The sequence below is a fragment of the Manihot esculenta genome, chromosome 11 (assembly GCF_001659605.2).
Source record: "Manihot esculenta cultivar AM560-2 chromosome 11, M.esculenta_v8, whole genome shotgun sequence".
Classification (NCBI taxonomy): domain Eukaryota; kingdom Viridiplantae; phylum Streptophyta; class Magnoliopsida; order Malpighiales; family Euphorbiaceae; genus Manihot; species Manihot esculenta.
Window position 1 is genome coordinate 19,105,833 of NC_035171.2, and position 72,089 is coordinate 19,177,921.

Genomic DNA, 72,089 nt, shown 5'->3' on the forward strand with positions numbered 1-72,089 from the left:
TAAACTGCAACAATAACGGCCACAACGTTGAAGACAGAGAAATATTTGAACTCTTGTTTTTCTTCTTCGGAGGTGGCAGCCGGAGGGATCTCACGGAGGAAGATGATGGCAGCGAGACAGACGGCAAAGGGTATAATTGCGAGCATGAGGAGGAAGCTTGAAGGGTTGTCCGAGTAAAGAGCAGAGCAGAGGTCGGTAAAGATGGCAGTGCTCAGTCCAACATAACCCTTCAAGATGCCAGAGACAGGACCTCTGTTTCGCCGGAAGTTGCGGATGCAAGTTACTAGAACCGCCGTGTTCATCCATGTAGTACTGTTGCCTCCCAAACAGAGGAATATGCACATCTATATTAAAAAAAAAAAATTGAATTCCAAATACCCATCATTAGAAGAAGAAAAAAAAATTACTTTGACATGGACCCTTTTGACAATAGGAAAGGGAAAAGAATTTAGATGAACAGTTCGATAAAATGCGACATTGAACAGTTCCTCTTCGGGAGTAGTGCAAATGTACCTGCCAGTAAGGAAGTGGTTGAATTCGCCCACTAACAACAAGCCATTGAGCACCGTAACCAATAAGACCTTCAATTGAGCCAATAAGAAGAATCACCGGAGTAGACAAGCGGTCAGAGGCAAGACCAGCAAGGAGGCCAAAGGCTTTACCAACATCTTTAGCAACGGATAAATTGTTAAGCTCGAGTTGAGTCAAGTTCATAAGAGTCTTGAGAGCATCAGAATAGTTAGAGAAAGTGTAATTGTTGCCTGAAATGGCTTGAACCCAAACGGCGGTGACAAAGCCAAGCCATTTAAAAGCAGTGAAAGAAGAGGACGAAGTTGAAAGAAAGCCCATAAAAAATCTTTTGCTCTAAGGAAAATGAATGAGAGGATGAAAGGGAAGCGATTGTGTTGAAATGGAGGCGCTTTGTGTGTTTTTATAAAAGAAAATAGATTTTTTTTTTCTTTTTTCTTTTTTTTTTTGGGTTGAGGACGTTATTGTAGCTTATTGCGACACGCCCGTTGTAGTTTTGCTTTTATGTTATATATATTTGCGACACGCCCGTTGTTTTTAATATTTGCTCTCAGCTTTCATATATTTTATTTCATTGAATTTCTTGTCATAAAAATACGTTTCCAAATGTGGTAATTAAATGTCATTTGAAAAACTTCTAATGTCATATTGCATTAATATTTATTGATATATTTATATTTTTTGTTGTAATAAATTTAATTGTGAAGTGTAATCATATAATGCAAATATGAAAAACATAGTTTAATAATTATAAATATTTATTTGTATAAAATTAATAAAAATATATATAACGAAATACTTAATATAATAATTATTAGATATTTATTTTTCTAAAATTAGTAAAAATATATATAAAGAAATACTTAAGAAAATAATTATTAAAATCATTTTAAATGAGCTCAAAGTTGTTGACAGCATTATTTTAGATAATTAGGTCAAATATATTTTTGGTGAAACTAAAATTGATTGAGTTAATGGTAAAAAAAACAATGTAAAATTTATGTTTTAATTATCTAAAAATAAAAAGTTGAAATATAAATATAAATTTATAAAAAAATTTAACTTATTTTATCTAATAGTGTAAATAAAATTTTTAAATTTCAGAAAATAATTTTTTAAGATATAGTGTGATTTTTTAAAAAATGAATTAATCTTTTTCATAATTAAAAAATATTTCATGACATTTTTTATAAATTTTTTAAATATTAAAAAATATGAAAAGTATTTTTTAGCAAATAAACAAAGGTTTAAGTTATTGCGTTTAAAATATTATGTCTATTATTAGTATGATTTTTAGGGTACAGTTTAGAATATCCAATCACAAAAAGTGATTTTTTTTTTAAATGTAAAATATGAAATATAATAAAAATCAAACTTTATTTTATATTATATAATCATTTTTTTATTTTTTTTTCTTTTAAATTATATGAGATTTATTGTGCGGAATAATTGCATACTAAATATGTACTCGCAAATTATTGAATAGTCATAGTACACTATGTTATAGGTTATATTATTTAAACTCTGTTCAATTGCCGAAAGATTTTTTTTATATTTTTTAATATTTAAAATAATTAATTAATTAAAAAAATGATTAAATTATCTTTACTCTTATTTAGTTTCATGATATTAAAATATAACTATTTATTCGTTATAATTTTAAAAATGATTATTTAATTTTTATATTCTTAAAATAATAGCTATTTAATCCTGCAATTCACAAGAAAAATTATAGGGGTGATCATTCGGTCGATTTAATTTTAAATCAAATTGAATTAAATGAACTGAAAATTAAAATTTTAATATTTATAAAAATTAAATTAAATCGATTTTAATTAAAAATTGAATCGAACTGAATCGATTTGATTCAGTTCGATTTGATCGATTTTAATTTTTAATAAATTTTTTATTTTTTACACGTTATTTTTAGTATTATAAAATTTAATTAAAATATTTTAATTTTAATATGATTTAATTTATTTATATTATTAAAAATAATATATTATTATCACTAATCGGTTCGATTCAATTTTTTTTATTTTTTTCTGATCAAAATTGAATCGAATTGAAATAATTAAAATTTATAAAATTAAAAATTAAATCAAACTAAAATAAATAAAAAATTAAACTAAATTTTTAAATTAATTTAATTTCATCGATTTTTTCGATTTGAACCAAATTCTCCTCGTCTAGAAAATTGAACCGTTAAAATATATTTTTTATAAAAAAAATATCATGACTAATTGTATTAGGCATATTACTGTATAATATGAATTGATGTGAGTGGACATCAGTTTAATCGACTCACAATTCTCATCAAATTTAGAAATTAACTAAAACAAAATTCATCAATTTAACGTATACGTAATTTGCTGATCAAAAGCTGAGTGTGACTGCTTAATGCTATTTGTTTAGATATACTTAAATTTTGTAATTAATAAATGCGTAAAAAAAATTATTTCATTTTACAGAAAAAAATAAATTACTCTAAAAAATTACTATTTAATTTTTATAATATGGAAAATTTATTATTTAATTTTAAATTTTTAAAAATATATTAAAATATTTTTATATTTTAAAAATTCAATTAATTAGTTTTTTTTACTTGAAACTATTAAAAATTAACAGAAAGATGAAAATGCCTTTAAAAATTTAACTAATAACTTAATGCACTCAAAAGAAAAAAGAAAAAAGAAAAAAAAATAAAAATAAAAATAAAAAAAAATAAAAATAAAAATAAAAAAAACACTAACTGCCCAAATTCCCATTGCCTTCTCTCACCCAACACCTCTCCGACATCTTTTGTCCCTCTCTTTTTTCCCTCTCTCTTCTTTCTTTATGGTCCATCGTACACGTACTCAGATGCGGTGATAGAGGCAGAAATTCAGTTGAGAGTCCAATTAAAATAAATATTTTTTATTTTATTATTTTATTTATTTTTATTATTATTTTAAAATTATTTTTTATTATAATAATATATAATTAATTATTATAATTTTATTTAATTTTATATTATTTTTTAATCAATTTATCATTAATTATTTTTTTATATAAGTATTTAAAATATTTTTTAATATTTAATAAAATTTAATATTTTTAAAATAGTATAATTAAAAAATTAATAAAATAAATTATTTTTTAAAAATATATAAAAAATCAAAATGGATAAAAACTATAGAATAAAAAAATATAAAATAAATATATACTCATACAATAAATTTTTTTAAAAAATAAACAAATTATTATAATTAAATTATATTCATCCTCATCTATTTTCATTCATTAAAATATATTTTTAATAATACCATTATCATTATTTATAAATATATTTTTTATATAAATTATTAATTAATTATTTATGATTTATCATTTTAAATCGACTTTTAATAATATTTATTATAAAAAAATTATTTAAATTTATAAAAAAATATTAAAATAATATAATATTTTAATATATAATTTATTATTGGAATTTATTTTTTTTAAAATATTTTAATCCATTAAAAAATATTTTCATATAATTTTAATTATATAAATAGATTAATAACTAAATGATATGAACAAAAAGAAACTATCATTTAATAATAAAAATAGCATATAAAAATAAATTAAATAATAAATGAATAATTTAAAAAATTAAATGGAGATTTAAATTTGAAATTTTAAAATGAAAAATAAATTTTTTAAATTGAAAAATAATATAAAAAATGAGAGATAAATAATAAAAATTTATTTAATAAATAAATTAAAGAATTTAAAATTATAAAATATAATAATAATTTAATTAAATAATTTTGAAATAAAAATAAAATGGTAAACTTTTTAAATATGTAACTATCTAATAATAATTTTTTATATTTTAAAAAAAATTACTTATATACTTTTAAAAAATTTAAATAATTTTAGGAAACCCCTCAGCCATGTGTGTGGCTCCGTCCCGGTCAGCATAAGTGAGAATGATCAACATTGCGTAAGCAAGAGTGGTACCTATCACTGAATTGAGAGTGGTTGACGTCATTTCATTTAAACATGTTTCAAGCAAAATTCTTAATATATAAGTAATTATTTAGTACTTATCATTTAATTTTTATATTTAAAAAATTAAAAATTTTTAGTCTCTGTATTATAAAAATAATAAAATTGACAATTCTTATATTATAAAAATATTAAACTATTTGGTCCCGCAATATAAAAAGCTGAGAGCAAATTATTTTTTCAACTCTATATAATACTAGTATATATATATATATACAAGCAATATAGTGAAATACATTATATGAAACAATTTGATTTCTAAAATTTAAATTTCACTTTCATTATAATTCATTGGTTTTCTAATTGTTTATGCCAACAATAATCAAAGTTAAAATGAAAGTCTACAATAACCTTCAAATGCCCAATAATACTTCAATTCTTTCTAATTTTTATATATCAATTTATGCTCCTCTTTTATTTTTAATATTTCTTTCCCAATGAGAGAAAGTAAGGAAATTTAAGGAAAAATTATAAAATTTTAGTTATTTTTTCGCTTTCACACTCCGTCAGAAAGATATTAATTTATATCGATTATCGTATGCTACCATATCAAATAATTAGAGAAAAGAAATGATGGTAGAAATTAAAGATTTCTTAAAATTAAAGGTTTTTAAACATTACACTTACAAATTTAGTTTGGTGGTAAATATATTTAAATAAATTTAAGAGATCTCATATTTTATTTTCTCAATTTTCACTCTCCATTTCAAAAAAAAAAAAAATTTAAACATTAGCAAAGGGCACTATTGGAAGAAAAATATTCTCTCACCTAATTTGATATTAAAACTAATGGCATTACGTAGAAAAAGTAAACATAGATATTAACTAATCAAAATTTTTAAACGTGCAAAATATTTTAATATATTTTTAAAATTTTAAAGATTAAATAATTAATTTTTTATATTATAAGCATTAATAGTAATTTTTTCTATACAAATATAATTTGTGAAAATTATAACATGGATTTGGCACTTCGACATTAAAAGATAATATATTATTTTATTTTTATAATATATGAGATATAAATAAATTGTTATTTTAATAAATTTGTCATGAATTTTAATTAACTACATAACTTGATTTTTTTTATTTATTAAAAGTGATCATTCAAATTTTAATTAGAAAAAGAAGATATTACTATGCAATTTAAATATTAAAAAAATTAATATAAATCATATTTTTATGGAAATTAGAGGAATGAGGATTTCAATATGAATTTATTAAATATTTAACTCAATGAAATTTATTTTGTACAAAAATATTTATCAGTTTTTGTTGTTAGACCATTTAAGAAAATTATTGGATTAAAAATGTTTTATAATTAAAAGAAAATTTTATTTAATATAAAAAATGACTTGCTAATTTAAAAAAAAAAAATCAGATTATGTATTCCAAATATTTTATTTATACTTTTAAATTGTTTATATATAAAACAACATAATTTATTTTATAATATTAAAATTTGATCTAAGAGAAAAATATTAGTCCAAAACCCATCAAACTCTTTTTAAGTAGACCGACTCAATATTTTAAGTTTTAATTTGGATGTATGGGACAGACTGGATTCACTATAAACGCAGGTCCAACGGAAAGTAATTCAACCCAGTAATGTGACATGAGGGAGAATAACTGATTCAGTCACTTTACAGTCCTGCTCGCGTGTGCGTCGAAAAAAATTAAATGATCGCTTAGCGTGAGAGTAGTTCTGACACATCTGTATGTACAAAAATAGGTAGGTGGCACTATAACAGTTATACGTCAGTAACGAATAAAATGAGAGTAACGTCTTCCTCGTTGGAATAGTTTAGACAACTACCATGAATCATAAATTTCAAAATATCTCAACAAATTAATAAACAATAAATTATTTTCATCAATAAAATTTTAAAAATATTTTATATAAATAAATTATTTTTCACACTTGAGCTATTCCGATAAAACCAAGAAATCATATGTTATAATGAAAATAACAGAAATAATGGATTACGCAACGGTATTGGTAGAAACGGAAGCCACAAGGCAAGTAACCCGTTTTCCACACGGGAGCATTTTTTCTAAATAAATTAATTTTATAAAATTATATAAAAAATAATATAATACTCTCTTTGTTTTTTTATAAAAGTAATTTCATTTTTAATTTACTTTTAAAGTCTCTATTTCAGTTATTACTAACTTCAAATAATTGTATTTCTCAAATTTTATTTAGTTAATAAAATTATATATAACTTCATTGAAAATTATATAGATAAATAAATTATTATATTTTATGGAAATATAAATAAATAAAATTGTATGGAAATTTATATTTTACTTATGTATATTGATATTTATTTTTATATTATTTTAACAAAAATTGGTTTTTTAAATACATGTTTTTACAAATTAATATAATAAAATTAGATTAAATTAATGAAGTTTTGTAAAATTATTGAATTTTAATAATAAAAAATTAGGAACATTATTATTATTTAAAATAATATTTTATATATTATTTACAAAAATATTTAATTTATAATCTTTATATTCTTAAGATTTTATCGTCTTTTATATTTATTAAAATATTGTATCCTGGGGTTAGATTTCTCTTAATCTTTTAAGATTTTGGCTTAGTTTATGGACAATTCAAAGCAGCTTGTAAGATATAATTTTAAACTGACTTGGTTGTTTTAAAATTTTTTATTATATAATCTCTTTTAATTTTAAAATCCCATCAAATATTTACTTTTATTTATTAATTTAAATATATTATTTATAATTTTAATATATAATAAAATATTTATGTATAAATTATTTATTTAATTATATTATAATATGATTGAAATACATTTTAATATAAATTATTTATTTAATTATATTATAATATGATTGAAATACATTTTAACAATAAGCTTAATTGTACTAAAAAATTTAATATTTTGTATCTTATATTAATTTTAGCCATTTTTTTTTAAAGTTACCAGTGATCAAATTAAGAATTGGAGCTGATGATTGTCAGTTGACATGACGTGGTGCAAAGTCTAATCATAAAAAATCAAAATCTTTTTTAAGTTTTGTTATTTACGGTAATAATTATAAATATTTTATTTTAAATATATTATTTAATAAAAAATAACGGTATATATAAAATATTTAAAAATAATATATTTATTATAATTTTTTATAATTAAGCCCATAGATTTATTAAATTCAATATTTACATTTTTTTATTTTAATAAATTCTTTTAATTTCTATTTAGTTAGCTTAATTTTTATATTTTAGTATAATTTTAATTAATTTTTAAATTTTTAAATTTAATAATTTATATACCAATTTGATAATTTAACAGTATGATATATTATTATTATTTTATATAAATTAATGACTAAATAACTAAAAAATATATAATATTTATATTATTTTATATTTTAATTTAAACATTTAAATTTTAGTTTAATTAATTTAATATTTATATTTATATTTAATTTTAATCAATTTTTAAAAATAAAATATATTAAAATTCATATAAACGGTAAAATGTAATATTTTATTTTTTTAAAAATATAAATTAATTTTATATATAAAAATAATATAAACTTATAACTGTAGTTAAATAATATATTTAATTTTAAAAATAATAGTAATTTGACTGTTAAATATAATATAAATAGATTTTATTTTATATTAGTAATTAGAAAAATTTTATAATAAATAAATTATTTTTAATTATTTTATTTATGCTGTTATTTTAAATTAAATAATATATATGTATTATTATAAAATAAAATTTATCATTGTTAAAGATATAAAATGCATATTTAATTTAATTTTAATTTTAAAAATTAATCAAAACTACGTGTAAATATAAATATTGAGTTAATTTATCAAAAATTTAAATATTTGAATTAAAATATAAATTGATACAAATATTAGGTTTTTTTTCATTAATTAACCGATTAAAAGATAATTATAATAATATACGCAGCATGCCAACAATATAATTAAATTATCACATAAATTATTAAATTTAAAAATTTAAAAATTAAATAAAATATTATATAGTATGTTATTTAAACTCTAATATTTTAATTTTTTAAAATTAATTAAAATTATTTTAAAATATAAATTTTAAATTAATTTATTTAAAATTTAAATATTTAAATTAAAATGTAAAATAATATAAATGTGAAATTTTTTTTATTAATTCTCTTAAATATTATTATTTTATTTTTTTATTTTATAAAATAAAAAATATTAATTTAAATCAAATTAGGTAGTCGGCTGCAATCGATACTAACCTTTAAATTTGGCTATAAAATAAAATAAAAAATAAAAATAAAAAAATTGTGGTATTTTGCTTTTTTGAGTTTATTTATTAGACTTTACACTATGTTAGCAAGTAGTAATATCATGATCGTGTAGGCCATCACATCAGCCGCCCTAAACTTTAATTCTGACCACTGGCTTACGGTAATTATTTTCATTAAGAAAAAACAATATTAATTTCTTCAATGACATAGAATATCTTTTAAAATGCTTATATAATAATATTGCAATCACCTGAAATTTGTGCGATTGGGATTTATTGATCTCTCTTTATAGTACTTAATGATCAACGTACGCTATTTTTGCCCATTGCAATTAGCTTGTAGTTGAGTGTTCTCTATTACTAGTGGTCCATATGAATAAATCCACCATCTGGCAAGCACTATAAATTTGCCAAATTGAGAAAAGAAGAAACTCGTCGGAAAAAACTCATACTTGTTTTTAGTTATAATTTTTTAATTATAAAAAGATATTATTTTTGGTAAAAATAATAATTATTGCTTATTATATACGCTAGGAAGTTATCAAATCGTCTCCGGCAAGTGAGCATTGACGTAGACAATAAATGAAGGAAAATTATCGAAACCGCATGCATTCATTTTTTGCTGAATTTCATAACTATTTTCATTTCAATTTAAAGAAATTTAAATAAAAAAAATGCATATATATTTTTGAAGATCAACACCAGAACACCAAAGGTTCTAACCACAAATTAACAATTTACTTACAATAGTCGAGCTCTCAACATGTATGATTTTCTGAGGTCTTAATTTGTGTTAACATTTTGAATTTCAAAGCTTTTGTTAGAACGAGTATTCAACCTTTTAATTTTTAATTTTTAATTTTCATATTAAATTTTAAATTTGTATTGTGATGACTCTAACGTATGATAACATTATCCGAATTAACTAATCATTGATTAGACAACTATTTATTATTAATAAATTGTCTAAAAAAGTCTATAAAAATATTGGTATCCTATTGAAAATAACATATAATCAGTGTACCTATACGTACAGAGATAAATATACTTTTATATTCAAAAGAAATCATATTTATTATTATCTTTATTACAGGATTTACGTTATTTATTTAGTATAATCATATCATCTAAAGCAGGTATCACAAATTGGTCTAATTTAAGTAACCATCTCAAATGACAAGAAGATTATATCTATATATTCAATGAATAGGCTACTTTTTTTCATTCATATGGAATAATCAATATAATAAAATCATTGATATTCACCTCATCTATAACGAGAGAAATCTAATAGAAGTAAAGAGACAAGGAGTCTAACAAGTCTAGTGACTAGTTGATTATATTGTTTAACAATGGCCAATTAGTCATTCTCGCGTAAAGACTCTTAGCAATAAAGTGAGATGTAAATGGAGAGGCATTATAGTAGGTGAGCAGTATTTGATTTAAACTAAAAAAATTGATTGAATCGAATTAATTCATAATTTTTTTTATTTTTAAAAAAATTTTAATTATTTCAGTTCAATTTAATTTTAATCACCAAAAAATCAGTAATATCAAATTAAATCAATTTGAGAGTAATAGTATATTATTTTTCCTAATATAGAAAGACTAGACCATAACTAATATTAAAATATTTCAATTGAATTTTAAAATACTAAAAGTAAGATTTAAAACATAAAAATATATTAAAAACTGCAACTGATAAAATAAATTGAATCGATTTAAATTAAATCAGTTTTATTTAAATAAATTTTTTATTCAAAAACGACTCGCTTCAAATTTTATAAATACTGAAATTCTAATTTTTAATTCCATTTGGTTTGATTCGATTTTGAATCGAATTTACAGGATGGATTGTGCTTGCTTACAAACCTCATGGAATTTATAATCAATGGAGGTTTGGTTTTATTATTTATTAAATGTGAACTCGATAAACATTCACTCTGAAAAGCTAATATTTTAATTTTTAAATAAATAATAAAACGTCCCTATCTATTGTAATTATTATATATAAAAATAAAATAGGTGAAATACAAAAGTCTCCTTAAGGATTCTTCTTGGTAATAAGTCTATTCTCGCATTTATAGAAATTTATTAATATATCAATAAGTCTTGATTGATTAGATTCTTTTGTGTTTCTATACATATCAATATTTTTTTATTTATTTTTATATGAATTAAAAATAACACTTTTCGCAATTCATATTTTTTTAACTTTTTATATAAATAAAAAAATATTTTATTTAAAGAATAAATTTTCTGTTAACTTATAATTGTTATCCATTTTTAATATTTACCTCTCCGAAAGCATTTTTCTAAAATAAAATATTAGAAATGATCAATTTTCAAATTTACTTTCATAAAAATTGTCCCTTCATGTCACAGTATTACTGTATTCGTGGGACCATGATATGAACAAGCGTGCTTATCAAATAACCAAAATTGAATGTTGATAAGGTGCGAAGAAAAAGAGCGGTATGTACGGACATCGCGGCAGGCTTTGTCGTCAACCATTTTAAAGGCAAACTTCTGCAAATCTAGCTTTATGTCTTAATCAAACTTTGGATTCATCGAATGCTTAATGGAGAAATAACAAAATAAATATTTTTTTGACGGTCTATATTCATTACAGTCTGTCTAATTTTGGACATTAATTGTCACACATGACCCACGTGTCCATGTGGACCTCATTTTGTTTTGTCTTATTAATTTCCAACTTGCACCTAAAATTCCATTTTTAACACACCAGCATAGCTAACATTGAGTTGCTACCTTTTTTGTAATAAAAATATTTTTTAGTAATGAAAAAGATAAATTATTTTTAGAAAATATAATTAAATTTTATATAAATATATTATAATTAAGTAATAAAAATATTTTTAAAAATTTTAAAAATACTTTTAAAGATAAATTATTATTCAAAAACAAATTGCAGCAATTCTTCTTTTTCTTCTTTCTCCTTTAAAAAGGAAAAATAAAAGAAGAGAAAAGAAGAAAAGCTAATTAAGCAAGTATAGAGAGTGTGGAGCGTGTGGGAGTTGAGATTTGAGGAAGGAGAGGCAAGTGGCAGTTTTGCTTGCTAAGTTCATCTCGCCGTTTGAAATTTGTGCACCCAAAGGTTGAATGTTATTAACTCTAAATTTCAATTATTAGCTTAATTAACAATCTCATCTTGCCTACTTCAAGATAACGACTCATTTTCACCATATTCATCCTACACCTTTTTCTTTTCTTTTAAAAGAATTATTGTACAAAAATTCAGACTTCAAAATCAAAATTTTAAAAAAAATTGTGTATACTTAGGAATTTTTTAAATATTTTGTTAGTTTATTTTTATGTATTAATAAATATATATATAAATATGTAAATACACAAATAATAAAATAATTTTTTCTGCTAGTTCAATATTATATATATAAATATGTGAAGCCCTCTTCTCACCGAATACCAATTCTCCACTCGTTCTCAAGCCACCACTTGGGCACCAGACCGGTGCGCACTTGGGTTCCAACATGCACCATCAGCTCCTCCATCGTGACTAGCTCATTTGCACAGAAAACTCAACAAAGCAGCACAGCAATTCCATTGGGGCCCCACCACACAAGAGATCAATCCCCATATGCATAAACTCAACTCTATCTACTCATTTAGGACATATCTTTTAATCAAATCAACAATTGACGAAGGAACATAGAATCCCTCTCAACCGTTACAATATCATCAAAAATAATTGAGTGCTTTAAGTATACCATCTCATTACGATGGAATAATATATCAAATTAATAACATTAAGATAAATAATCAATAAAATAAAAGTTTTTTTTAAATAATTTATTTTTTTAATTAAAAAATATATTTTTTATTAATTATTTTTTTCAAATATCTTAAATTCTAAAAATTTTAAAAATATTAAAAAAAAGAAAATTAATTTTATTTATATTTTTTAAAATTCCCTTATCCCTTATCTTATAGAAGGTCAACACGAAGAGCCAATGAGCATAATAGCGAAGTAACCGAAGCTAGCGACCTCCAGCGCTACCTGGCAGCCTGATGTTGCGATCTATTCAATCTGCGGTATTTTTCTCCGTCCAGCCATGATGGGACTTGCTCTTTAGCCTAATCGCCGCACACTTGGATATTTTATAGGAAGAAGATAAGGGGATGAAAACTTTTCAAGTTTTTCTCCATTTAAGTTTATTTTTTTTTTTTTTAAATTAGAAAGAAAATAAATAAAAATATAAACTTTATTTACTTGAAGTGAAGATTCTATTCTGTTTTCTACCTATTACTTTCTTTAACCTCACTTTCCTCATATCCAAACAGGGGTCGAGGAGAATAACAAAACGGTGGCTACTATAATTAACAACAGCAAATTGCAAATTGCAAATTGAGTTTGAGAAGAAAAATGGGCTTCAAAACTTTCTAAAACACATTCATCTTAAAGTTAAGGTCTTATTTAATTGGGTATGCATTTAGAAAATTTAAAATTTAAAAAGAATATGAAAATTATTTATTTTTATTGATATTTTTTTAAAATTTTTTTAAAAAGTTACAAATATTTTTTTACTTAATAAAAAAAATAATTTATTTACCCAAATCTAATTAAATTATTTATTTAAAATTGACTTACTAAAAAATAATACATTTACACCAAATAAGATTTCTCATAAAATAATACATTTGAACTAAATAAAATTTTTAAAAAAATCTAATTAAGTTATTCTTTTACTCTATAGTCAAATAAGTCTAATTTATTTTTTTTTAATTTTATTTTTAAGGCAATAAATATCGACTTAGTAAAAATTATTTTTTTAATAATAAAATTTTATTTTTATAATTTTAAAAATTATTTACTATTTCTATTTCTATTATTTGTAAACTTTTATATCAATTAATATATTAAATTTTTGATATTTTAAATTGTAAAAAATAATAATATATTAAAACTCTATTTTACGAAAAATATTTTTTATATTTTTTCATATTTAAATATTCAAAAAAGTTAATTAATAAAATATATTTTTCTAGTTAAATTGCATGTTTACAGAATGAAAACACTTGAATAAGTGATTAATCCATCAGAGAAATCAATGAATTGGAATTGGTGATTGGAAAGTTAATAGGGCTAAATAATTTAGTTCGAATAGATTAAGGTTCTTGAAATAGTAAAAGTATAGGATTTTTAGGCGGAATTAAAAGTGTCCTATTAAGATTGGTTCAGAAATATATATATACTTTACATTTCTTGCACCACGTTCTATCAGATTAAATAGTTACATTATTTGGCAGACATATCAAATGGCTTATTAATAATTAATAGTCTGCTTATAAATATGAAACCGATTAATTTATATTTTATCTTTTTGTTTATGTCACATCAGTCTGATTTACAGTACGTATATTTATTATCTCGGCAAAAATCAATAAAGCTGACCATCACGTTGAAAGTTTGCATTCATCCCTAATAATATTAGATCGTGCTCGGTCTACTTGACTTTTATCAAATTTAATTTTTTTTAATCGCTAAAACTTAATCAGACCGTTTAGACATTGATCATAAAGGATTTTATATTTTATGTTATTTGAGGCTAAATTCTACTATTGTTTTTTTTTTTTTTAAAAAGTAAAGTTTATGAATTATGGGTGATAAATTGAAAGTAAAAGTAAAGGAAACAAAATACTTAGATTTGAGGGACCATTGGGGTAAAAGGGAAAAAAAAAAAAAAAAAAAGAGAAGTAGAGGGGATAATTTCATAAAGATATTTATAAACGGCAAAAAAGCAAAAAGTGAAGATACGAGAGGTGGAAATGGAGGCGTGCAGATAAGAACGCAGTGGATAATCTCTAGCAATTGTTGCGTTGTGATAGGGCCTTTAGATAACAACTATTTATTCATCAATAAATGGAAAAATGCTTCGCCAGTTCCTTTGTTTTCTTCTCCTTGTCTTAATTAGTACTCCTCAGTAAATATTTATCAATCGGTTAAGGATTAATTAATAATTTTTTTATAAAAATAATTAAAAAGTGATAAATGTATTGAAAACAAGAGTAAATTTAAAGAAAAAATATCTTTAATTTCCAAAAAAGGTAAACAAAATAAAAAGTCTACTATTTTGTTTTAAAAGAAAATATTTTTCAAAATTAAAAGAAATTAAATGCATTAAATCTTTTGCTCTTCAAAAATCACATTCTAATTTGTTTTTTCTACCTTTTTTATTTCTTCAATCTCTCCATCACAATTATCAATAAATATCCCATCAGAAAAACTGTGATATTGTTTGAAGTTGACAAAGCAACATCCAAGATATCTGTTCAGTTTTTGTTTGTTTAAATTTCATTACAGTAGTTTTAGATTTTGACAGCTTTCTAACATCCTTTAATATATGATATTAAAAATCAAATTATGTTTCATTTATTTTGTAGAAAATATTTATTTTAAAATTTTTTTTTAATATTTAAAAAGCTTAAAAAATTGATTAATAAAAAATATATTCCTAGTTAAAAAGATTTACTAATTTTTAAGAAAAATAACTCCACAGCCATCACATTCAACCTCAAACAATTTATCAAAATCGGCTAGAGCAAGAATAGAACCAGAAGTAAACTTATTTTTAATCTCTTCAAAACTATTGTTGGCAACGTAGTCCGAGTAAATTTCTGTACTTTATTTCTGTACTCTCTTTTTCTTCAAGCAATTTGTGATAGGGGCAACGATACTGCTGAAATTTCTGATAAACCATCGATAGAAAATAGTAAGACTATGAAAGCTGCGAACTTTAGAAATAGTTTTGGGGATGGGCCAATTCCGTATTGTTTCTACCTTCTTCTCATCAACATGTATCCCTTCTCCACTAACAACGAATCCTAGAAACAGAATGTGCTCTGTTATATAAATGCACTTCTTAAAATTAATAACCAGCTCACTTTTTTGTAAGACTATCATGATGTGACGGAGATGCTGCAAATGTTCTTCTTCGCTACAACTAAAAATCAACATGTCATCAAAATAAACAACCACAAATTTGAGTAAGAAAGGACGCAAAACCTGGTTCATGAGTCGCATAAAAGTGCTGGGTGCATTCGACAAATCAAAGGGCATAACCAGCCATTCATACAAGCCTTCCTTAGTCTTGAGGCGGTCTTCCATTCATCTCCCTATTTGATCCGTACTTGGTGATAACCGCTTTTAAGGTCGATTTTAGAGAAGACCTTAGACTCAGATAGCTGATCCAACATATCATCTAATCATGGAATAGGAAATTGATACTGAACTGTAATTTTATTGATGGCCCTGCTATCCACGCATATTCTCCAAATTCCATCTTTCTTTGGAACTAATAGGGCAGGTACTCCGTAGGGGCTAATGCTCTCCTGAATATGCCCATTCTTCAGTTATTCTTCAACCTGTTCTTGGAGGATTTCACTCTCCTTTGGACTCATCTTGTAATGAGGCAGATTCGATAATTTTGATCTAGGAATGAGATCAATCTGATGTTGGATATCTCGCAGAGGTGGAAGCTTGGATGATTCCTGCACTATCTTAGAAAACTCCTTCAATAGCTCTTTGACGGGTGGTGGTAAAGATGGTGCATCATCCATTGTACCTTTTGCTCTCACCAATAAAGACAGTGTGCCTCCAGATTTCTCAACTGCACCTGATAGCCTCTGCACTCCCGTGGAAACAACAACAATATTCTTCCTTTCCACTTTAGAATGTTTAGCAAAACCGAAAGGCAAGATAATAATCTTCTTTTGATTCCACGTGAACATATATGAATTCTCTTTCCCCTTATGCAAAGCATCAACATCGAACTACCAAGGGCGACCTAGCAAAATTCCACAACAATCCATATCCACAACATCACAATTAACAGGTTCAGTATAAGATTTACCGATCGAGATAGGCACGCTGCAGATTCTGTTGACCTCAATTGTCAGACCTTCCTTAATCCATTCGACTTTGTATGGCGAAGGGTGCGACTGTGTAGGCAACTACAATTTCTCCACCAATTGCTTAGCTATTAGATTCTCACAATTGCAACTATCTATAATTAGCCTGCAAATTGTCTCTCCTACTCAACACTTTGCTTAGAAAATCTTCCTCCTTTGCGTCTCATCCTCTGGTTTTGTTGAGCATTAGATTTTCTTCTCCACATAGGTGACCTTGCCATCTTCAGAACCAGTAATAGATCCGTCATCGTCATCCACTTTCTTGTCAGTTTCAACCACCTGCTCAACTATATTAACCTGTCGGCGATTAGTGTTAACTCCTCTATGTTCTGAATAGTTATTTGATCAATGACCTGATTGCCTGCAGTGGTAACTGTAACGACCCGAAAATCGGACCTAGAGTGTCGGGCTCATAGATGTTCTAGAAGGTCAAGCACAATAGGAAGATCATGTCCACTAGGATAGGATGTAGAGTCCTGTCTTGAATGATGATGTGAAATGCCATGATTATATGCATGTGCATTAATGATATGCTATGTATGAGATGTATGTGATGCGGATTCATGTGTTTGCACATGAACCATTTGATGCTAGTGTTTATGTGATGTGTGCTGTTTTTCAGTAAACAGGATGAGAGGAACTCGTCGATCGGTATGATTGACTGGAGTACCACCCCAGGACGAGGGCACTGATGCCCGTCCTCCTGCATTGCCTAGGGTAATGTCAAGTAGGTCCAGCAGAGAAAGAGCAGTAAGAGACCCTAGAAAGTCTTTGGATCTGGGTAGAAGCAGATCAGTGAGTGGAATAAACACTTATGTTTTAAAGCAATTAAATATAGATTTGAGCATATTCATGCATCACGAATGCCATGTGATATTCTAGGTTGTTTGCATTAGAATTCACGAATATGTTGCATTGCATAATTTGATGATGATGTGGATGGATGTTGGATGATCCTTAGTCCTCAATATGATACGATGTAATGTGATACGGTATGATATGGTATGGAAGTCCGGTTGACCCATTCTACGTCCCGGCACGTTGGAATGTTATGATATGTTATGTTTAAGAGAAAGACCGGTTGACCCATTCTACGTCCCGGCACCTTGGAATGTAGAGGACTATTGGTGACAATACCATCCTTGATGTGATTTGTTTGTGATGTGTTGCATCTCATGAAAGTATGAAATTTAAATTGAATGTTTATTTATTCTGCTCACTGGGCTTTTTAGCTCACCCCTCTCCCTTAACCCCCAGGTTTGCAGGTACAGGGTAGACCAAGAGGTCAGCAGGAGTAGAGTCATGTATTATGTAATAGCTAGATGTGGACATGGATTTGATGTAATGTAAAAGTATGATATAGAAATGTTATGTAATGATGCTTATGAAAATTTAGAGTTGTGCTTGACCATAGTATTATATTAATCCCTTTCTAGTACATGATCTTAATGTCTAATGATGATTATTGTAAACCAAACTTAATTTATGTTATGTCACCCCATTGGAGCATTGATGAGGACTCCAAGTTGGGGTTAATGTTTATGTTTGTGAATAGTGCATGCACAGGTTGAGTTTGGTGATTGAATAGAAAGAAAAGTTCAAAATTTTTATGTATGTTGTTGATCATGTATGGGATTAAACAAGTTCATAGGATGAATGTTTGGCTTGCTATGGGTCCCGGCGGCCTTAAGCCGACCGGGATCCTAGTGCCTGTAGCGGTCCGATTTTTGGATCGTTATAGTAACATATGTCTCTTGCTGGCTTTTGATAAGGATTAGTTCTGCCTCCTTTGTCTGCTGTAGTGGTGACTGCCTTTCCCTTATTGTCTCTCCTTTCTTTCATGGTATTCTGAGGATTGCCAGAATTTACAACCTTAGAACGTTGTCTGCTGTAATTGCCTCTATATTGTTGCGTTCTTATCGAACTAGAATTTCTGTAATTAAAATTTCGGTTATACTGCTGTCGTGGCTGCTAATCAACATGCTCTTCTTCCCTTTTTTCCATCTCAATAGCGTATGCCAAGGTGAAAATCGCAACTACTCCCATCATACAACGAATTTCGTAATTCAGTCCCCTTTGATAATGAGCAACCTGCTGGGCTTCTTTCTCACAGTTTTCACACCTCGCCTGCAACCTCAAAAACTTCTCGGTATATTCATTCACCCTTCGATTCTCCTGTACACAGTCATGATATCAGTTATATAAAACCTGAGCGTGGTCGCAAGGCAAGAACTGTTGTTCAATCATCTGCTTCATCAACACCCAGTTTCGTATGGGTTCTAGCCTCTTCCGATAGCGTTCATTTTGAATCGAATTCCATTAGGCTGCTTGACTTGCGGTTGTCAAAGCCGGTCAAAAATAACCTTTCTGGTTATCAATAATTTTATAACTGTAGATAGTGGTGAAAGGATCGAATCCACAGGGAATTGAGAACTTACCTATTCTTCTTATCAAAACCAAGAGAATTAACTGGATGAGAAACTGAAAGCAAAATAACTGAAACGAGAACTAACTGAAAGCAAATAACTGAAAGAAAAATAATTGAAACGAGAATTAACTGAAAGCAAATAATTGAAAGCGAAATAAACGGAAAGCGAAATAAACTGAAAGCAAAATAAACTGAAAGCAAAACAAACCGAAATGAGATAAAACTGAAAGCGAAATAAACGGAAAGCAAAATAAATTGAAACGAGATAAATCTGAAACCAACTAAACTGAAATTAAAATGGGGGGGGGGTTTGGAGATTGATTCAATTTAATAACTACTGAAAGCAATAAAAGAAGCAAATAGTAAAAAGAAATAAAGAGAAATCAAATATGAGAAAGATCTAGTTGAAGAGTTGGATCCACTTTGGTTGTTTGGATTGATCATTGACACTTAGTTTCCCTTGATAGATTCAATAGATTAGTTATGGAGATGGAAGACGCTTCTCACCACCATGTCTCTCCTTAATCATAAACCAATTAGGGAACGTCCTCTAATCAATTACTAATTAACAAATTGTCAAGGAACGTCCTTGGGCCTTAGGTATCAAAACAATTGTTAATTGCATGAAGAGATAGAGAGATCCAATCCTAACTACTCAAATGCATGAGATGTCGTTAGATCATACAATTTCCTTAATTTTTACACCAAGTATTCTTATGTTTGAATAATCCAAGCAATTACGGACTTAAATCATCAAAACTAACATATTATTACTTTGCAATCAAGAATCAACGTAGATCTAAACAACAAAGCAATATTGAAATCAAGCATAAAATTGCACAAATATTGAACAACCAAAAGTTAAACAATGTTTGATCAAGTCTCCCAATCCATATAACAACTAAAGTATCACCTAATCTTCAACTAGAATAAAGGGTTTCAGTCTCTCATGGCTGAAACAAAAAAAAAAAAAAAAGAAGAAAGATAGAAGAAGAGATGTGGGCACTTGCAATCCCGTAGGTGCCTCCAAGGGAGCTTGAAAAGGCATGGGGAGGCTCCTTATGTGTCTTTTTATATTTGAAAAGTGTTGCCCTAGATGATATTTGCTTCCTAATTAGTGAAGAGACTGCCCAAGGTGTCAAGAGACTGCCTAAAAGACTTCAAGAGGCTATCCAAAATGCCCTTGGTCCAAGATGTGCCATCCATGCACATGTGAGAAGGGAAAAACGTGGGGCATGTGTTCAAGTGCAAGGAGTGGGGCCTTTGGTCTTTGCTTGCTGCCCAAGTGTCTTCAAGATACTGCTCAAGGTGCCCAAGACTTGTTTTCACACTATCCTTGCCGCCCATGCACAATTAAGGAAGGTGGAGCCTCTTTTTGCAATTTGAATTTTGAATGTGCATGGCATGAAGTGGGAAACATATGATCTTGGGATTTGGCTTCCTTACTAAGCTGAATCTTGAAATTCAAAATTTGAATATGAATCTTAGAGATTTGAATTTCAAAATGCTTTCCTTATTTGGCACTTCATTTATGGCAACTTGAGACTTGGCTTCTTGAATAAGGAAAAAGGCTATTTGGAGTTTTGAAATTTGAATTTCAAATTGCCTTGGCTGAATGTTCTTTCCATATTTGCCACTTTTCTTATTTAGAACTTTTCTTATTTAGCTTGACTTGATTTCAACTTGGCAGTCTTGCTCTATTGCTCCAATTAAGGCAGTTTTAGGGGAATTTTCTCCAAAATGTCATTTCACACCATTTTCTGCAAAATAATATCAAAAGCACTAAATTAAGCAGAAATCATATAAATAATCATCAATAATATCAAGATAAAATGGACTAAGTTATGCTTTATCACTGTTGCACCCCCTTTTAACTTATAGGCCACAATCGGAACCTTGCGATCCTCTTCCACGTTCATAACTTCAAAAAACGTTCAACCTCTGCCAGCCAATCAAGAACAGATTCCACATCCAACGAACCAGAAAATTTTTGAAGGTCTATCTTGATCTTGTAACCTTCCTGATAATTCTGATGGAGATTTGCAGGCACAGGATTGGCGGCCATAGGATTGGGGGTGTGCGGCGGCGGTGAGTTGGTGGATTCCTTACTGCAGGGTCAACCGTCCGATCATCTCTCTCAATTCTGCCAAAGATGTCTCAATCACAGCAAGTCGCGCCTCTTGGTTATCTGTCATGGTTGAACTTTGCTCTGATACCAATCTGATAAAGGATTATTTAGACTCCGTCAGGAGTTTTAACCAATATCGTTTGGTTAAGACGAAATAAGAGAAAAGATGGGCTAGAAGACGAAAAGTCTTATTGAAATTTCTCAAAGATTGAAAAGTGAGTTTCTAATAGTTAAGTGAGGCTATTTATAATAGAAACAAAACCCTAATATGCAAAATTATGAAAATATCTAAAATATTCAAAAAAATAATTAAAATACAAAATTGACTCTCTAAACAATAAAATTTTCATATCAAACTTTGTGACAGGCCTGTGGCCCTCGTCATACTTTTGAAAATCGTACGTCTCAAAATTTTTTTCTGAAAAGTTATCGTGGGTCTCTATTGAACCAAGTCTGCCGTAAAATTCAAAACTAATTGTTTCAGGCTATATAAACTTTATTTACTTGAAGTGAAGATTCTATTTTCTACCTATTACTTTCTTTAACCTCACTTTCCTCATATCCAAACAAGGGTCGAGGAGAATAACAAAACGGTGGCTACTATAATTAACAACAGCAAATTGCAAATTGAGTTTGAGAAGAAAAATGGGCTTCAAAACTTTCTAAAACACATTCACCTTAAGATTGAGGTTTTATTTGGTTGGGAGTATGCAATTAGAAAATTTAAAATTTGAAAAGAATATGAAAATTATTTAATTATTTATGTTTAATTGATATTTTTTTTCTTAATTTTTTTAAAAAGTTAAGCATATTTCTTTACTTAATAAAAGAGAAATAATTTATTTACTCAAATCTAATTAAATTAATTCAAATCTAATTAAATTAATTTTAAAAAATTAAGTTTTTAAAAAATAATACATTTGAACAACACAAAATTTTTCAGAAAATAATACATTTGAACCAAACAAAACTTTTCAGAAAATAAATCAAATTAAGTTATTCTTTTATTTTATAGTGAAATAAGTTTAATTTATTTTTTTAACTAAAAAATTGTCGAAATTTTATTTTTAAGGCAATAAATATCGACTTAATAAAAATTATTTTTTTAACAATAAAATTTTATTTTTATAATTTTAAAAATCATTTACTCTTTTTTATGTATCTGTAAACTTTTATACCAATTAATATACTTAATTTTTGATATTTTAAATTGTAAAAAATAATAATATATTAAGACTTCATTTATTTCAAAAAAATATTTTTTATATTTTATTGTATTTAGATATTTAAAAAATTTAGTTAATAAAAAATATTTTTCTAATCAAACTGCGTGCCAAACGAAGGCACTTAGATAAGAGATCAATCGGTCCGGAAAATTAATGGATTAAGATTGGTGGTTGGAGAGTTAATAGGTCTGATTGTTTTAATTCAAGTAGATTAAGATTCTTGAAATAATGAAAGTGTGAAGTTTTCTGATAGAGTTGAAGGTATTGAATTAAGGTTGTTTTAGAAATATATATATTTTATATCTCCTGCACTACGTCCCATCAGATCAGACAGTAATATTTTTTAATAGGCATATCAAGCTGCTCATTAATGGAGTAGTATGCTTATAAATTCAGAACCGATTAACCTATACTTCATCTTTTCGTTCATATCGCATCAGCCTGATCTACTGTACATACATTTATCACAAAAAATTAGTGGACCCGATCATCACATTGAAAATTTGCATTTATTTCTAATCGTAGCAGATCATGCTCGGTCTGTTTGACTTTTACTAAAATTGATTTTTTTGGATTGCTAAAATTTAATCGGACTGTTGATTCGTATATTGATATAAAGAGTTGTATATTTTATATATTATCATAAACTAAATCATGACTTATTTAATCTTAAAAATAAGAGTTTTTTTAATTAAAAAAATTAAATTAAATTTATTTTAAAGTAGCAATTAATTGTACTTATTTCTAAACTTAAAATCTCTCTTAAAGATGGGTCTCAATTTAATCAAAATATTAAAATAATAAGGGAATTGATCTTACTTATAAGCATAAAACAGTTGTTAGCATTTAAAATACTCGAAATCAATGGCAATCATTTTATTTGAGATTCGGAAAAAAAATATTTGAGAGAAAGGTTTGATGAGTTTCTATTGTGAATCGAATTCGTGACTTTATAACTATATTAATAAAATAAAATAAATGTAATTATACAAAATAATTTTATTGATAAAAATTATTAATGAAACAAATTAGTGATTTTTATTTTTGAAAGATAAAAAAATTCATTCATTTTTTTACAGCTAAGTCCTACTATTGTTTTTTTTTTTTTTTAAATTAAAGTTTATGAATTATGAGTAATAAATTGAAAGTAAGAGTAAAAGAAACAAAATACTTAAATTTGAGGGACAATTCGGGTAAAAGGAAAAAAAAAAAAGAAGCAGAGGGGATAATTTCATAAAGATATTTATGGAAAGGGCCAAAAAGCAAAAAGTGAAGATACGAGAGGTGGAAATGGAGGCGTGGAGATAAGAAGGCAGTGGATAACATCTATCAATTGTTGCGATGTGATAAGGCCTTTAGATGACAACTATTTATTCATCAATAAATGGAAAGATGCTTCGCCAGTTCTTTGTTTTCTTCTCCTTGTCTTAATTAGTACTCCTCTGTCAACATTTATCAATCGGTCAAGGATTAATTAATAATTTTTTATAAAAATAATTCAAAATTGATAAATGTATTAAAAACAAAATATTTTTAATTTCCAAAAAAGGTAAATAAAATAAAAAGTCTACTATTTTATTTTAAAAGAAAATATTTTTCAAAATTAAAATAAATTAAATGCATTAAATCTCTTGCTCTTCAAAAATCACATTCTAATTTTTTTTTTCTACTTATTTTATTTCTTCAATCTCTCCATCACAATTATCAATAAATATCTCCATCACAAAAACTGTGATATTGTTTGAAGTTGACAAAGCAACGTCCAAGATATCTGTTCAATTTTTGTTGGTTTGAATTTCATTACAATAATTTTAGATTTTGACAGCTTTCTAACATCCGTTAATATATGATATTAAAATCAAATTATGTTTCATTTATTTTGTAGAAAATATTTATTTTTAAAAAATATTTATTTTTAAAAAATATTTATTTTTAAAAAATATTTATTTTTAAAAAATATTTTTTAATATTTAAAGCGCTTAAAAAATTAATAATAAAAGATATATTCATAGTTAAAAAGATTTACTAATTTGTAAGAAAAACAACTTATTTTTTTTAAAAAAATTATTTTATAAATCGTAAATTAAAATCTTATTAACACCATTTTTATCAACTGAGCTCTTCAATGAAATTCAATCAACCAGCGAGTACTGTAGATGATTTGCATGTTTGTGTATGTAATTTGTTTTGAGATGAGGATGAGATGAGCATTTTCATTATGCAGAAATTTATCTCTGTTTTAAATCGATGAATTTCATATAAAATTTTAATTTAAAATATTTTTTATTAATTTTTTTATTTGGAATGAAATAATTAAGTTAATTATTTTTTTAATTTAAAAATTTCAGTTTAATTAAAAAATTAAATTTATGTATAATTTTATAAAAATTTATTTAAATTATTTTTATAAAATAAATTATTTATTAAATATGAGATTTTTAAAGGTTTAAAAATCCTCTGACTTGTATTTGAGACAGTTTAAAGTAAGATTTTTTATTTATTTTTTAAATATTTATTTTTAATCCACCAATTTAGTATGTTGAGAATATTTTCTATTTGAAATCTTAAATACTTTCAGTTACTTTTTCTGAACTCTCAAATAATTAAAAAAAAAATTAAAGTTTAAAAATTAGATTAAAAAAATTACTTTATTCTTTAAAACAAAGTGTGAGTTAGCTAAGATGTAGTTGGACTCGATCGTCTATCTCCAAAACTAGATTTTCTTATTAAGCTTGGAATATGGGTTTGAAAATTTACAGTTTAAGTTGATAATATGAGAGCCCATTTCAAAAAAAAAAAAAAAAAAAAGAAGATAATATGAGATAAATAAATGTTTAAAATTTGATTCTTAAATAATAAAATTATATTAAATTAATAATATTATTATTTATTAAAAATAATATTTTATTTATTGTTTATTACATTATATTTTAAAGTGATTAAAAAATCACTATTTTTATTAATTTAATAATTTTATACAAATAATCTTTACAAAAAAATATATCATTTTTTTTTATAAATTTAAGAATATTATAGATTTTATTTACAAAAATATATATTTTTTGAATTTTAATAATTTGTCCATATACAATACCTTAAATTTTATATAATGTAATTAATTATGGAAACAAATTCACTTTCAAAAATTCTAAAACAAAGTATAAATTTTTGGCTTTTAAAGTGTGGGTAACTAGTTATATAAGTTTGTAAATTTTTTTTTACTTTAAATAAGTTTTAAACTATTAAAATAAATTTATAAGTTTTAAAATTTTAAAAATAGATCAAACAAATAAGATTTTTAACTTTTAAAAATAAATAAAAAAATAAATTACAACTTCTCCCAATTCTAATATCCAGGATAGTATAATAAAAAAAATGAAAAAAGAATGAAAAAGAAGTAAGTAAAATAGCCGGTTCGAAAAATAAAAAGAATGAAAAAAGAAGTACCCCAATTCTAAGGTAAGGTTTGCTGAGTGGCTCTGTTAGGACAAAAACATATTCATCACCACCTAGATGATATCAATCTTCCTTAAAGATTTAGCCATTGCCATAAGGGAAGCTAAAGTCTCATCCTCTTCTCTCCTCAGGCGAACCCCATTTTTCTTCAACTCTACTCAGTAGTGCCAGCTAGCCTAAAGGCACCCAAAACCCTCTGAAGTATGATGATAGAGCACAAAAAACTTATTTTTCCACTATTTTAAGGAAGAAGGCATCCAATAAAAAATGTTCAAACTGCTAAAGTACTAGAACTCCTCATTCTTATGAATACCCAGTTGATAAAACTGGGAGAAAAGTGCTACACTAGGTTCAATATGATTATTAAAACACATAAACCGAAAAGCTACCAAGATTCTCCAACTGTTTGGATGGAGTTAAGAGATAGAAAGCATGTAGAATCGAAGGACCTCTGCAAAGAAGGGGTCTAAAGGGAAACAAAGACCCGCCTTCAATTGCTGCTCGAAGACTATAATAGTGTCACTAGTAGGAATCAAGTCGTTAGCACGAACACAAGGAGAAAGAGCGAGAATTCGAAAAGAATACCTAGGAATGTGATAGGTATTATACAAATGATCCACGTTGTTATTCAAGAAAACAAACGGGATATCACTAAGGGAGCCATCCTCGTTCTCAGAGGTCTCCCTCAACGGAACAATGGGGGCTAGAACTCGGATGGGGCCGTCCGAAGAGGAACTAGAAACAAAGGCCTCCTTAGGGGTAAAAGAAGTGTTCCTATCCATGATTAAAAAGATGGCGAAGTCACTGTGGAGCAAGCAAAGACCTTAATAGAAATAGGAAGGGAGTCGAATGAGTGAATTTCTCTGAAAAAGAAGTTATAGGAAAAACACAAAAGGGATGCTTGGAGAAGACTATGAGCCTTTATAAAGGTAGTTTCCAAGGTAGACATTAAATGTGACATGATAAATATCGCGACAGCCGTCAAAAGGACCGGCATATGAGGTGACATGAGTAGCAAAGAGCCAATCTCAAGGGGCCATATGTCCCGGGCCTCGATAAAAAATGTCATCTTCAAATCTGAAGAAACAAAGACTAGCTGGGGAATCTCTGATGTTATATAACATCCGCCCAAAATAAGCTATAAGCTGTCACCACAAGATAGGAGACACAAGGCAGGGATCTGGCAAGTGGGCGATGCGGTTCCGCTACGGAAAGGGAGACCCAAACACTATAATACCCGAACTATCGTCAAGACTTGCCCTTCCTTAATAGGTCGAGTCTTGGCACAAATTTACTGTTACTAGATACTTTCCCGCTTCGCCTATGATCGCAGGCCTTTACCGAGCAACTGGCTATATCATCGCGAGATTTTCCAGAAATACTATATTTATCTTCAATTTTTTACAGTATAAAAAGAGAACGATTTCAGAAGTAAATGTATACTATGCTCTAACACTAAAATTCTAAGAAATTTATTGCATTCTCTCTACACATCACGATACTGTGAGCATCATAGTGAATGCTGTAGATACCCACCATCACCTCACATTTCCTTTCTTACAGGTTCTAGCCAATCACAGTATAATCCCATTCCGACCACATGATTAATATAATTTCAATCACAATAAATTTAATTCTATTTAATGAGAATTAAAATTTTATGATATATTAAATTAATTTTAATATTAAATATAAATTATTTAATTAAAAATTAATTTTATTGAATTCAAATTTATATTAATGATCTGTTTATATTTTTTTTTATATTTATCTACCATTTACAACCTAAAATTTAAAATATATAAATTTGAGAATGGGGAGGAATAATGAAATTGACAAAACCACTCATATATTAAATTTAATAATAACAAATTAGTCTTATTTTGATTAATATAGAAAACAATACAATGATTTATTATTATTTAAAAATTTTAATTTGATTGATTAAAATTAATTCCTTATTTAAATTCAAATTTTTAATAATCAAATTCTAATTAATTAATTAATTCTTTTGTTACAATAAAATAAAATTAAAATTAAAAATACAAATGAAAATTCATATATCTGAAAAAAGTTTAAGTTAAAACTAGCAACAATATATTTAGCGACAAATTTTTAAATTCATCGCTTTTAATAATATCAAAATTGTTATTAACACATATTAATTCATCGTTAATGGCTTTTATTAACAAATAATATGTTTCTAATAGTTTTTAGTAATAAAACTTTATATGACCATTTAAATCTGCATATTATTTTAATATTAATTATAATTTATACTAAACATCATATTTTTAATTCATAATAATCTTATCGATTATACAATCTTAATTTTATAGTTATTATTAATTTATTAATATTTTTCATATATTATAATAAATTGATTAAAAATTCTAAATAATAAATCTCAATCATTTGTTTTTAATTTGTTCAGATTCTAATATTCTATATTAGTTTGATAATTTATTAATAAATATTTATATATAATATGTGATATATTATCATCTAAATTATTTATAATTAATTCTTTTACTTAGTTATTAAAAATTAATATATTATAATAATATTATATTATATATAAAAAATACATAAAAATGCATTAAAAATTAAATTATGGATGTCACCATAAATAACGCGGATCTAAAAAAAGCAGTAAGAGAAAATCTCCATCACAATAAAAATAGTAGCCAGTAGCGCCGCGGGGCTGAGTTCCGAGCAGCACAATCCAATACGTTCCGCCGTCAGAACATCTCAGCCCACATCCCTCCCTCTGCCTCTCAGCTACTTTTAAGCTCAGCCCAGCAATTCTCTCTGGTTGGGCTCTGTGTCCTTTATAGTTTATAACTACCACGTGTACTCTGCTCCCCCTTCTGAGCCTCCAGCGGCAATAACTCCCAGCATTTACAGTACACTCTCCCGGAGGAAGACGTGACATTGTTTTCCCATTTCTGAATCATTCTTGAATAGAGGAAATCGAACTTTTCCTTGTTTTTGATGGCTTAGCTGAGGAGGAGAGTCAGGAAAGTGGAGATCGATGTTGATTGAGGAGTATAATCATTAACTACCCATTAGGCCGATGCGCATAGAGATGCAAGTTTGGGTTCATCCGAAGTGTCTCCTTCTCTTCATTGTCTTCATAATTTTACTTGTTTTCACTGTGTTTACCACTAAAAAGGTAACGTGTTTTTCTTTGGAAACATCTCGATTTCCTCTTGTTTTCTTGGTAGTACATCCATTTTATGTGCATAATTTGGATCTGATTGATGGGTTTTATTTGATTTCGGTTTTTATGATATGGGGGTTTTGATTTGTTGTTAGTGCTAGTAGTAATTAAAGCCTATAAGTTGTTATCAAGATTTTTTTCTATAAATTTACTTTGTTAATTCTATTGTTTAGTAGATGTTATATAGAATTTTGCTTGATCTGGTTGTAATTGAACATTGCATATGGGTTTAATCTTAAAGATAGAGCAAAACCGCATGCTTGTCATGGCATAGCCATTGTGATTCGCACATGTTTTCTGCGTTATGTGGATTTTCAATCAATGTACTTCATAACCTTTGAGAATTTTTAGGTAGCTGATATCACTAGACATTATACCTTTAGCCAGCTTTGGGTCCATTTTTCTAGATGCTCTTTGTTTAAAGGCCTGTTTACTATGGTGGAGCTGTCTAGTATACTACTTACTACAACTCATAGAAAATTCTTACAAGTCAAAAAGAGAAAGGGGAAATATTTTCTAATTGATGGATAAGAGATAGAGCTTCTGATCTGTGTTCAGGACAAGTCCTTGATAGATCCTTAGAGGGCAAGCACTTATTTTATCATTACTATTCAATAATGCTATGTTTGAATTGAGGGAAATGGAGAGAAGAGAGAACGAAAGAAATTTGATTTCCCTACTTTCGCTTGTTTGGACATGAACTAAAGAGGAGAAAAGGAGAGAAATGTAGATAAAGGAGGAGAAACAATATTTCTCAACTCCTTGTATTTTTGTCCAAAATATTTCTCTCCAAATTGGTTGGAAATGGAGAAAAATGAGAATTAGTTGTATTAAAATACTTAAATGCCCTTATTGTTTTAAAGCCTCTGTTTATTAACTTGGTGAGGGTATAAAAGTCATTTTTTACATTGAAGAAATTGTATTTCCCTCTATCCTGATAATCTAACCAAACAAAAGAAAGTAAATCACATTTCTTTTATTTTCTTTTCTCTCCATTTCTCTTCCTTAATTTCTCTCCATTTCCACTTCACAGCTAGACATCCAAACAAAGGGTAAGATTTTAATTAGGGAGTCATTCTGGAGGTCAAAATATTGTGTTTAAGCATGGGGACAGATGTGGCAAATTGCTCAGGGATTTGCATTTTACTGTATTTGTGAAGATGAATCAAATGTCACTGGGCTAGAAATAATGTTCTATCATATAATGTAGGGAAGGGAAGGTGAATGCAACTGCATTTTTATTTTTGGTTTTATTTTTCATCCTTATGGTAAATATGAGCTCATTTTGAAGTTTCATTGTCCAACAGATTTCTAGAAAGAAATGGGATTCCCTATCTTTTTAAAAATTGGATATCTTCTTACTGCGCATGAACCCTTCCTATACATATTTTTTCTATAGCATGGCTTGTGTGAAACTTTCCATGTGTGCACCATGCACGAAATAGATGGGACGCTTCACATTTTTTATATGATTGGATTCACCCGTTTGGTGAGCCAAACTTGGTATGAAGTTTAGGAACCTCAAGCTACTAGGAAGTGAATTCTCTCCAATCCATTTATATGCCTGCGGCATATAACATGTCAGATACACTGCTATGCATTCAAACCCATTCTTCTAGCGACAAATAGCAAATTTATACCAGAGGCATCTAATCTCATCTTCAGGAGATATGAGCCTTACAAATGAGAACGCTTATGAGGATATTGAAATGCTTCTCTTACCAATACATTTTATAAACTCCTCGTCTCACCTGAATCGAAAAGTTTATTGGGCTAGCACTAAACCTATTCATGAACCATCAATGCTTGCTTACCTCAAAATTATTTGCCATGTCAAATGCGAATGATTGTAAAAAATTCAATATTTTGAGTATTATACATATTCTAGCCTATATGGCAATGAAATGAACATTATCCTTACCATGAGATAATGCTTTTGAATTTATTTTACTTGATAAGTGTAGAGACTATTGGGTTTAATGAGTAACTTAATTGTTGGTTTTAATGAGTTATATTACAAAGTTTTCTCCATGCAATTTTTGGATCTTTATGAAATGTTGCTTTTGGTTTGATGAACTAGACTGGACAACAGTGTTGTTGAGGTGAGAGGCGACAAGGTGACAAGATCCCATATTGCCTTAGGCAAGAGGCGAGAGATGAGAGGCAAGGCAACGCCTTCAAATAAGGCGGCAGAGCCAAAATTTTGTTATTTATTTTAAATATACATATTTATACATATAAACACTTCAATCAACACCCATATTCAAACGGAAAATACATATTCAAATGAAATATATATATTATTTGCAGCAATAGAAGAAGAGAGAATTTTTTTTAAAAAAAAGGAAAAGATAAAAGAGGATCTGCTGTTGTGCCAGGTCCAGCGAAAAGAGGAGAGGATGAGAAAGAGAAAGGAAAAAAAAAGTAGAAGAGGAGAGAAAATTTAAAAAAAAGAAAAGACATGCTGCTATGTAGTAGGGGGAGAAGAAGAAAAATGTTGCATAATGTTGTCTTGTTCTATTAAGACCACCTTCCAAACACAAGATAGATAAATTTTATTGTCATCTTTGCTCATTATCAGGTGTTATACAAACTTCACAAAACATAAATGGGAACATTAATGTCTTGTATGTGCCAAATGCAAGACAGGATAATTATTTGTCTTGTCTCATGTTGTCCAGTCCCAGGTTGTCTTGTTTTATCAAGACTACCTTCCAAACACAAGATAAAGATTTTATTGTCATCTTTGCACATTATCAGGTGTTATACAAACTTCAAAGAACATAAATGGGAACATTAAGGTCTTGTCTTGTATGTGCCAAATGCAAGGCAGGATATTTGCCTTGTCCCATGTTGTCCAGTCCCAGGCAACAAAAATAAGAATCTATTATCTCCCATCAGGAGTGCAAATTTGTTAGAGGTTGAATTTGTTTGGACTCTCTCTCTCTCTCTCTCTCAGTTTCTTTTTTGCTTTTTACTACATTTGTCTTTGTTTAACTTTTACACCAACTGGACCTTATGAAGTTGTGGCTTTGAACAATTTGGGTATTAGAATCACGATGCTACATCTTAGTTATTGTTTCCTTAATACACAACATGGTTCACTTATGATGCTATAATTGCAAAACAAAAACTAAATGTGTATTTATGATGATTTGTTGCTTTTCTGGATCTCTTTCCCACTTCTGAGTAATAATCTTTCCCCTCTTAGCATTCATCTTGGTTGTCTCTTTATGCTATATTTTTGAAGTATTAATATAGTCCTAAATTGATGTATAGGATGAAGAGAAGGCAGAAGAGGTATATGAGATCACCCATAGAGTATACTTGGATGTTGATATTGAGGAACAACGTTTAGGTACCACTCTTGCAACAAGCACTAACATTGAGTAGTTTATCTCTTTACTTTTATTTTTCATAAGAATAAGAAGACTGATTAAGTGCTTATTATAAGTACATTTCTTTTGTTGACACTTGACATTTCTACACAGCAGTGCTCTATAACATTGTTCCGTGCATCTGTTATTAATACACCTGTATTTTTTGTAGGTAGAATTGTTATTGGATTATATGGCCAGGTTGTACCAAAAACCGTAGGTATGTTTTGTAGTCCTGAGAGTTTCTCAATATCAGGATCTTATATGTCTTATATTACTGGCATGTGCGGATTATATGGATTGTGAATTTAAATATCGAAATTTCAAATACTGTTGGCATGTTTAGCATAAACTTTAATAGCTTCTGTACAATCACATGTTTAAATGTGGTGACTTCAGTTTAAGCTTTTAAGCATGCAGTAAAAAACACTCAAGCTAGGTGCTTCTTCTTCTATAATAATATAACTGCATCTGCTTGTATGAAAAAGTTTGACTTGATCTATGTCCATGTGATCTTCACATATATACCATGTTTGAGGCTGCTATACTGTTTCTTTGGACTATACAACATGCAGTAAACTTCTATTTGCTCCTTTTGTTTTATGCATTTGAAGGTTAGTTTGCTTAGTATAACTTTGTCTCACTTGCAAGATCAAGTAAGGCTAAAATGATGATCTAATTTTCTGCACAAAGTGTTTGCAAGTGATTTGGCTTAACTACATATCAGTTAGTTGCCTGATGCTTGAATTCTATTTTGCAGAAAATTTCAGGGCTTTGTGCACAGGTACTGGAAATTATATCTTCTTATTTATTTTCTACTGGTGTAAACTCTGTCAATTCCATATATTGGGTATGGAGACCCTTTTGATAATTTGATGATTAATCTTCTTGACATTATTTCTTTTGCAGGAGAGAAGGGAAAAGGTCAAAGTGGGAAAGTTCTTCACTACAAGGGAACACCAATTCATCGTATAGTACCTGGATTTATGATTCAAGGTGGTGACATAGTTTATGGTGATGGGAAGGGCGGCGATTCTATATATGGTGGCACTTTTCCTGATGAGAATTTTAAGATAAAGCATTCACATGCAGGTTGGGTTTGGCTGATTTCTAACTTGTTGATTTATGATTCCCTAGCATGAATTGAATTTAGATGAAGTCAAAACTTGTTCATGGATGCTCTTCTCTAATTTTGTTTAACATTTTTTTCCTGACCTCTTTTTAGGCGTCGTTTCCATGGTGAATTCAGGACCAGATTCAAATGGCTCACAGTTTTTTATCACCACAGTAAAGGCCAGCTGGTAAGTCCTTTTTATTGATCTTAGCAGTAAAATGAGCAGCTGACCTATACCGGATGCTGGGTAACCCTTCTGAGTTTTCCAATTTGTGAAGTATCCCAAGCTAGCACTATTGAACAAAGCTGATTATTTCATCAATTAGTATTCTTGTGGTTGAATCCATAGTTTAGCTAGTTTCATGAAGTATCTATCATTCACTAAATTTTTAATGATTTTGTTTCCATTATGCATCATATGGTTTCATATTGTATACCAATCTCTGTAACTGTAATATACATAAAAATGGATTGAGGTATAAAGTGTTTTTCAGAGAACTTAATATTTACTCCCACATCTCCAGAATATGCTAAATAGCAAAATTCCTAATCTAGTAGGTTTCATTTCATTTATTGGTGAAAAAAATTCTTTATAAATAAATAAAGCCACTCAATCCTATAATTATATGCTGAATAGTTTTGAATTTATGATTTATCAATTAAAACTTTCAAAGAAACCATGTTTCTTTTTTTTTTTTTCCTTTACTGCAACTGCAATACTGTATAATTTAGGTTTAGAATTTCAGCATTTCATGTGAATAATTGGCTAACCGATGCATGCAGTGCTTTGTAAAATTCTGATTCCAGTGAAAATGTAGCTGAAGAATATTTTATCGTTTCATGTCATTTTGTTTTTGTCAGTATTTGTTTCTTTCTGACATGAAAACTGTTCAATGTTATACAATAATGAAACATGTGGAGTTGATTAGTATCATTAAACGTGAACGGTTGAACCCCTAATAATCTGCAGTTGAATGTGTTTTTTTTTCTTTAAGGTTGGATGGAGAACATGTTGTCTTTGGCAAGGTTATTCAAGGAATGGATACTGTTTATGCAATTGAAGGAGGTGCAGGGACCTACAGTGGAAAACCCAGAAAGAAAGTAGTTATCGCCGACTCCGGTGAGATACACAAGAGCAAGTGGGATGAAGAGAGATGAAGCTTCTCATTAAGTTAACAATGGCAAATCTTTTCCATTTTGGGTTTGCTAATTTAATTTATAGATAATTCACTTGTGTTGCTTTTGTATAATGGTCTTGAATTTTCATAGCTCCTTATTTATATCATAGGCTTTTCCAGGAAATATTCTTTTCTTTTTCCCCTTTTCTTTTCTATCTTTCCTTCATCTCTTCTGGTGTTTGACAACTGTTATTAATTAATACAGAACTTGCTAATTATTTAACAATCCGAACTTCTTGTTTCTTCAGAGTTCTCAAGCGTGTAAATTTCACTCTTTCTTCTGTAACATTTTTCTAGTGCTAATTACAAGTTGATGTTTTGTTTGAATGGTGAGACCTGAGAGCCTGAAAAGGAGGATCGACCCAAGTCCTTTTCTACTCTGTATGGTAGGAGGTAGAGTAAAGTAAGGCTTTCTGAAGGATGGTTTTATAAAGTTAAACTTTAATTATTTTTAATTGTTTGGGAAGAAAAAGCTTTTTAAAGCATTTGAAGAGAAAATCTTCTCAATTATTCAATTATTCATCAATTTAATAGGGTTGAAATAGAAGGTTTTTGATTTTTTTTTATTAAATCTTTACCTTTTTCTAAACATAATTTCAAGTTTTTTAAATTTTGAAAAATCTTTCATTATCTTAAAAAATTTCAATTCAAGTTTTTAAATCTTAAAAAATCTTTTATTACTTGCATAAACTTGAGCTCGTCTCTGTTGCCCATTGGAGATATAATTGGGCTTAGTCACACAATGTAGGAATAAGCAATAAACCTTGAATTGTGTGGAATCAATTTGGTAGCTTAATCAGTTGGGTTCTGTTACATATTTCTAATAGTTTTGATTTTTAAGCCCAGGAAGCTGTAATTCTTTGACCCTTTCAACCTTTGAATCACCATCCTCATCCTTTTGCAAATGTTGCATAAAAAGACCCATTTGCTTCTTATCTCACGGCTTCGTCCCTATTCTAGAAGCCATCTCCCGTCTTCAACTCTTCTCAAAGCCAAACGTCATCCTTCTGAGTACTGCTTCTTTCTTACTTGTATATTCACTTTTCATCGAATTAACCTGCAGCCTCATATAGTGATTGGTTTAATTTTATGAATTAGAATTATATAAAATTTAATTAAATTTTAAATAAATTTTAATTTTAATGAATTTTACTGTTTGGTTTGATAAATATTAATTTGATATAATCTAAAATATAAAATTTAATTGAATTTTATATAATTTTTGTTTAATTTAATTTTAAAATTAAAATTTATTTAGTCATAATTCTTAAAAATTTTATTTATAATAATTAATAAATAATGAAAATTATATAATAATAATTAACAAAAATTATAATTATATTGATAAAATCAAAATAAATTAATATGAGAATTAATTTCAGCATGTACTAAGGAAAGTTTTCATCCTACCCAACTAATTCAATAGAATTTAAAGATTTAATGTCGCTAGGCGGTTATTTAGTACCATCTATTATTTTTATTTAATATTTATAAAATAATATAAAAATTAAAAATACAATTATTTATTAAAAAAATTTAATTATTTGTTTTTAATCATTAATATTTTTAATTATTTATTAATTTTTAGTTATTTATTTAATTAACTAGTATAATAAATCGAGAGAAAAAAGTTTTGATATGAATATTTTAATTCATAAAATTTTATTAGGTAAATTTTATGGAATTCATTTTAAATTTTATCAAATTTGAAAGAATTAGTTTTAATTATAATCGATTTTTTAGAATTCAATTTTAATTCCATGCTATAACCGTCCGATCACAAATACTGGCATAATGCAGCCCAAGCTTAAGGGAATCAAGCTGGAGTAAATGTTGGCCCATTAAACAATAAAAGAATGAGCCTTATATAGGTGCAGGGTCTATTTCCGTGAGTCGAGTAGGATTTAGGCAGGTCCGGGGCAATCTGGTCTAAATGCCCACCAGTCCTTGAAGAAAGACAAACCCCACAATTTTCGGGATTGTGTTTAAGTGGTGTCAGAAGGAATTAAATAACCACCTGACAAAGGAAAGGACGCAACACACCCGTACAAGTTGCCCGCATGAATGTGGCAGAGAGGTACGGACATAGGACTGGTTATTTGCCCCAAAAAAACAAGAAAGAAAGGGGAATAAAAGGAAGAAGAAAGGAAAAGTAGAGACTAAGCTTATCAAAAACTTACCTGAGCCTAAATTCATTCTTGGATCTCAGACATTAATTGGCGCCATTTGTGAGAACGAAGGGATCTTAACGTCACTTGAGTTTTTATTCTTATTCACCCACTGAGATTCACATGGCAAATCTCGACGAAAACCACACAGGAATCACCCAAAATCACCTGAGCTCGACTTAAGAGAGTCCATTATTCTCATTCTCTAGCCCATCAATCCTAGTAAACCCGTCACCTACATTGCCAAACCCCTCTCCGTGCTCAACTGTAGCCATACCTCAAACCCCTTTATCAGACCAAGAACTCCAAAACATATCCCTCTAGCTGTGAAGTACCACTAACTGGCTTAGCCAGATGTTACAACAAAAGGGGCTTAGTACCTCGTTGAATAGGCTACCTATGGCGGACAGGCTTAACTACAATGAGCCCCAACTCAAGCTAAACTATCAGAACCCTCCAACATAGTAGTAGAAGGACAAGAGAAGGAGATGGGGAAGCAAGTCGGAGGAATGAACTAATGGCCCGGTTGAGGGGCAGGATAGTGAAGGAGCTCATAGAAAATGACAGGGTGACGAGCTACTCTTCTGAACCTGTAGAAAGATGTGAAAGTGAAGAGTTGGAAGGAAGCGATTACTACTTGGAGAAGAGGCCTAGGAGGGAGGAAACAGAGGTGGATTAGAAGTTGGAGAGGATGAAAGAACAACTACTGATGGAGCTTGGGGCTAAAGACAATAGCAGTCCCCTATTGTGGATCTCATCACTGTTCGTAAAACGGATCCAATAGAAGACTATACCAAAAAAGTTTATAATGTCGACCTTGGCAACATATGATGGGACAGGAAATCCTCGATAACATATATTGAATTATAAGACTTTTATGAAGTTACAGACTCATTTTGACGCTCTGATGTGTAAAGTTTTTCCAACAACCCTAACAAGACCAGTTCGGGCTTTGTTCAACAGCTTGGAGTCAGGGAGCATCAAGAACTTTGTAGACCTGGCCAACATGTTCATCAGCAGGTTCATTGCTGAGGTCCCTGCTGAAAGAAAGACGAGCTACCTGGAGACCGTCAAGTAGAGAAGAAATGAGTCCCTGAGGGAATACGTGGCCAGGTTCAACTTGAAGTCCCTGCAAATATCGGAGTTGGATGAAGCGAGAGCGGTGAAGGCCATGTAGAGGGCACGATCTCTCCCGAGTTCTTTGCAATTTTATGCCGGAAGCCCTTTACTACGTTGTCAGAGCTGATGAAGAGAGCGAGAAATATATAAGGCAAGATGACGCCTTAACTACTAGCTGGTTTGCTCAGGATGACAAGGAGAGGGGAAGAGGTATTGTTCACAGAAGAAGAGAAATGCCAGAAAGAAGACAGGACTGGGGCTTGGAGGCGCTAAATAAGCATAGGTGGGAGAGAAAAGAACAACAACATTACTAACCCCGTGTTCCAGCAGAGGTCACACCTTTGAGTGTATTGAGCCAAGGTGCTCATGGCAGTCTAGGACAAGGATTATGTGCAGTGGCCTAAAACCCTAAAGACTGATCCGAAGAGAAGGGACCCGAATAAATGTTGTCAATATCACAGAACGCATGGACATGACACTAATGATTGTTACTTGTTGATAAACGAGATAGAAAGGCTGATCAAGAAGGGCCACCTCAGAAACTTTATGAAAAAACCAGAGGGCAAAGGCCATAGCAGGGAGAGATAGGGGAAAGGGCTAGAAGGCAAGTTAGAGCGTCGGTGAATGGCGGCTCCAGCGGCACAATTAGCATGATTGTAAGGGGAACAGGAGGCCAAATGAGCAGGAGGGGGAAAAAGAAAGGGAGGATTGAAAATGAAAGCAACATGGAGGTAATGCAGGTCGCGGAACATACTTTGATGGTCATCTCTTTTTCCCTAGAAGATGCATAGAGAGTACAAATGCCCCATGATGATGCCTTAGTCATCGAAGTCATGATTCATAACTTCAGGGTTAGAAAAGTAATGGTGGACAATGGCAGTGAAGTAAATTTACTCTCTTACCCGGTCTTTCAGCAGATGAAGATACCTGAAGAACAGCTAGTGAGAGACCAAGCTCCGGTCAAAAGGATAGGAGGCACCGCGGTAGCAATGGAGGGAAAGGTGAAAGTAGCTCTTACCCTACGAGAGCCTCCTCTGTCGCGGACTTATTATGCCATCTTCTTGGTGGTGAAGTTACCCCTGAGCTACAATGCCATCCTAGGAAGGCCGATGCTGTATGATTTTGAGCCGTAATAAGCATCCGGTACTTGAACATGAAGTTCCTAACTAGTGGAGGAGTCAATGTTTTCCGGAGAAAGCAAAAAGAGGTCAGAGCTGTATACTGGTCCACGAAAGAGGAGTAGAATGCCCATTCGGAGGAAATCAACCCCAAAGTTATGGAGGTTCAGGATGAAAAGAAGAAAGCCAAAACTGAACCAATAGATAAGCTAGAGACCTTCCCGTTGTTAGAACAGGAAAGCGACAAGGTCTTCAGTATAAATTCAAGCCTGGAGCAAGATTAGAAAGAAGCTGCAATGGCCTTGATCTGGGGGCATGCCTCAAGCTTTGCATGGAAGCCCTCGGATATGTCGGGAACCAAACCAAAAGTGATGACCCATAAGCTCAATGTCTTTCTTGACGCAAAGTGGGTGAAGCAAAAAAAGAGAGTCTTTGGCAAGGAGAAGCAGGAAGCCACGAGGGAAGAAGTAGGAAAGCTAGAGGAGACATGGTTCATTAGGGAAGTCATGTACCCATAGTGGTTATGTAACCCTCACTACAAAAATCTGTCAGAATAGTAACAGATATTAGTAACGGATTTAAATCTCTTATAAATTTGTAATGGATTAGCAACGAATTTTGTATTTCGTTACTAATTTTTATTATTTAGTAACGGATTAACAAATCCGTTACTAAATCTGTTACTTAATAAAATCTGTTACAAATGTAATAACTGATTTTGAAATCCGTTACTAAATTAGCTAAAAATTAGTAACGGATCTTAATCCGTTACTAAATTTGTTACTAAAATAAATAAATTAAATGAATAAAGTAGTAACGGATTTAATAATGGAATGTAATCTATTATATAATTAGTAACGGATTAAATCTGTTACTATTTTTTTTAATAAAAAATCGACTTTTTATTTTTTGAAATTTCATATTTTCTTTTGAAGTTAGTAACGGATATAATATGTTACTAAATCCGTTACTGATTCGAAAATTAGTAACGAATTCTATAATCCGTTACTAAATTTTAGAAAATAATATACCGCGCTTTTATTTTAAAATCCTGTCTTTTTTATTTCTAATTTAGTAACGGAAAAAATCTGTTACTGAATCTATTACTAATCTAAAAATTAGTAATGGATTAAGAAATCCGTTACTAGGCGGTATTTTAATTTGCCTGTATTTTTTTTTTTAAATTTAGTAACGGATTAAATCTGTTACTAAATCCGTTACTAATTCGCATATTTATATACTCACCCATTTTATCTCCCTTCATTTCATTCACTTTCTTTCTCCTCTTCTCTCCTCTTTCCATCATTTTCCCTTTATCTTATTTTCTTCTCTCATCTCCCTTCATTTCTTTCATTTCTTTCATTTGTTCTCTCCTCATTCCTTCATTTTTCCCTTGTCTTATTTTCTTCTCTCAATTATTTTCTTCCATTTTCTCTTCAATTTTCTTTCATTTTTAATCTTCCTTTTATCTCTTAATTTTTGTTTCATTTTCTTTATTTTCTCTCATATTTTTTTCTTTCATTTTCTTATATTTTCTTTTATTTTCTCTTCCACTTTCTATCATTTTTCCCGAAAACTTTCTTTTCTCTCATATATATACTCTAACTTTTTTCTTTCATTCTTTTCTATTTCTTCATTTCTATTTATTTTTCTTCATTTTTTCTTCATCTTTCTCTCATTTTCTTTTCTTTTTTTCTCTTTTTTCTTTCTTTTTTCTCATTTTATTTAATTCCCTTTTTCCCTTATTTTCTCTTCATTTTTATCATTATTTTCTTCTATTTTCTTTTTTTTCTTATTTTTTCTTTTGTATCTCATTTTTTTCATTCTCTCACACTTTTTCATTTTTTAGATTTTTCTCATGTAATTTTGTAAGAATTTTCTTATAAAATTAATAAAATTTAAAATATTAAAATTAATATTTAATGTAAAATACAATGAAAAAATTAATAGTTTACCATAATTAAATTATTATTTAATGTAAAATATAATGAAATAAATTAATAATTTAATATAATTTTTAAATATTTTTTAAAAATTAACCACAAATTTAATAATGGAATATAAATTTAATATTATTTTTTATTTTATCAAATTAATAACGGATTAGTAACGGATTTCTATCCGTTACTAAATTTAGTAATGGATTTAATTTATATATATTTATATATTTTTTAAAATTTTTATTAAATTAGTTTAATCCGTTACTAAATTTCATTACAAATCCGTTATAAAATTAGTAACGGATTGCTAATCGGTTACTATTGCATTAGCAATGAGGTTCATAGTAACGGATATAAATCCGTTACTAAACAGATTAGTACGGATTTTTCATTGATTAGTAATGGAAAAATCCGTTACTAATTCAGAAAAATCTTGTAGTGCATGTGCTAGTAAAAAGGGCCAATGGAACCAGGCCTGCCCAAAAAATTGTTACCCCGTTCCCAATATAAATAAATTGGTTGATTCTACGATCGGCTTTGATTATTTACGTCTTTAGATGCTATATCTGGGTACCACCAAATCTCAATGGATAAAGCTGATGAAGAGAATACCTCCTTCATAACAGAAGATGGAACATATGGCTATAAGGCCATGTTTTTCGGCTTAAAAAATGCAGGGGCCACATACCAACATCTAATGAATAAGATCTTCAAAAACTAGATAGCGAGAAGTGTGGAGGTGTATGTTGATGATATGGTGGTCAAAAGCCAGACCTTCCAACAACACTTAGTCGACCTGGAGGAGGTCTTTCTGGTGTTATAGCAATATTGAATGAGGTTAAATCCTACAAAGTGCGCATTCTTCATTAGATGGGGAAAATTTTTGGGATATATGCAGTGGAAAGGGTATAGAGCCAAACCTAAAGTGGAAGCCATTTTGAACATTCCAGAACTGACCTGCATAAGGAATGTACAAAGGCTTACTGGACAAGTTGTGGCGCTCAAAAGGTTTATGTCCAGGTTGGTAGAGAGATGCCTACCTTTCTTTAAGAAGCTAAGGAAAGTCCGTCGAGTGGTTGGAGGACTGTCGGGAGGCCTTCAAGAGCCTCAAAGAATACCTCAGCTCTCCACATGTGCTCAGCAGTCCGTTAGCAGGAGAAGAGCTCTTGATTTACTTAGCCACGTTGGAGTAAGCAGTGAATGACATGCTGGTAAGTGAAGAAGCAAGGGCCCGAGAACTAATTTTTTATGTCAGCGAAGTGCTTAAGGATGCCGAGGTCAGATATATGAACAAGAGACATGGGTATTTTCCCTACTATTAGCAGTGAGAAAATTCAAGATGTATCTGAAGGATCATCAGGGAGTTGTGATGACAGATCATCCCCCTAGAAGAAGATCTTACACAGACCAAAGACCTCAGGGCGGATGCTAGCCTGGTCAATAGAGATCAGTCCATATTTGCCTCATCTACCGACCTCGGACAGTAATTAAAGCATAGGCCCTGGCAAACTTTATAGTTGAATGTTCCTTCAGTACAATTGAGAAAGAGCAGCATGGGGCACTTCCAGAATCAGAAGAGAGAGGAGTGAAGAGCTGTAACATCCTCTGGGCCCACACTAGTGAATATTGTCCGCTTTGGGTCAAGGGATTGAAACCTTGTCTTCCCTCACGGGTTTGTTTTTGGTTCAAGGGATTTCCTACCATGTCTTCCCAAAACGCGTCCACTGGGATCTCTTGGGCATAAGCTTATAAGGCCCTCTCCCTTTCAACCTCTTTCCGATGTGGGATACTTTTAATCCACCTACATGGGGTTCCTTCCCCCCATAAGGCCTGAGCGTCCTCGCTCAGCACACCGTACTCATGAGGCTCAGGCTCTGATACCAATTGTAACATCCTCTGGGCCCACACCAGTGAATATTGTCCGCTTTGCGTCAAGGGATTGAAACCCTATCTTCCCTCACGGGTTTGTTTCTGGGTTAAGGGATTTCCTACCCTGTCTTCCCAAAACGCGTCCACTGGGGTCTCTTGGGCATAAGCTTATAAGGCCCTCTCCCTTTCAACCTCTTTCCGATGTGGGATACTTTTAATCCACCTACATGGGGTTCGTACCATGTAGGTGGATTAAAAGTATCCCACATCGGAAAGAGGTTGAAAGGGAGAGGGCCTTATAAGCTTATGCCCAAGAGACCCCAGTGGACGCGTTTTGGGAAGACAGGGTAGGAAATCCCTTGACCCAGAAACAAACCCGTGAGGGAAGACAGGGTTTCAATCCTTTGACCCAAAGCGGACAATATTCACTAGTGTGGTCCCAGAGGATGTTACAAGAGCAGACCTGAGCATGAGTTTGTATGGAACTTGTTTGTGGATGGGCATCAGGTTCTACAGGCAACGGGGCTAGAATCCTTTTGAAAGGACCTAATGGGTTTAAGGTATGTTATGCCTTGCATTTTGGTTTCTCAACATCCAATAATATGGTTGAGTGTGAGCCCCTGTAAATGGTATGCAAATAGCCTTGAAAGTGGGGCAACCAACCTCAGAATAAACATTGACTCATAGTTGGTAGTAAACCAAATAAAATGGGTGTACCAGGTAAAGGATTCGGTTATGCAGAAATATGTCGGCAGAGTGCGAGCCTTAAAAGTGGAGTTGAGCGAGCAAGGGATTATAATTCAATATGAACGAATACCTCGAGAGGAAAATGAAGAAGTAGACCTACTTAGTAAATTGTCAGCAGAAGAACTAGAACAACTCTCAGATGAGGTGTATGTACAACAAATTGATATCTCAACCTTTGAAAAGCCAGTCTTAATTATGTAGATTGACAAGGAATGAAGCTGGATGACCCTCCATACCTCAAGTACCACAAAATTAGAAAGTTGCTAGAAGACAAAGCAGAGGCTCGGAGAATCGCGGCTAAGGCTGCTAACTATCATACGATAAGAGAGACTCTTTACTAAAGAGGAAAATCCAGCACATGACTGAGGTGTGTAGGGCTAGAGAAAGCATCCAAAATAATTAAAGAAATACACCAAGGTGTCTGTGGAGTTCACGAAGGGGCAACCACATTGGCAAACAAGATCTTCTAGTAGGGGTATTATTGGCCAACAGTGAAGAAGGAAGCTGGAGATTTCATAAAAAAAATTTGTGTATGCCAAAGGTTCGCTAATGCAATCAACATGCCAACTATGCCACAGTCAAGTATATCAAGCCCATTCCCGTTCTTGCAGTGGGGCATAGATATATTAGGACCATTCCCGAAGACCGTGGGGCAAAAGAGGTTGTGATAGTGGCTGTGGAATATTTTTCTAAGTGGCCTGAGACAGAGGCTATTCCCACCATCACAACAAGAAAGGTGAGATTTCGTATGGGGCAATATCATCTGCCAGTTTGGGATTCCTGAGATACTCATCTAGGATAATGGAAAGCAGTTCGATTGTAGCTCCTTCAGAGACTTCACTAGAAATATGGGGACATAGCATATGTTTTCTTTGGTAGCCCATCCATAGATAAATTTTCAAACTGAAGTGATCAATCAGACTATCCTTCAAGATTTGAAGAAACAGTTAGATGGGGCCAAGAAGAACTGGGCATCCGAATTTTTCAGTATTCTATGGGCATTTTGGACCACACCTCGGACGCCTACCAAAGAGCCTCCATTCGCATTAGCTTTTGGAATAGAAGCTGTGGTCCCCATAAAGCTGCAAATCCCAACACACCGAGTACAATTCAATGATGAAGACCTCAATGGTGAGAAGTTGAGAAGTAACCTGGACGCCCTTGAAGAAGTTAGAGATGAGGCACAAGTACGAGCAGCAGCCTATCAGCAAAATGCAGCTCAGTACTACAACCAAAAGGTTCGTTAAAGAAACTTGAAGGTTGGAGACCTAGCACTAAGAAGATTAGAAGCTATGGAAAAAAGGGCTGTTGTGGGCAAACTGGCGTCGACCTGGGAGGGTCCGTTCAGAGTGACTCGCGGTTGTCGAAGCCGGTCAAAAATAACCTTTTCAGTTATCAACAATATTACTACTGCAGATAGTGGTGAAAGGATCGAATCCACAGGGAATTGAAAACTTACCTATCTTCCTTGTCAAGACCAAGAGAATTAAGTGAAAGCAAAGAAAATGAAAGCAAAATAAAAACAAAGTGCAAGTAAAGTAAAAAGGAGGGTTTTGAGATTGATTGAATTGATCTAAACTTGAAAGCAATAAAAGAAAGTGAATAATAAAAATAAGAGATTTCAATAATGAGAAAGATCTAGTTGAAGAATTGGATCCACTTCAGTTGTTTGGATTGATCATTGACACTTAGTTTCCCTTGATAGATTCAATAGATTAGTTATGGAGATGGAAGACGCTTCTCACCACCATGTCTCTCCTTAATCATAAACCAATTAGGGAACGTCCTCTAATTAATCACTAATCAACAAGTTTCTAAGGAACGTCCTTGGGCCTTAGGCATCAAAACAACTGTCAATTGCATTAAGAAATAGAGAGATCTAATCCTAGCTACCCAAACGCATGGTGATATCGCTAGATTATGCAACTTCCTTAGTTTTTACACCAAGTGTTCTTGTGTTTGAACAATCCAAGCAATTACGGACTCAAAATTATTCAAACTAACAATATATTACCTTGCAATCAAGAATCAAGTGGCCACATTGATCATAATAACAAAGCAATAATGGAATCAAGCATGAAATTGCATAAATATTGAATAACTAAAAGATAAACAACTTATGTTCAGATCTCACAATCCATAAAACAACCAAAGTATCACCTAATCTTCAACTAGAATAAAAGGTTTCAGCCACTCATGGCTGAACCAAAAACCAAAAACAAGAAAGGAAGAAGGAGAGAAGGAACCGAAGATGAAGAAGGGAGAGATGGAGCGCCGGCCGAACTTGAATCCAAAAGGAAGGAGAGAAGAGAGAGGTCGGCTGGCCTTGAAGAGTTCTTTAAATAGTTTTTAGGTGCTGCCCTAGGTCTTCCTTGCTGCCCAAGTTGAATTCTTGGCTGCCCAAGTGCTGCCCATGCCGCCCATATCTTGCATTGATGAGGTGGAGCCTCTCTTTTGAATTTTGAATGTGCAAGACTTGAGGTGGCATGTGTGTCTTCTTTGGCTTCTTTGACAAGCTGAATTTGAATTTCAAATTTGAATGTGCATCTTTTAAAGATTTGACTTCTTCAATAAAGAAAAGGATTCTTGAAGATCTTGAATTTCAAATTGCTCTGCAGACTGCACTTTCCTTATTTAGCACTTTCCTTAATGAGCTGAATCTTGATTTTGAATTTTGAATTCTCTTAAGGATTTGAAATTTGAATTTCAAATTACTTTCCTTATTTGGCTCTTTTCAGGATGCACTTGACATGCTTGCTCTCCTTTGCTCCATTTTAGTCAGTTTTAGAGGCATTTTCACCAAATTATCTCTTTACACCATTTTCTGCAGAATAAGATCAAAATCACAAAATTAGGCAGAAAAAGTGTAAATTAACATCAATAACATCATGATAATATGGTCTAAATTATGCTCCATCAAATACCCCTATACCTAGCCTTTTGCTTGTCCTCAAACAAATAAACATAGTCAAACATAGTCAAACAAGCTCTCTTTGCTACTTGATCCTTTATTTCCACTTAAGCTCTTACTCTAGATACTTACTTTGAATCATTGCAGTGAAGAATGTATGCATCAAGGTTACTCACCTTCTTTCCTTGTCTCCCTTTACCTACCATGGCTAGTATTTGTTTTTCTCAAGAGAGAGATTACACATGCACATATCATTTGTTCAATTAAGACTCTTTCTAGCTTTCAGAGTGATTTGCCCTTACCTTGAAGTACTTTATTCAGCCTTTTGCACTTAAATCTTGCTTGAAAAATTCACCAACCTTTTTATGTGAAAGTATATATTTTCAGTTGGTCACCTGTCCAAATGGCTACTAGCTCTGTTCATAGTCTTTCAACCATTGGAACAGTTTTTAATTTGTGCTCATGAAGTCTAAGCCATTGCCGAATTTCCTATCTCAATGGTTTGGGCAAATCAATACCAATTGCTAAAACAAGTCATATTAAGTTCATTCACACATCATTTCAATTCATTCTCTCTAATGAGTAACATATATTTTTCACCATGGCAAGCTCAAAGATTCAATTCAAAGGGAAATTCCCAAACATGAATACAACTCACTGCAATTGATTCAACTTAAGTTTAAAGAGTCATCACACCAATGGAGTCATGGAAAGAAAGCTCATCCAACATAGTCTATGAGTTCAAGTAAAGCAAATCAAAACACAAAAAAGAAAAAAAAACTGTGGCTAAAGTGTGTGTTATGAAAGCAAAAATAGCAAAAATGAAAAAAAAAAAATCAAACTGTGGCTATTCAAACTAAAACTGAAAGCAAAAATATGACTAAAAATAAAATTTCAGAGATATGCATCCCCACACCTAAATCATTCATTGTCCTCAATGTATAGGAAATATAAAAGATCAAAGGAAACTGAGTACTCCCCTGGTGTGGTGTTGCATGGTGCGATCACTTAGGCAGACTGAGAGAGATGGTGTAGTGGAATTTCTTCCACCACTTGCACTGCGAATCCTTCATAGTATAGTTTCAGACGATGGCCATTTACCTTGAAGAACTTTCCTATCTCTATGCTTCAGATGTCTACGACTCCATGAGGATAAGCATGCTCCACAATGAATGGTCCAATCCACCTAGATCGTAGCTTTCCTGAAAATAATTTCAAACGAGAATCAAAGAGTAAGACTTTATCACCAACCTCAAATTGTTTTCTTGAAATCTAACTGTCATAAAAGGCTTTGGTTTTGGCTTTGTAGTTCCAAGAAGTCTCATATGCATCTTGTCTTATCTCTTCCAGCTCTTGCAGTTGCAATTTGCGATGGTGGCCGACTTCCGTGAGATCCATGTTGCAACTCTTGACTGCCCAGTAAGCCTTGTGTTCAAGCTCAACTGGAAGGTTACAGGCTTTTCCATAGACCAATCTGTAAGGAGACATACCTATGGAAGTCTTGTAGGCTGTTTTATATGCCCATAAAGCATCTTCCAAACGTGCACTCCAGTCTTTTCTGTTGGGGGACACTGTTTTTTCTAGGATGGCCTTGATTCTCTGTTAGACACTTCAGCTTGCCCATTTGTCTGAGGATGGTAGACTGTGGATGTTCTATGTATGACAATATGCTTTCTGAGAAGGTTTTCCACTATCTTGTTGCAAAAGTGAGTCCCTCTATCACTGATGATTGCCTTGGGTACTCCATGTCTGGCAAAGATATGGGTCTTCACAAAGTCCACTACTGCTTTTGCATCATCAGTTTTGGTTGCTCTAGCTTCTACCCATTTGGACACATAATCTACTGCAAGAATGATATAAGTGTATCCAAAGGATGGAGAGAATGGCCCCATGAAGTCTTTGCCCCACACATCAAATACCTAATAGACCATGATGGGATTATGTGGCATTTGATTTCTATTGCTCAGATTTTCAGTTTGTTGGCACCTAGCACATGATCTGCAAAACAAAAAGGCATCTCGAAAAATAGTGGGCCAAAACAGGCCACTTTCAAGTATTTTATGAGCTGTCTTTCTTGGGCCAAAGTGTCCACCACAACTATATGAATGGCAGAATGTGAGTATTGAAGCTATCTCTTGATCTGGAATGCATCTCCTTATCATTTGATCAGAACAATGTTTCCACAAATATGCCTTATCCCAAACATAGTATTTTGCATCTTTCTTTATTTTATCTTTTGTGTGCTTGGGCATATCAGCGGGTAAGTTACCTGTGGCTAGGTAGTTCACCATGTTTGCAAACCATGGCTCATCAGTTTGGGCATGGAAGATTTGTTCATAGAAGCCATTCTCAATTTCTTCAGATTCGGAAAGGTGCTGCAAGGGAGATTCTTTCTGCGCTTGGACTGTCTGCAGATTGAGCTGAGGAGGCGTGTATGGTCTATGAGCTTTTTGCGATTGGACTTGCAATCCATACTGAAGTGGCGCGCTCGGTGCCTCGGCTCCCTGCAATTGGTCCTGCGATCCAAGCTGAAGAGTGGCTTTCAGTTCCTGTTCTTCTTGCGATCTGCTGGATGTTGCAGACTATTTTTTTTTAGTTCTGGCTCTTTCTGGCTCTCTTTCCTGCAAAGATCATTGTTTAGTATATCATCTTGATTCATATCAAAAATTTCCTGGCTCAAACAATCAATGATATCTAAACCATAAACAGGGGACATGTCATGGGGATATTTCATAGCATCATAAACATTAAACTTAATCACTTCCCCTTCAAATTCCATGGTGAGAGTGCCATCATGCATATCTATCTTAGTCCTGGATGTGCTTAAGAAATGACGTCCAAGTAGGATGTCTGAAGTAGTGTTACCATTGTCTTCCTTTGTATCAATCACATAGAAGTCTGCTGGAAAGACAAGTTCATCTACTTGCACTAGAACATCTTCTAGAACTCATTTTGAATACACCACAGATCTGTCAGCCAATTGAATTACTACTCTTATGTCTTTCAGTGCACCTGCATTCAAAGAATTATAAATAGCAAGAGGCATAACATTAATGAATGCACCTAGATCACACATAGCTTTCTTTATCCCAACATTGCCAATTTTGCAAGAAATAGCAAACATTCCTTTGTCTTTGCATTTGGTTGGCAGTTCTCTTTTTATCACAGCAATAACAACCTCACCTACACTTACTTTTTATCTCTCAGCAAGCTTTCTTCTGTTGGTACATAGTTCTTTCAGAAATTTTGCGTACCTGGAAATCTGTTTTACAGCATCTAGCAGATGTATGTTGATTTCCACTTTCCTGAAGGTCTCAATGATCTCTTTTTCTTCTTTTTCTTTTTGTGTCCTTTCAAATCTTTTTAGAAAAGGAGGTGGGATTTTGAAACTTACCTATTGATTTGCATTTGGTTGTTGAACCGGTTTGGACTGCTCATTCGGCTTGGAGAGGTGGTGCATTGGAAGGTTTTTTGAAACACCTTGTTCTTGCGCCCATTGGCCTTTCTTCCTCAGATTTGGCATATTGGAGTTCTTTCCTACTTCTTAATGTGATAACACTCACATTCTGTCTAGGATTAGTTTCAGTCTGGGAAGGTAGCTTACCTTGGGATTCAAGCTTGCTTATGGAAGTGGCCATTTGTTCCATCTGCTGTTGGAGGCTTTGTAGAGTCTTCACTACCTCATCAAGACTAGTGTTGGAACTTAGAGGTGCTGGTTGGGCTTGATTTCTTTGGTAGTTCTGGTAGTTGTTAGCCTTTCCATAGCTGAAATTGGGGTGGTCTCTCCAACCTGGATTGTATGTGTTAGAATATGGATCATGTCTTACCTGGCTATTGTATCCTCCAATGGCATTCACTTGCTGGCTATCTTCTTGAAGTGTAGGACATTGATCAGTTGGGTGTCCTACATATGCACAAATCCCACATGGCTGAGGTGGCTGGGGTGTCTGAGCCTGTTGAGCTTGACTTATGACAAAATTTTTCATAACAGAGGCAGTTCAGAAATTTGAGAAGCGAGAACAGATGTACTTACCTCATTTGCTCCTCTCTGCAGTTGCTTTTCTTCTCCATATTGCCTAGATGAGGCTGCAAGTGTTGAGATCAACTCTCATCTCTCCCTAGGTGTTTTATCTACAATGGAACCTCCACATGCTACATCAATGAATCTCCTTTCGGATGGTAGCAAACCTCCATAGAAGAATTCTATGAGTGACTTGTCTGAAATATCATGTTGAGGACAACCTGTACACAATCTTTTAAATCTTTCCCAATAGTCATATAAATCCTCAGAATGTTTTTGCCTAATGCTACTAATCTCTCTAATTGTGCCATAACTTTAGAAGTTGGGAAGTATTTGTTCAAAAAGGTTATTATCATATCATCCCATGAAGTGATAGATCCAGGTGGTAAGTAAAATAACCAATCCTTAGTATAATCATCAAGTGAAAAAGGAAAAGCTCTCAATTTAACATGTTCTTCAGTTATGCCTTGCGGCCTCATGGATGAACAGACAATGTTAAATTCTTTTAAGTGCTTGTGTGGATTTTTATTCTCTAAACCTCTAAATTTAGGGAGTAAATGAATCAAACCTGTTTTGAGTTCAAAAGGAACTGTTAGAGGTGGATAAGTGATGCAAAGAGGTGCTTGATCACCTATAGGGGCTGCCAACTCTCTCATGGTTCTTTCTCTTGGCATTGGGGCCCTCATGGCTGGATTTTCTTGTATTAATTCATCATGGACAGCATGTCCAGCATGGGCAGCAGGTTGTGCCACGTTTTCAGCCATCTCTGTGGCTTGGTGGTGCGATTTAGAGGTCTCAGGAGGTTGATCTGCGATGAGGTGCTCTTCTTGCGCATATTCGGCTTCAGTTGTCTCCCAAAGCTGAGTTGCTTGCTTCCCTAATCTCCTGATTGTGCGTTCAATTTCTGGATTATAAGGTAGAGTCTCCCTATGTCAAGACCTGGTCATGAAAGAAAAATAAATCAGTTAAATCAATTCCCCGGCAACGACGCCAATTTTTGACTCGCGGTTGTCGAAGCCGGTCAAAAATAACCTTTTCAGTTATCAACAATATTACTACTGCAGATAGTGGTGAAAGGATCAAATCCACAGGGAATTGAAAACTTACCTATCTTCCTTGTCAAGACCAAGCGAATTAACTTAAAGCAAAGAAACTGAAAGCAAAATAAAAACAAAGTGCAAGTAAAGTAAAAAGGGGGGTTTTGAGATTGATTGAATTGATCTTGTTGAACCTAAATGTTCTAATCCTTGTTTTGATGATTAATAAACAATTGGTATGCTACTAATTATCTTCAAAAGTGTTTATGTTGAGCTTGTAGGTCCCTTGCTAACAAGAACGAAATTGCTTCAATCTCAAAAGGAAAAAATGCATATTTTGGAAGCATACCACAAGAAAGGGATCATAAAGTATTTTCTTGTTTATGTTTTGTCAAGTTATTCATTGTGAATTTCAATTAATTAGGTGTGATGGCTCAAGGTTTCTTTCATTTCTAAAAGTTTTTTAGATATGGCCAAATCTTTAAATACTTGACTTTCGAGGACTAAAATGATATTTTTCAAAAGAAGTGATTTTGAAATTATTCTTTATCAAAATCAAAGATCTAAAAATATGGGTTACAAAAATTCAAACGGATTGAAAAATGGATTTTTATAGCCTAAGTTATGATTTTTCAAAGAATTTAATGAAATATTTTTTGCCCCCTAAAGCCAACTTTCGGCTTCCGAAAGTCAGGGACAGAGACGAAAGTCCCACATGTTCGGCCGCCGAACATTGAATTTCGGCCGCCGAAAGTCCCACATGTTTGGCCGCCGAACATTGACTTTCGGCTGCCGAACATTGACTTTCGGCCGCCGAAAGTGTGTTTTCAGCCTGCCCTCTAAAGTGCATCCTTCGGCTTCCGAAAGTGAGGAACAGAGACGAAAGTCCTGTATGTTCGGCCGCCGTTTGCTCCCTAAGCAAAATGTTTGGCTTCCGAAAGTGAAGGACAGAGGCAAAAGTCACCTATGTTCGGCCGCCGAACATTACCTTCGGCCGCTGAAAGTGTGCTTTTAAGTCTGCCTCCGAAACCTAATGTTCGGCTTCCGAAAGAGAGGGACAGAGACAAAAGTCCCACAAATTCGGCCGCCGAACTATGAATTTAGGCCGCCGAAAGTCCTTTTTTAAAGAGTGATGTTCTTCACCTGAATTGGTTCGGCCGCCGAACTTTAGCTTAGGCCGCTGAACCTGAATTTTTCTGAGAAAAATATAACGGTTATTTCTGAACATAAACGGCTCTATTTGCATTTAATGCACCCCCAACGGCCATATTTATGACTGAACTATAAATACAATGAGTTTTTGATATGAAAAGGTTACAACAACCATCTAAGCAAATATTTATTGAGATCACAGCAGTTTTCATTCTCTCTCTCTCAAAACCTTGAGCCAAAGCATTGATTTCTTGAAAGTTTGTTTTGAGTTGTAATTGGTTGGGTTTTCAGAGTGAGTAAAGGTTGTTGAGAGATTCTGTTGTTGTGAGTGTGGCATTGAGCAAAGAATTGCTCTTGAGTGAAAAAGAGATTTGTAAAGAGCAAAGGCTTGCTCTAAGATTGTAAGGGTTTTAATCTTCACCCAAAGAAGATTTGATAGTGGAGTTGAACTCTCAAGGTGGACCTTGAGGAGAGGACGTAGGCTTGAGATAGCTGAACCTCTATAAATTCTTGTGTTGATTATCTTCTTCCTCATTGCCTTCTAATTTGTTCTTTTGCCTTAAATTTTTTATAAACCCAATTCACCCCCCCTCTTGGGTTGCTTCAAGGGACAACAAGTGGTATCAGAGCTAAGTCTCCCTATCTTGAAGATTTAATTATCTTGGAGTAAAGATCAAATGGCAGCCCTCAATTCTCAAGAAGGTCAATCGGTTGTGAGACCACATTTCTTTGATGGAAATGACTTTCTATATTGGAAAAATAGAATGTATTATTTCCTCAAATCGGAAGGAGTTGATTTGTGGGATATTGTGGAGAATGGTCCCTTCTTTCCCACAAGAGTGATAGATGGAAACCAAGAGCAAAAACCTAAGAGTGAATGGAGTGAACTAGAGAAGAGAGGGGTAGCCCTTAATGACAAAGCCATTCACATCTTATTTTGTACTCTTAGTAGAAGTGAGTACAACAAAGTGTGCATGAAGTCTACCGCAAAGGAAATTTGGGATGCTTTGGTTGTCACTCATGAAGGAACTAATCAAGTCAAAGAAAACAAGATGGAATCCCTCATTTACCAATATGAGTTGTTCAAAATGAAATCCGATGAAACTATTAGTCAAATGTATGATAGGTTCATTGAGATCATTGGAGGGATGAAATCTCTTGGGAAGACATTTACAAATGAAGAGTTGGTGAAGAAAATCCTTAGATGTCTACCTAAAGAATGGCTACCAAAGGTAACTTCTTTAAAGGATGCCAAAGACTTGAGCAAAGTGCAATTGGATGAACTCTTGGGGAATCTCATTGACTATGAGATGACTCTAAAGAGAGAGCAAGTGGAGGAACCTAGCAAGATGAAAAAGAATATTGCTTTAAGGGTAGTCTCTGAAGATACTAGTGAGGAAGAAGAAGAGATAAGTGAGGAAGAACTAGCCTTGGTAACTAGGAGAATAAGGAAGTTGCTTCTTCAAAATAAAAAGTTCATCCCAAGGAAGAATTTTAGAAAGGAAAAGGGTGAATCAAGCAAAAAGGAAGTTGTCATTTGCTATGAGTGCAATAAGCCGGGTCACTACAAAGTGGATTGTCCCAAGTTGAAGAAGCCTATCAAGAAGTTCAAGAAGAAGGCCTTCAAAGCAACATGGGATGAGTCAAGTGATACCGAAGAGGAGGAGGTTGGTGATGAAATTGCCAACATGTGCTTCATGGCTCTAGAGGAAAGCTCCGATGAGGTAACTATACTTGATGACTCTACTTTATGTGATGATGTTGTTGAGTTTTCATATGATGAACTTGTAGGTGCTTTAAAATTGATGAATGATGAGCTTGAAAAGAGTCATAAGAAAAACAAGTTTTTGAAATGTGAGTTAGCTAGCTTGAAAAAGGAAAGTGAGAACTCACCTAAGGAACCTTTACCCTTAAATGATCCTTTATAAAAATCCTTAGATGAGCTCTCATTAGAAAATAAAAAGTCGAAAAATGAAGTCCTTGAGTTGAAAAATTCTCTTTCAAAATTTTTAAAAGGCAAGGACAAACTTGATGAAATTTTAGACTCTCAAAGGTCTCCTAGCATCAAGTATGGCCTTGGCTATGATAAATCAACTCAAGCAAACTTTTCTAAAACCGTTTTTGTTAAAGCTACTAACTCACATGAACCTAAGTTTTCTAGCTCAAATGGAAATGTGCCTAAAGCCTCTACTAGTAATATGTCTATGAGAAATGCACATGTACACCAATCCACTAGTTACAACACTCATATAAGACACACACCTAGGCAATTTGCATATAAGAGAAATGATCATTATAGAACACACACTTCTAGTTCACAAAATCACCACTCTAATCATATCTCTTGCTCACATGCTTTTAATAAACAAAGGAGAAATGGCCACATGAGAACTCAAACACACTCACTCACCTATGGACCTAGAATAAGAAGGTTCAATGGTCATTGTCACTATTGTGGCAAGTTTGGTCATACCAATTATAAGTGCACTATTAGAAAATTGCATCTTGGATATGGTAGCATATGGAGATTGGATAGTGGAATGACTAACCCCCAAGGACCCAAGTACATTTGGGTACCTAAAAGTGTTTGAATTCCTTTTTCTAGGTGTGCTTGAAATCCTCAAAAATTGAAAGCAAATGGTATCTAGATAGTGGATGTTCAAGGCACATGACCGGAAATTCAAGCCACTTCATCTCTCTTGAAAAGAAAGACGGAAGTGGACAAGTAACTTTTGGAGACAATGGAAAAGGTAAAATTGTTGGCATAGGTAAAGTCGGTAAGGAAAACTCTCCTATTCTTGATAAAGTTCTCTTAGTTGATGGTTTGAAGCATAATTTATTAAGTGTAAGTCAATTATGTGATAAATGTTGTAGAGTTATCTTTGAACCAAAATCATGTTTTGTTTCTAGAATGTCGGATAACAAAATATTGTTTGTTGGTGAAAGAGTTGAAAATATTTATCTTATTGATTTACAAGCTATGACTAACCTAGATATGAAGTGCTTTGTGTCTATTAGTGATAACTCTTGGATTTGGCATAGAAGGCTTTCTCATACTAGCATGGATCTCCTCAAAAATTTGAGCAAAGATGAGCTAGTTGATGGCCTTCCAAAGATCAAATATAAAAAGGACAAAGTGTGTGATGCATGTCAAATGGGTAAGCAAGTAAAGAGCTCTTTTAAATCTATTAATAAGGTAATCTCTTCTAGACCTTTGCAACTCTTGCATATGGATTTATTTGGTCCAACTAGAGTAGCTAGTCTTGGTGGCATGCATTATGGTTTTGTTATAGTTGATGACTACTCTAGGTATATTTGGGTTGTGTTCCTTGCTCATAAGGATGATTGTTTTGATGCTTTTAAAAGTTTTACTAAGAAAGTTCAAAATGAAAAGGGCTTTCAAATTTCTTCAATAAGGAGTGATCATGGTAGAGAATTTGAAAATGAAAAATTTGAAGTCTTTTGTAATAAGTTAGGGATCACTCATAATTTTTCATCTCCTAGGACTCCCCAACAAAATGGTGTTGTTGAAAGAAAAAATAAAACTCTTTTAGATATGGGGAGGACTATGTTAAGAGAGTATATTTTACCTACTTATTTTTGGGCGGAAGCCATAAATACGGCTTGTTATGTTTCAAATAGAGTTTTAATTAGACCTCTCTTAAATAAGACTCCTTATGAGCTTTGGAATGGAAGGAAACCTAGAGTTAGTTATTTTAGAATTTTTGGTTGTAAATGCTTCATATTAAACAATAAGGATAATCTAGGCAAATTTGACTTCAAAACCGATGAAGGTATCTTCTTAGGATACTCTATTTCTAGTAAATCATATAGAGTATTCAATAAAAGAACCTTGATAGTTGAAGAGTCAATGCATGTTGTTTTTGATGAATCTAATCCCTTTGCTCCTAGAAAGGAGGTATCTTGTGATGATGATCTTGTAGGTAACCTTGATGAGTTGACCTTTGAAGATCCTCAACCTCATGGAGATCAAAGTCAACCCAAGGAGGATTCAATAGAGGCAAAGGAAGATGAAGTTCGACTTCAAGAGCAACAAATGCAAATTACACAAAGTCAAGGAGTCCAACATGACTTGCCAAGGGATTGGGCCTATAAGAAGGACTATCCCAATGATCAAATAATTGGTGATGCATCACAAAGGGTAACTACTAGATCTTCTATTAGACATGTATGTAATAATATTGCATTCATATCTCATATAGAACCTAAATCTATAGATGAGGCTATTAGTGATGAGAGTTGGGTTCTTGCTATGCAAGAAGAACTCAACCAATTTGAAAGAAACAAGGTTTGGACCTTAGTTACTAGACCAAAACATCACCCCACCATAGGCACCAAATGGGTGTTTAGAAATAAGCTTGATGAAGATGGCAATATCATTAGAAACAAAGCTAGGTTGGTAGCTAAAGGCTATAACCAAGAGGAGGGCATAGACTATGATGAAACTTTTGCCCCCGTAGCTAGATTAGAAGCCATTAGAATCTTGCTTGCATATGCATCATACATGAATTTTAATCTCTTTCAAATGGATGTGAAAAGTGCTTTTTTAAATGGTTTTATTGAGGAGGAGGTTTATGTTGAGCAACCTCCGGGGTTTGAAAATCATGACCTTCCAAATCATGTTTTTAAATTGTCTAAAGCTTTATATGGTTTAAAACAAGCTCCAAGAGCTTGGTATGAAAGACTAAGCAATTTTCTTTTGCAAAATGATTTTTCAAAAGGCAAAGTGGATACAACACTCTTTGTGAAAAATCATGAAAATGACATCCTTGTAGTGCAAATATATGTTGATAATATCATATTTGGTGCTACTAATGTGTGTTTGTGTGAAGAGTTTTCAAAAGTTATGAAAAGTGAGTTTGAGATGAGCATGATGGGAGAACTCAAATTCTTCCTTGGGCTTCAAATCAAACAAGCTAAGGATGGCATCTTCATCAGCCAAGCCAAATACACAAAGGAGCTAATCAAAAGGTTTGGAATGGAGAATAGCAAGCCTAGTAGAACTCCAATGAGTACAAACACCAAGCTTGACAAGGATGAAAAGGGTAAGCCAATTGATGAAAAGCTCTATAGAGGTATGATCGGAAGCCTCTTATATCTCACCGCATCTAGACCGGATATCATGTTTTCCGTATGCTTATGTGCACATTTTCAATCATGTCCTAAAGAGTCTCATTTGCATGCCGTTAAACACATTCTTAGATATTTAAATGGTTCATTGCATTTGGGGTTATGGTATCCTAGAAGTACATCCTTTAGTTTATGTTCCTATTCGGATGCCGACTTTGCCGGAAGCATTCTTAATAGGAAAAGTACCTCGGGTACTTGTCAACTTCTAGGATAATCTCTTGTTTTTTGGTGTAGCAAGAAACAAAATTCGGTTGCACTTTCAACCGCCGAAGCCGAATATGTGGCGGCGGGTCTTTGTTGTAGTCAAATCCTTTGGATTAAACAACAATTAAGAGATTTTGAAGTATCTTTTGATCACATTCCTATTAAATGTGATAATACAAGTGCAATCAATCTAACCAAGAACCCCATTCAACATTCTAGAACTAAGCATATTGACATTAGACATCATTTCATTCGTGATCATGTGTTAAATGGTGATGTTGTTCTTGAATTTGTGGATACAAACAACCAACTAGCTGATATTTTCACTAAACCCTTAAATGAAGAAAGATTTAACTTCATTAAAAGGGAATTGGGAATGCTAGATGGTGTTGCTTGTTGAGTGTTTTTATTTTATTTTATTTTTTTTGTGTTTATCTCTTTGAAAATTTGTCAGATTATTTGATATAATTTTAATTATTTATTTTTAAAATTTTTTTTTAAAAAAAAAAAAGGGGAGGAAGCCCAAAAATTCTAGGTTCGGAGGCACATTCGGCCCCCTAACCTTCAATTTCAAGGGCAATATGAAAAGCGGAAAATTTTTTGTCTTTTTCTTTTCTCTTTTTCGGCCGCCTAACATTTTATTCGGCTGCCGAACCTTGTTAATTTTCGGCCGCCGAAGTTTAAGTTCGGCCTCCTAAAATTGCCCATTTTCGGCCGCCGAAGCTTAGTTCGGCCGTCGAAACTGCGCGCTCCTTAAAAGCCCCCGCGACAGCTCATCGTCTTCCTCGCGCGACTCTCTCTCTCCCCCGAAGCTCTCTCTCTCTCCCCGAAGCTCTCTTCATCTTCCTCTTCGAAAATCGGCTGATCCAAGCCAATTTTTTCCCCAAAACCTTCCTTTTTCGTCTTTTTCTTCTCTTAAACGCCGAAAAACACATTTTTTTTCTTCTTAAAGAACCCATTTCGAGTTTTTTTCCGTTTGGGTAAGTTTTCTGTTTTCTCTCTCTTTTTATGCGTTTTTTATTTATTTTCTGTTTGTTTAATCTTGTCTTTATCTCTCTGCTATGTCTAGGGTTGTGTATTTGATGAACTTGTTGATAGCTGGGTTATTTTATTGATAATTGTATTTTTATAAAACTGCCTGTTATTTTTTGATTGCTCTGTTAATAATGTACATACTGTTAGCTGGGTTATTGATAGCTGTGTATCTATCTTTAAACTGTTTTTTTTGTGTTTTGTTGCTCTCTATTAGCTTGTTAGCTGGGCTATTGATAGCTGGTTATATACATATACTCTGCCTTTTTTTTTGCTCTCTGTTAGCTGGGTATATATATATATATATATATATATATATATATATATAAATTTTTTTTGTAGCTATCTTTATAATACATATTGTTAGCTGGGTTATTTGTTTGGTTTGTTTTTATAATTTTCTTTTATGCAAATCATACTTAGGTTTCTTTTGGACTTTTTTTTTCTGAATATGGTTTTGGTGTAATAACTGTTAACAGGTTTGTCTTGTTTATGGGCTGAGTCTTGTTGCTGTCTTGTGCCTTGTTGCTTATAGTTAATTTTTTTTTCTTTTCTTTCTTTTTTCATTTGCCTCTGTAGCTGTTGCTTGGGTAAAATGGGTAGAAAATCCACAGTCCGTAGACACCCATACTTTAGAGGTCAATCCAGTAGACAGTCTGAGGCTCCTAGGTCTCCCTCCCCAGACCCTCCTGCCTCTCCCCCCTTTGAGTTTCCTGTAGTTAGAGAGGAGGATCCAACTTTTCAGCCTTTCTCTCTCAGGTTTGTTCATCCTGGGAGAACTGTTTATGCTAATAGTGTTCAGCTCTTTCGCTCTCAGGGATTCCTTCAGCCCTTCAGAGTCCAGGGTTGGGAGCACCTTCTTATCACTCCATCAGACACCCATCCTAGGATTGTTAGGGAGTTCTATGCAAACCTACACACCTTTACCCGTCACACTCCCCCCCACCTGGTCAGTTTTGTAAATGGTCAGAGAGTTTTCCTCACTCTTGACATCATTGCTCGGCATCTAGGTGTCTCCAACTCTGGAGCTGTTGTCTCCACCACTCATAAGTGGATCACTGGTGAAGTCTCTTCCCTTCACCAGATGAGGATTATTTCAGGAGACGTAGATCGTGAGGAGCCCTCTAGACTTAAGGCCTATGACCTCAACACTCTCCCTAAAGTTGTTCACCACATAGTCACCTATGAGATTCTCCCTAGAGCGGGTCATAGGACTGCACTCTCCTACTCTGACATGTTTGTAGTGTCCTGTCTGCTAGAGGGTCGAGCCCTTAACCTACCACACATTATGATTCACTCTATAGCAGACTCCCTTAGGCTGAGTCGAGGTTGTCTCCCCTTTGGCCGTCATCTCACTCTTCTTCTTCGAGCTCTAGGGGTTGACCAAGGTACCGAGTCTACTTTACCCTTGTCCAGTGAGTATACCCCCTACACTGAGGCTACCCTCCACCATATGGGTCTGACTAGGAGAGGCAATGTTTTTTATAATTCTAGGAGAGATTTTGCAGCCCGCAGAGCAGCACACGCAGCAGCACAGGCACATGATGGTTCTGATGAGGAGTCAGATGATGCTTCTCCTGCTGATCTTGAGACAGAGCGAGCTCCCAGAGGCGATGCTAGTACCGGGCGGTCCACCGAGCATGGTACATCTTCACGGACTGCATCCGATTTGTATGATGCCATGGGTCGTCTGGAGCTGCAGGTTGCTCAGATGTCTGATCGCCAGACTTTGATGGAGCAGCACTTAGTACGCCTTACAGACCAGCAGCAGACCCTGATCGAGCAGCAGAGCCAGATTTTGCACCTTCTTCAGCAGTCATCTGGAGTGCCACCTCCTCAGCCTCCTCAGTGATTTTCTTTGTTTATTTAGTTACTCTTATTTCTTTTCCTCTTTTGGTATTGTGATATTTTTTGATGATGTCAAAAGGGGGAGAATGGTATAATGGTACTCTTTTGGTTTTATGGATGTTGATACATTGATATCTTTTGGTTTTATGGATGTTGATACATTGATATCTTTTGGTTTTATGGATGTTGATATATTGATATCTTTTGGTTTTATGGATGTTGATACATTGATATCTATTTGACTCATTATTATTGTGCATAATTATAGCTCTTCTTGAGATGCATTTTTTGTTGGAACTCATTCATTCATATAGGATCCATTGCATCTCATTGCATTGAGTCAAAACCTCCCTTATGTGTCTTCTCACATTTTAAATATGGCATAAAGTATTTTTTGACAGGGGGAGCACATTAAGGGGGAGTAATTTTTAAAATGCACACACTACACCTATGATTATTATTTTATTCTTTACCAATTGTTTGTCATCATCAAAAAGGGGGAGATTGTTGAACCTAAATATTCTAATCCTTGTTTTGATGATTAATAAACAATTGGTATGCTACTAATTATCTTCAAAAGTGTTTATGTTGAGCTTGTAGGTCCCTTGCTAACAAGAACGAAATTGCTTCAATCTCAAAAGGAAAAAATGCATATTTTAGAAGCATACCACAAGAAAGGGATCATAAAGTATTTTCTTGTTTATGTTTTGTCAAGTTATTCATTGTGAATTTCAATTAATTAGGTGAGATGGCTCAAGGTTTCTTTCATTTCTAAAAGTTTTTTAGATATGGCCAAATCTTTAAATACTTGACTTTCGAGGACTAAAATGATATTTTTCAAAAGAAGTGATTTTGAAATTATTCTTTATCAAAATCAAAGATCTAAAAATATGGGTTACAAAAATTCAAACGGATTGAAAAATGGATTTTTATAGCCTAAGTTATGATTTTTCAAAGAATTTAATGAAATATTTTTTGCCCCCTAAAGCCAACTTTCGGCTTCCGAAAGTCAGGGACAGATACGAAAGTCCCACATGTTCGGCCGCCGGACATTGACTTTCGGCCGCCGAAAGTGTGTTTTCAGCCTGCGCCGAACATTGACTTTCGACCGCCGAAAGTGTGTTTTCAGCCTGCCCCCTAAAGTGCATCCTTCGGCTTCCGAAAGTGAGGAACAGAGACGAAAGTCCTGTATGTTCGGCCGCCGAACATTGGCTTTCGGCCGCCGAAGGTGGTTTGCTCCCTAAGCAAAATGTTTGGCTTCCGAAAGTGAAGGACAGAGGCAAAAGTCACCTATGTTTGGCCGCCGAACATTACCTTCGGCCGCCGAAAGTGTGCTTTTAAGTCTGCCTCCGAAGCCTAATGTTCGGCTTCCGAAAGAGAGGGACAGAGACGAAAGTCCCACAAGTTCGGCCGCCGAACTATGACTTTAGGCCGCCGAAAGTCCTTTTTTAAAGAGTGATGTTCTTCACCTGAATTGGTTCGGCCGCCGAACTTTAGCTTAGGCCGCCGAACCTGAATTTTTCTGAGAAAAATATAACGGTTATTTCTGAACATAAACGGCTCTATTTGCATTTAATGCACCCCCAACGGCCATATTTATGATTGAACTATAAATACAATGATTTTTTGATATGAAAAGGTTACAACAACCATCTAAGCAAATATTTATTGAGATCACAGCAGTTTTCATTCTCTCTCTCTCAAAACCTTGAGCCAAAGCATTGATTTCTTGAAAGTTTGTTTTGAGTTGTAATTGGTTGGGTTTTCAGAGTGAGTAAAGGTTGTTGAGAGATTCTGTTGTTGTGAGTGTGGCATTGAGCAAAAAATTGCTCTTGAGTGAAAAAGAGATTTGTAAAGAGCAAAGGCTTGCTCTAAGATTGTAAGGGTTTTAATCTTCACCCAAAGAAGATTTGATAGTGGAGTTGAACTCTCAAGGTGGACCTTGAGGAGAGGACGTAGGCTTGAGATAACTGAACCTCTATAAATTCTTATGTTGATTATCTTCTTCCTCATTGCCTTCTAATTTGTTCTTTTGCCTTAAATTTTTTATAAACCCAATTCACCCCCCTCTTGGGTTGCTTCAAGGGACAACAGATCTAAACCTGAAAGTAATAAAAGAAAGCGAATAATAAAAAGAAGAGATTTCAATAATGAGAAAGATCTAGTTGAAGAATTGGATCCACTTCAGTTGTTCGGATTGATCATTGACACTTAGTTTCCCTTGATAGATTCAATAGATTAGTTATGGAGATGGAAGATGTTTCTCACCACCATGTCTTTCCTTAATTATAAACTAATTAAGGAACGTTCTCTAATTAATCACTAATCAACAAGTTGCCAAGGAACATCCTTGAGCCTTAGGCATCAAAATAACTGTCAATTGCATTAAGAAATAGAGAGATCTAATCCTAGCTACCCAAACGCATGGTGATATCGCTAGATTATGCAACTTCCTTAGTTTTTACACCAAGTGTTCTTATGTTTGAACAATCCAAGCAATTACGGACTCAAAATTATTCAAACTAACAATATATTACCTTGCAATCAAGAATCAAGTGGCCACATCGATCATAATAACAAAGCAATAATGGAATCATGTATGAAATTGCACAAATATTGAATAACCAAAAGATAAACAACTTATGTTCAGATCTCACAATCCATAAAACAACCAAAGTATCACCTAATCTTCAACTAGAATAAAAGGTTTCAGCCACTCATGGCTGAACCAAAAATCAAAAACAAGAAAGGAAGAAGGAGAGAAGGAATCGAAGATGAAGAAGGGAGAGATGGAGCGCCGGCCGAACTTGAATCCGAAGGGAAGGAGAGAAGAGAGAGGTCGGCTGGCCTTGAAGAGGTCTTTAAATAGTTTTTAGGTGTTGCCTTAGGTCTTCCTTGCTACCCAAGTTGAATTCTTGGCTGCCCAAGTGCTGCCCATGCCGCCCATATCTTGCATTGATGAGGTGGAGCCTCTCTTTTGAATTTTGAATGTGCAAGACTTGAGGTGGCATGTGTGTCTTCTTTGGCTTCTTTGACAAGCTGAATTTGAGTTTCAAATTTGAATGTACATCTTCTGAAGATTTGGCTTTTTCAATAAGGAAAAGGATTCTTGAAGATCTTGAATTTCAAACTGCTCTGCAGACTGCACTTTCCTTATTTGCCATTTTCCTTATTTAGCACTTTCCTTAATGAGTTGAATCTTGATTTTGAATTTTGAATTCTCTTAAGGATTTGAAATTTGAATTTCAAATTACTTTCCTTATTTGGCTCTTTTCAAAATACACTTGGCATGCTTGCTCTCCTTTGCTCCATTTTAGGCAGTTTTAGGGGCATTTTCACCAAATTGTCTCTTTACACCATTTTCTGCAGAATAAGATTAAAATCACAAAATTAGGCAGAAAAAGTGTAAATTAACATCAATAACATCATGATAATATGGTCTAAATTATGCTCTATCACAGAGTCACTAAGGTCATCAGGCCAGGAGTATATAGAATTAAGGACCTGTAAGGGAACCCAGAGCCGCACGCCTAGAATATCCAGCATTTGAAGAGATATTTTCAATAAAGAGTAATGTAATTGTAACATGGAATAAATAAAACTCCTCTTATAAGTCCCTCTTCTCTTCTTTAATTTTCTACTATAAATAAGCCCAACCACGGAAATAGACCCCTGGCACCAATAAGTCGAGTTGAGAACTTAACGAAAAAGGTAGTCCAACCACGACAGATGTCGGCCTCGGAAATAGACCTCTGGCACCAATAAGCTGAGTTGAGGACCTAAGTCAAGCAAAGAAAACTTAAGGCAGGTGCTGACCTCAAAAAATAATCCCAGCACCATATAAGCCGAATTGAAAAGCAAAATAAACAAAGTCTAAGGCAGGTGCCGACTCAGAAAATGACCTTTAGCACCACATAAGCCTGGCTAAGAATTGAACAAAGAAAAAACTTTAGAAATGGACCCCAGGTAGCAAGCCAGGCCAGTTAAAAGAACCTTAAAACTTAGCCCAGTGGAAGATCTAAGGAATGAAAGGAATATCTAAGAACATAAAAATTGAAATAATTTCCAATACATAAGTCAAATTAAAATAAAGATAATTTTCAATACAGAAGTCAAATGCATCAAGCAAGTCGCATTCACAAAGTAAGCAGTTATCAAACAAATTACAAAACATACACTTACTTCAATTGACCACATAGCAAGCATGCACAGATAGCATTCACAGAGCAGAGCTAAAGTACAAAAGTACAAACAAAATTCAAATAGATTAAAAAGAAACTAAGATAGCAAAGGGGACTAAAAAGTCTACTTATTTATTGCTTCCCTACACCATTCGAGTTTGTTACAGAAGCAGCAGGGGAAGGGGGAGCAGAATTAACTAAGTCATTATTTATAAGAGACCTAGAGGGGTCAACTTCCTGTTGTGTAGAGGGAAGAAGAGGGGGGTTCTTAGGGAGGGGGTTGTCAGGCTTTCCATAGCGGACCTCCTCATCGTCAGAGTCAAATTCAGGAGCTTGCAGGTCAGCCAATGGAGTGGAAGGGCATCACGGGCAGCCTTGAGTCCTTGATTGTAGCCAATGGTGAACATCTGAAATGCCTCCTCATAGATCTTCTTTCGTAGCTCCTCTAAACCCTTGTACTCCTGCAGCCGTTCTACACAGGCCTGCTGAACTCTCTCTTCTACAGTCTTAGCATCTCTCAGTAGAGAAGCACACCTCTCCTCCAGAGCTGAGATCTCCTGATGGAGATGATGCTGCTGAAGTTGAGATTTCTCTGCTACCAAAGCCATGCCCTTCAGGTCGTCAGCTTGCTTATTGAGCTCCTGCTGAAGAACACTAGCACGAGCCAAGGCCTCATCGCGCTGAGCCCAGGCCTCATCTCGTTGATGACCAGTCTCCTTCAAAGAGGACAACTACGCGAGGGCTTCATCCCGTTAAGATTCTACTATAGAGGCTTGCTGAGATGACTTGGCAACCTCCTCACTTAACTCCCCTAGTTTCCTGGTGAGGTATGCAACCTGCCCTTTGAGAGTAATGATGCATTCACGGGCTACAGCAGTAGTGAGCAGATTCTCATCTCGACATGCCTCCTCAACATGGCAGTCTATAGAGCTCTGGAGAGATCGATTCTGGACATCAATCTCCATGAACACGCCCAAAGACTGGCACAGAAAAGAATGGTATTAGAAAAACTTTAAATTTAAAGTATAAAAAAGAAAGAAAGGATGGCAAGCAGCTTATCATAAGAAGCATTTCCCTCATACTATTCCCAAGAGCCTCTATGGAGTGCGAGCTACAGGTAGATTACTGCTTAGTGGCGTAGGCCAAATTGCAGGCAAGTGCTAGGAAACGGGGGTTAGAGACATCTAGAATCCCCTCCCCCCCCCCCCAAACACTTTGCTACACAACATCCCGGTTAAGGAGGCTGGTGTGGAGTCAGCACCGACCTCGGCAACATTCAACAGCTCGTTGTCAGGGGCAGAAGACAGGTTCGCCACTGCCCTCTTTCCTTTATCAATAGAAGGGGAAGGGCCTACCTCCACGGGCTATGAGATCCAGCGTGTTTAGCAGCCCTGACCCTAATGACAATGTCTCCTATAGCCTTGATAGGAGAGGCACTCAGAGTTAGAGACTTGGTGCTCTCCTCCGAGCTGACCTCTTATGACTTGCTGATAGCGATGGGCTCCTTAAGAACCTTCTTTGGGGTAATAGGAGCCTTGGAGGAAGTTGGCGTCTTAGGAGGAACCGATGTCCTAGAGGCTGAAGAACAAGAACCTCCTGACACCGGCACCAAAGCCAACGAAGGTGCAAGAGCACAAGCAGAAGGACGAGCTGATGACACTGGAGTTGCGGCCTGAAAAACCTTCCTAGCCATATTGACAACGGATTTGTTAGCCTTAAAAGCATCCAAGGTGTCCTTCACGTTCTCCCGAGACACGGTGAAGTTCTTGGGCAACTTGATTTTGTCCATCGGCACTTCGGAAGCTAAAAAGGAAACACAGATTTAGTCAAGACTCCAAATGGCAAAAGAAAAGACAAGGGGAAAACTTAAAGGTACCAACTTGTTGACAGTTTTGCAGGTTGGACATGAACATGCACTTCTTGACATCATATTTCTTCTTTATTGAGGTCAGTCGAAGAAGGCAGATTTGATCTATAAGGTTTAGCTTAGGGAATTCGTTGCAACCCTGAGGCACCTCTCCTCAAGAGAGGTTAACATCCCACTCAATCCCTGAGCTCTCCTTTAGCTCAACAACAACAAAGTTTTCTACCCAGCCCGTAATCAAGTCCTTATACCCATAAATAACTCAGCTCCGGGACCAAAATAATAAAACCCATGGTTAGACCTAATTGAACGGAAGAAGGTAGAAAATAAATCGACAGAAGGGGCAAAACTCCAATACAAGCAGATGGACTCGAAGCAACACATGAACAAGATTGAATTAGGAGACAACATCTGGAGAATCACCCTAAAACGCTAGAAAACCTCAATGAAAAAGAGGGTAAAGGGAAAAGTTAACTCGAATTCATGCTGATTGACAAAAAAGACCAAATTGTTTCCCTACTGAGCATCTACCAGGCCCTCCGGTGGTGGGTTGGGGAGGACGATGCGTTCATCAGGCAAGGGCTCCCTAATCCTAAAGATCGGGGTAACCAGATCGCGAGAGAAATGTTGGAAAAGGGAAGAAGAAATGATAGAGGAGGTTAAACCGCCCACCACAGGGATCCTAGTAGAAGCAATGAGAAGTGCGAAAACATACCTCAGATCGGAGAATCAAGATAACGTAGGAGAGGGAAAGCGAAATAGCAGAGGTGATGAAAGAGAAAGAGCAACGAGTGAAAGTGAAAATTCAAAATTGGAGAGGACAGAAGAAAAGACTTTTGACAGAGCTTTCCTAGAGCCGCACAAAAATAATTAGGGATTCTGAAATTTACCTCCTCATTAATCATGTAATAATTAATGAGAGGGTAAAGGGGCATCTGATGATTGTCGGACCACAGATACTGGGCCTAACGCAGCCCAAGCCATAGGAAACCAGGTCGGACTAAACATTGACCTAATACACAATAGAAGAATGAGCCTCATACAGGTGTAGGGCCTATCTTCATGAGCCGGGTAGAATTTAGACGGGCCCGGGGCAATCTGGCCTGAATGCCCACCAACCTCCGAAGAAAGATAGACCATGCGATGCTCAGAATTATGTCCAAGTGGTGCCAGAAGAAATTAAATAGCCACATAATAAAGGAAATGATGCAATACGCCCGTACAAATTACTCGCGTGAATGTGACAGAGAAGTACAGACATAGGACAACGCCTGAAAAAGATAAGAAGAAAAGAGAAATAAAAGGAAGAAGAATGAAAAAATAGAGACTAAACCTACCAAAAACTTATAAAAGCCTAAATTCATTTTCAAATATCAGATATCACATGCAAATCAAAAATATAAAATTTAATTGAATTTCATAAAATTTTAAGAATTATAATCAACTTTCTATCTTGTCTCGTCGAATCCGAAGGCGAGAAAAGATTATCAAGAGTTGGACTATGGTTTAGAAACCTAAGAATCAGAAATACTGTAAAAAGCAAAATCACTTGCAGTAACAATTTTAAAGAATTGACTGGCAAGGGAACATTTGGGATAAATCAAATAATTGAAGGGGAATTACTATGAAGTGTCTGTCTTTTTAACTAAATTTGTTAGTTTATTTTTATTTCAAAATCACTCTATTAAAATATTTTTATATTTATAATATTAATTTTTTTAATTATTTTGTTAAAAAAATATTAATTTTTATTTAATCTTAATTAGAGAGACTAAATAATTGAATATTTAAAAATTATAAAAACTAAATAATATATATAATTAAAATTATAAGATTAAACAATATAAATATTTAATGATAAGTAATAATTTTATTAAGAGAAAAATTAAATAGTTAAATTTATAAAATATAAAAATATTTTAATTTAATAATTTTTAAAGAAAAATAAACTAATTAATTTTTTAAAAAAATTTAAAAACTTAATAGTAATTTATCAATAATTGAAATCGAGTTCAATAGTTAGTTCCACGGTTATTTGACTTTACATGTTACGCAAGTGTGACAAAAGTAGAGAAAAAAGTTTCCCTTCTTACAGGGAAAATATTTATGTGGACTCTGTTTACTATGAATAAGGCACTTTTAAATATATAAATAAGTGAATTTCTCCATAAAAAAAAATAAAATCTATTTTAATATTTGAAGGTGGATCAGGTCTAACTAAAAATTTTTTTATTATAGGAGTGCAGAAAAAAATGATAATATTACCATTTAATTTTTTTAATTAATAAAATTAAAAACTTTATATTTATATTTGAAGCAATAGTTGTTTGATAAATAAAATAAGAGATTTGTTGATTTTTCAATCAGATTGAACGCAGTAGAACAAATAGAAAAATAAATTTTCCATCAACATGAATGACATTTAAATGAAGAAAATAATAATATAAAAGAAAAAATAAATACTTTTTTTCTTTCAGTAAAAACATGAAATCGTTGATCTGGTTGAGTTATTGCAAATCACAAATTGTCCAAGTGTTCGGTCTCTAACGATATCCACACAGAATGATAATCGAAAAATCTTAGAACGGTTCTAAGAAATTGAGAAGGGGAGAGGTTTTGAGTGCTAACTCTCTGCTTTTCCTATAAATTTTAGAGGCTTTCAAAAGGGTTTCTGCCAGGAGAGGCACAAACTCTCATAAGATACTTTTTTATACTAAACCCTAAAGTTTCAGTATAATAATATTTATTTTTTATTTAACTAATTAAATAAATAAATTACAACTATACTCTAGAACTTTAATGAACAAGTCATATAAATATTAGACAATTTTAATTAAGTCTCTACTTAATTAATTAGATCAAAATTATAAATCTTTCAAATTACAATTTTATCCCAATGTCAATTTATGTTAATTTATATGTAATCAAGTCCTACTTAATTTAATTTCTCATTTTATTTTCTCATACAATTCTTTATGTGTGTGACCTATTAGGTTCCAAATATATTGGCAACAAATATAATTAACTAATTGATTAATTTGAATGTTAAGAACATTATCTAGCAATATATCAAGACTACTCAAATATTTAGAATGTCAAAAGTGGTTTAACTTAACTTTTCAGCGTATGGTTTGTCAGTGTAACTAATATCATTTCATAAAAAATGTTTTGATTTAACATGCAATACATGGAACGTGTCTGTAATATTAAATCATATTAATTCTCATCTATTAGCCATTGATCGATTAAATGAAATTTTAAATCTCATTTGCTAATCTCATTTCCCCTTGCGCAAGAATTTCATGATCAATGCTAACAAAGAACAAATGAGACATTCCCTAATTTAACCTAGAGTGAAGAATCCTATCTCAATCTCAATCTCAATCTCATAAACACCTTCACACGGTTCCTAATATATCCAATTCATCTCCATTTGTTACTCATAAACCAAGCAACGTGTAAGATGAATTAAATATAAGTCCCTATATAAGATTATTTATTGATTTCAAGTCAAAGGATCACTTACAAAACTATAACTTGAGTAACTTATAGACACAGGTTATTTTCTATATGGATTTCTCAGGCAGTTCAGTTCAGTGCACGTATTTATAAAATAAGCACCTACATATTAGTTCTAGATATCTCACATATCTCAACCTATAAGATCAGTTCCTTCATCTAAAAAGAAAAAATATAATATGTACCAATATCAACAATTCTAATCATTATCTAATCATGATAAGAATATCAATCAAGAACATTTGGACAGTAATATAGTCTCATGGATTATATAACTGTCCAAATAAGATAATATTGTTATCTTATGGATAGTAATAAAGAACATAATATGTACCATATTATAATTTTCTTTGTACAGTAATATACTCTCATGAACTTTATCTTTACTCGAGATTCAATTAAATTAACACTAAAAATGAATAATAGATTTTGTATAATGTATTTAAATTCTTAAAATATATGAAAAATAATATCAAATACAACCAACAGATTAGTTGTAGAGTATATTTCTAACAATCTCTCACTTGCACTAAAGCCAATCACCCATATGGCTTATCACATAAGTATAAATGCGGTAATTATGTTTTTACTGGAACAATGCCTTAGTAAGAGAATATTTAAGATTCTCATTAGTGGAACTCACTTTATCTCCACATCTTTTCTTTCAATGATCTCTCTAATCATTTGGAATCACCGAAGTACATACTTGAATCTTTTTTAATCAGATCTAAGTTCCTTTACTTATGCAATGGTTCCATTATTATCACAGTTCAATATAACTAGATCAACAATGCTAGGAACCATACCAAGTTCAGAAATGAACTTCTTGATCTAAAACTATCTCTTTTGCTACTTAGGACATAGGAGTGTACTTGCGGTCTCTATTTGAATCCTTTTCAACTCACTGCTCCATCATTTAGATTAAAATTTTAGTTAGATTGAGATATGTTATCATCAAAATCTGATTGAAATTCATATCCGAATATCCATAAATTTTGAGTTCATCAGTCTTTTCAAGTGACATAGCCAGGAATCCTTTCTTGGATTCCTCCAATCTAAACCATTTTAGCACTTTGTCAAAGTAAGTTGATTTAGATAAGCCAAGCTACCTTTTAGACCAATCTCTATAGATCTTAACGACTTCTCTCAAATCCTTCATAGAAAAATTCTTGGATAACCAAATATTTACAAATTGTAGTAATGGAATGTCATTTCCTACTATTAATAAGTCATGTACAAATAAAATAAGAAATACAACTCCACTCCTACTGTAACGACC

General features: G+C 32.5%; 2 protein-coding genes across 3 annotated transcripts in view; one reads left to right on the top strand and one right to left on the bottom strand.

The window, feature by feature from the left end:
- Window positions 1-915, bottom strand: part of LOC110625939 (protein NUCLEAR FUSION DEFECTIVE 4) — a 4,050-nt gene extending 3,135 nt beyond the window's left edge. The window contains exons 1-2 of the mRNA XM_021771651.2: window positions 514-915; window positions 1-344 (exon numbers count right to left, since the gene is read on the bottom strand). The exon at window positions 1-344 is cut by the window's left edge and continues 531 nt beyond it. Of these exons, the coding sequence (XP_021627343.1) occupies window positions 1-344; window positions 514-849 (680 nt within the window). The 5' untranslated portion in view covers window positions 850-915. The remainder of the gene's footprint in view (window positions 345-513) is intronic.
- Window positions 916-28,698: 27,783 nt separating this feature from the next.
- Window positions 28,699-35,155, top strand: LOC110626956 (peptidyl-prolyl cis-trans isomerase CYP21-1). Of its 2 annotated transcripts, XM_021773156.2 has the most exons (7): window positions 28,703-29,212; window positions 32,540-32,618; window positions 32,810-32,857; window positions 33,398-33,421; window positions 33,547-33,729; window positions 33,863-33,938; window positions 34,747-35,155. In XM_021773156.2, exons 1-7 carry the CDS (start codon window positions 29,114-29,116, stop codon window positions 34,907-34,909), a joined length of 672 nt encoding a protein of 223 aa, XP_021628848.1. In that variant the 5' UTR covers window positions 28,703-29,113; the 3' UTR covers window positions 34,910-35,155. The 2 variants fall into 2 exon arrangements, with proteins under 2 accessions (XP_043817896.1, XP_021628848.1); XM_043961961.1 differs by lacking the exon at window positions 33,398-33,421 and having other exon boundaries at window positions 28,699-29,212.
- The last annotated feature ends 36,934 nt before the right edge of the window (window positions 35,156-72,089 follow it).

Bases quoted from the DNA above. Each gene is read 5' to 3' on its own strand.
- LOC110626956 (XM_021773156.2), top strand. From the start codon at position 29,114: ATGCGCATAGAGATGCAAGTTTGGGTTCATCCGAAGTGTCTCCTTCTC. The intron at 29,213-32,539 runs GTAACGTGTTTT...ATTGATGTATAG, and splicing joins CTGTGTTTACCACTAAAAAG to GATGAAGAGAAGGCAGAAGA. The intron at 33,730-33,862 runs GTTGGGTTTGGC...ACCTCTTTTTAG, and splicing joins GATAAAGCATTCACATGCAG to GCGTCGTTTCCATGGTGAAT.